The following is a 72,089-nucleotide window of genomic DNA, read 5'->3' as shown; positions in this document are numbered from 1 at the left end:
AAGGGGAAATTTTAAAAATATAGGATGTAATAACAAAGGAGAACAAATTTTTTAAAAAGATAAATTTTGTCTAAGGACAGGAAGTAAGGAAAAGAAAGGGTTAGACATGTGGCAAAGCACAATTGGCACTCTTCCACACATACCCTATCCCTGTTTACACATGGCCTAATAATCAGCTCAGTTTTTTTTTTTTAAGCTATTTTATAATACTACTATTTTTTATAAATAGGATCACATAGCCATTTCAGGGGTAGGACTTTGCCCCTGAGTTTTTCCAGCTTCAAAGCAGGCTTTCTATTTACTCTATCATGCTATACTGTATGTGTGTATAGACCCAAACACACACACAGTCTTAGGAAAAACTGTCTACATTACTTTTATCCATTTTCTTTCTATTCAAACTCACACTCTCCAAAGTTATCAATGATAAATCTGATGTTTTTTTCTTGGTCCTCATCTTTCATTATCTTTCTTGAAACTTTTGATACTCCTCCTGGATGTTCTCATTCCTCAATTTATGTGATACTACTACTCTATATTCATATTGTTTTTTAATTGCACATGAATATTTCATGAAATAACTGTATAGAATCAGAGCAGCTGGGTTCAAATCTTACTTTTTATACTTACTATTTCTGTGACATAGCTAATTGCTAGTTCTCTTTCTCTTTGTTTGATCATTGCTTCTCAGATCATTGGATTATGTGTCCCTCTTCTTCCCTTTGACCTTAGTGATTTTATCAACTCCTATGGGTTCAATTATTTCTTTGATTGTGATTTTCAAATATGTAAATCCATTCTAAACTCTTCCCTGAGGTCTAATCCCACATTATCAAATGCTTGTTGACATCTCTAACTGGATGTGTTATAGGCATCTCAAACTTTTAACATGTCCCCAAAAATAGAACTCATTGTCTTCCCCCCTAAATTCCTCCACTACAGGCACCATCATCCTCCCAGTCATCTTACTTCCTAATCTTGATGTTATTTTTGACTCTTTTTTGTTCATCAATAACCATATCCAATCAGCTCCAAGTCTTGCAAGATTCTAACTTCAGAAATCATTTCTTGCATCTATCACCTCTTCTTATTGTTTAATTGGACATCCAACTTCTAATTTCTCCTCTCTCTAAACATCTCCATATAGTTGCCAAAGAACTTTCAAGGAATAAAAAATCTTCAAAGCTGTCTAGGTTAAAAAGACCCTTCTATTCTGGAGCCAGCCCACTTTTCAGGCTTCTTTCACATTATTACCTTTCACATACTCTGCAGTTTAATGTATTTGCTGTTCCCTGAATTTTGCTCTCTCCCATGCACAGAATCTAATTTCCTTCAAGGCTCAGAGATGCCACTTCTTATTCCTTACTACTCTTAATTAATTGTCAATCAAGCAATCAATATTCATTTATTATGGATGACGTTGCCAAACATTGCTAAAAACTGTTGATTCAGACATAAACATTCCCTGCCCTCACAAAGTTCACATTTTAATGACAACATGAAAATAATACATAAAGGTACTTGGAAGATAACTGGTGAGAGAAAAATGCTAGCAATTTAGGGGGTTGAGCCTCCTGCAGAAAGCACAAAGTGCTAATGAAGAAAATTTAAAAGTTAAGCAACTTGCCCAGAATCACATAGCCAAAACATGATGCCAGATCCTTTTGACTTCAGGATAGATTCTCTTAATATGTCATGCTATATTACATATGTGTGCTTATGTATGTTTGTGTGTGCATTCATGTATCTGCATATACACACATACACTCTCCAATAGAAATGTAAACTCCTCAGCAATAGAAACTTTTTTTTTTTGATTCCCAGCATCTACCACAAAGGTTTGCACATAGTAAATAAATAAATAAATGATGTCAGTCTGATAGATACAAGATGAACAGGGCTCTCCTCAAAACTGTCCCCAAGTCTGTCTCTTCTCACCACCTCTACTTCAACACCTAAGGTGCTTTTCCTATTTTTTTGTCCCAGGTACAAACATTCTCAGCTAGATTTTTAGTTGTTTAAATCCAATTGCAAAACTTAAGGTTCAAAAAACTATCCCTAGCAGCAAGTAAAATGGAAGCCAAAGGGATAATTTCAGTTTTATTAATACAAGTAGTGCCTAGGAAGTTCACTGATCTACCTAAGACACAAAAAATGAAAATGAAACAAGAAGAGGGAGAAAGAAGGGGAAAGTTTTACAAAATAATTGCCCATTCTCTTCCCTTCCAGTTCCTAAAGACAATTACTCATGTATGTGAATTTAGAATTTAAGTAGAAATTTTGATCTGGAGAAATTCTATTATCATAGTTCTTATGCAGAATATTTTGGTAGCAGTCCCTCTGGGTGGGATCCAGTTGTCCACATTGTTCTCCTGCTATGTAGATTGCCATGTCCTGAAAAGTTTTTGGCTCCTGGAATAATGTACCTTCTCATTTCTGGTGATTTGGGCACTTAATTCACCCTTATTCAATCTAAGGGAAATTTGCCATAGCTTAGATCATTTGTTTGTTTACTTTTCTTTACCTTTAGAATGTATCTTTCATCAAGGGAAGACACTAAGTAAAGTTGCCACCAGTGTCTGTAGAAATTAAGGGCCAATGGTGAAAGTAAACTTATTTTGGTACTAAAGGTAAACTTATTTTATTTTTTATTTATTTTTATTTTTTACAGAAAGGGCCTCCACAAAAGGGAAAATTCACGGAGAAGAGAAATACACAACCCAAAGTATAGCATCCAACTTGAATTGCATTCGAAAAGAACTTAGCCAGAAACATCCCAAAAATAGGATGCTCAGAATGGTGGAGAACTTTAGTAATTATACATCTATCTATTTGCTTCTAAAAAAGGAAGGATGGATATGTGTCAGATAAAGTTAGAATTGGGCAAGCAGAAGTATGAGACTTTAAGAATCAACAAAATGAAAAAATAGAAGAAAATGTAAGATATCTCTAGGTCAAAAACAACTGATCTAGAAAATAGATCTAGGAGAGAATTAGAATCATTGGACTACATGAAAGCCATAATCAAAAGAAGATCCTCAGCAGAATGAATACAGAGAGATTTGGAGAGACATACATGAATTGATGTTAAGTGACATGAGCAGAACCAGATCATACTTCAACAATAATACTATATGAGGATCAATTCTGATGGAAGTGGCTATCTTCAACAATGAGAGGATCCAAATCAGTTCCAATTGATCAGTAATGAACAGAACCAGCTAAACCCAGCGAAAGAACACTGGGAAATGAGTGTGGACCACAACAGCATTTATACTCTTTCTATTATTGTTTGCTTGCATTTTTGTTTTTCTTTCCAAGGTTATTTTTACCTTTTTTCTAAGTCTGATTTTTCTTGTGCAGCAAGATAACTGTATAAATATGTATTCATATATTGTATTTAAGATATACTTTAACATATTTAACATGTATGGGACGACCTGCCATCTAGGGAAGGGGGTGGAGGGAAGGAGGGGAAAAGTTGGAACAGAAGTTTTTGCAAGGATCAATGTTGAAAAATTACCCATGCATATATTTTGTCAATAAAAAGCTATAATTAAAAAAAAAAAAAAAGGTCCTAAACAGCATCTTTCAAGAAACTATCAAAGAAAACTGCCCTGATTCTTAGAGCTGGAGAGTAAAGTAGGCATTGAAAAAAATCTACCAATCACCTCAAGAACGAGATCCCAAAATAAGAACTTTAAGGAACACTAATTATAGTCAACTTAGAGAACTGTCACTTCAAGGAGAAAATACTGAACTGGTCAGAAAGAAACAATTCAGTTATTGGGGAGTCACAATCAAGAATACATAGGATTCAGCAGCTGCAACATCAGATATCATGGAACATTTTAGAAGGGAGAGGAGCTAGGTCTATGACTAAGAATCACCTATCCTGCAAAATTAAGCATAATACTGCAAGGGAAAAAAAGGTCAATGAAATAGGTTTTTAAGCTTTCATAAGGTGAACAGAATTGCACAAAAAATTACATCTCCAATATCAAGACCTAAGAGAATTCCTCCAACAGGTAAAAAGGGTAAAGAAAATAATGAATTCTGTGGAGTTACTGTTTTTAACCCTGGGCATAAGAAGATGACACCTGTAACTCTTAAAAATTATCACAGGTAGAAGGAATATACATAGCAGATGAGGGTATAAAGTAATATCTTGCTTCCCCAGGCCAAACATCTAGTCAATAGCTCTTCTTTCAGGCCCTAATTGTCTTGAGTGAAAACCTATCGATAGTTTCCCATAAACCCTTAAATTTCGGAAGCTTTCCAACTTTTCCATAGATCTTTAATCCCAGATCTCCAGGTTTTAGGCACTGTTCAGTCCCCACCTCCATTCCCCACATCCATCTGTCTCTCTCCAGCTCCCACGTCCGGGAACCTGACCCTGCACTCGGCCCCAGCTCCTTCATTCCCAACTACTTCATTCATTCTCCTCCTGCGTTCCTAGTAGCTGCTCGTTCCTTGGCACTAAGATGTTCTCCCACTATCCTCACCCGCCTCCTGCAGATTCCAGGCATCCCGTCTTCCTAAACTTTATTCCTTATTTCGTTCCGCATCTCTCAATCCAGCACCGGCTCCAGCCCCAGTCCTAACCCAGCAGCGCCGGGCCTCGTCCATCCCCGATAGGAGGCTGGGCCCGGCCTCTCCCTAAGGTGCTGGCATTTCCATCCCCCGGACTCAGACTCACAGGCCGTGCCCGCTCCCGAGCTGGATTTCCACCTCTCAGCGATTAGCGACAGCGGTGTCTGTTGCCTCTCTCTGGGACCCAGAAGCTCAGGGCACACCAAGGACAGCGAAAGCCCCAGCAGAGAACAATGAACAGGAAGTGTACAGGCCGAAGAGGCGGGACCGCGTGGGCTGCCGCCGCGAACTTCCGGGTTTCTCTAGGACCATCTATAAGTACTGTCATCTCTCTGGTCTTCTGTCATCCTGCGGAATAGTTTAAGGCAGAGGAAAGATTGGGATCCTTTCAAAGTCCAGTTGTTTACTACAAATGTGAACTTGAACACGTGCATGCACTTTTCTGGGACTCAGCTTATCTGTAAAATGAGAGAACTGTTGTATTATATGTATCTATGCATGTATGGGTGAGCTGTTTGAACTCAGAACCCCTATTATATATGTTATAAGTATATTAATACACACACACACACACACACACACCACCTTTATGTAGATTTGTATTCAGTCCATGGTTTCACTCTTTCCAACCACTTCCTCATTTCTTCTTTTCGGGACTGGTTTTCCTCAATAACCAAATTAGGGAGAAAAACTGGAGATCCAGTGGCAACCCAGTCACCCAGTCTATTTCCTTGATCCACGTACTGGCAGACCCCAATATAAATAATTATTTTGCTCTGAGAAATTTTTAAAAAGAAACAATAGCCCTCTTCTATAGCCCTGTGTCTCTAGTAATAGTAATAATAATAATAATAATAATAATAATACTCTGGCAAAATACTGCAATTTTACTTTTTTTTTCCTCTTCCAGGACTCCACTCTCCCAATTGCTCCATCACAACTTGATTCTCAATCATTCACTCAGATAAGCAGTTTTTACACTAAATGTTTAAAGAAAGGTGAACACATTTGGAAAAGGAGGAGGAGGATACAGTGGCACCTATATTGTGTTTTTGTAGATGCAGCTTCATTTGCCTCATTATGGTAACATTAGTCATCGAGTCAGCAAGACAGGCTGTTTCCTAACCTAAAGTGGGTAACAGGGAAGCAGGAACCAAGAACTTTTACCTGATCCTACCAACATGAAGGCTCCTCCTTTCTTCCTGTGTTGGGGATTAGTTTTCCCTAAAAAGAGACAAAGTAGTCTTTGCTTCCCTTATGCAGCTTTTTAATCATCAAAGGCATAAACGTTCTCATCTAAATGGGTTTGAGAACTTGGTGGATGCCTGACACATGGGAGTCTCAATAACCTCTAGGTAGGTTTGTGAAAACCAGGATTTGCCAAGATACTCTTCTCAGTCCTTCACATCAAGAGAAGCTTTCTGGCCATTGTAGCTCTAAGCTATAGCTTTCCTACTGTAACTTTTTTCTATGACTTTTGCTTTCCTAATATTGCACTCTGCTGCTTGTTAGAGCTTTCCCTGGGATCACTCTCTTAAGTATATGACTCAACAATCTATATCCAGCCCTAGTCTCTTTCCTGGAGTTCTGCTCTCAATATCACTAGCTGCTTATTGGACATTCTGAATGTTTTGCAAGCACTTAAAATTAAATTTGTTCAAAATAATTTATCATCCTCCCCAAAGGACTCCTTTTCAAAATATCCCTAATTTTTGTCAAGGGGACTATTATCCTTCCAGTTATCCAGATTAACAAGCTTACTGCTAAACTTGATTCTTCACTCTTTTCAAGATATTTGGAGACATTCTCTTTCCAGGAGCTAAGGCCTAGCAAGCAGGATATGCCCTAAGTTTGGCATAACCGCAATCCTTCTCATTTTGGATGTATAGTATTCTTACTAACACCAGGTATTCCTTCAGGTATTTCGTATTATTAAATATCTGTTTAAATTTGTTAGAGTTCCCAAGGATCTAAGAGCCATCCATCACATTTCTTGAGCTGCTCACAATCCTTTTCTTGATAATTCCAGTTTTGTCCTCTTCTGAACAATAAGCTGTTCCCACAGGACTCAAGAATGCCTATATTGTCTTAAGAAATGCCATCCAGAAGAACTGCTACTCAAGACCTAAGAATAATTGTATCATGATCCAGTCTACTTGTGGTTTTTTGTTTTGTTTTGTTTTTCATGTATATAAAAGCTATGCCTTTACTCCAGAATGTTAAGCCCTCTTTCTGGGAGGAAAAAGAGGGACTTCTGCTTGCAAGCATTTTTCTCACTCTAAAATTAATTAAACTTCCATTTGATCATTGACTCTTGTCTCTGGCCTATTTTATTTGGCACCAGCCACCCATAGGTTAGAGGCTAGTTTCAATCCAGTTGACTCTTTTCTTCTCCATTGTATCTAATCAGTTGTCAAGTCTTGTGGTTCTGCCATACCAATATCTCTTGTATCCATTTCCTTAGAAATGGGATATAGGGTATGTTCAGGGAAGACTGGAACTTCTGGTGTAAGGGCTGCAAAGCCCTTTTCAGACCGTTTTCCTATTTTAGTATCCACTAACTCTCACCTGTGGCTAGCTCTAAGAAGTTATAATATGCACAGTGGCTATACCCCAGTAAACCATTTCAGCAGATTAGGGTGTGTGTGTGTGTGTGTGTGTGTGTGTGTGTGTGTGTGTGTATCTACCCCAAGCATGTGAAGTTTTCCCCTGATAGAATGGATCAATTAGAGCAATTTGTTCTAAGGGCCATTAAGACAGCTGAAGCAATTGCTGTGGAGCATTAAAAGCTTGGTTAAACATTGAAGATGTCAAGATCATCCACTGCATCTTGAGCCATCACCAGCTATCTTAACTCTTTTGTGCCACTGAACTGTGATGATTACAATAAGGCTGATGATTTTGTGCAACTCTGCCTCACTTAAATCCAATTTGTGCATGAATCAAAAGATACCACTCATACCATTTTACCATTTTTACCCATCTCAAAGTCCTGTGATAAAAAGCAAATGATGAAGCAGCAGATGTGCATACTCTAGGAATTGTAGTCATAATCATGCACACAAGTGACCCAGGCCATAGGATCATTTTCTGACTGTAAGCAATTGGGATTCGGCTATCCCCTGATTATTTGAGAAGCCTTTTAAAAAGACCATACCATTCACATCCTGGTGTAAGGAATGGGCTAGAAAAGGTGCCCTAAAAGTGGTCTGTTTATCCAAACCTGGCCTGATTATTGAAACAGATGGGGATCCCACTGCATGGCCAAAACACACAAAAATGTATAAAAATTTCTGCAAAGATGATCCTTTTCACTATTGGTACAGGAAATGTGTTCATAAACAACACAAAATCCAAGATAAAATATGAAGAGCTTTTGTTGCAAGAGAACTCAGCGTGTGACTGCCAAATGAAAGCCAGTTTACTGAAATTGGAGCTATATACACATTTTTCTATAAGGGCTCCAGTGAAGGTAAGTACTGTGAAGCTGGTGTAAGTTTTGCAGTCAAAACTTAAAATAGTCAGCAAGCTGGCATGCTTACCAAAGGCAGTGAACAACAGGTTCATGGCAATGTGATTGCCACTTGCAGGACAATGCCATGTCACCATCAAGACGAACCCTACTGAGGTCAAAGAAGAATTTTATGAAGACCTAGAAGACCCATATCATCAATGTGTCAAAAGAGGACAAGTTTATAATTCTGTATAAATTCAACTCTAGAGTAGGTTCAGATTTTTAGAGATGGTAGGCAATCCTTGGGAAGAATGGAATTAGAAATAACAATAATTATTTATTACTGAAGAATTGTACATTTTCTAACCTTCCCATCACCAACATTATCTTCCATTTACCTAAATGCAATAAAATTTCAGCTAATCACAGCCAATATTGGCATTTAATAGATTATGTCATTGTAAGGAGAAGAGACAGGCAGGACATGAGAATGACTAAGGCAATGTATGGCACAGAATGCTGAATTAATCATAGATTTATTCTCATCCCTGCATGGGAAGGTGGTGTGTAACTTTTGAGAATTGTATCTTTGTCAAGGCAATTAGAAGGGGTATGTATACTCAGAGGGTATAAGTATAAGTTGACTTTAATGTGATATTTTTAAAAAATTAGGAGTAGAAAAGGAATTGTACTGGGAGAAGAAGAAAGGGGAGGTAAAATGTGATAAGCCTAGAGGACTAAAACTGTGAATACCCATTGATCCAATAAGGTCTCTACTGGCTCTGTATCTCAAAGAGATCATAGAAGAGGTGACAAAGGAGTCAGTGTAAAGGGACAGAGAAGGAAGATGGATTGTCATGTGACAGGGACAAAAGGGTAGTTTGGTTGGACCATGAAGTGTATAAAGAAGAGTAAAATAAATAACTCAGAAGGATAAGTTTGAGCCAGATTTTAAATACCAACAAAATGGTTTATATTTGATTCTAGAGATAATAGTGGATCTCAGTGTCTTCTGATATCCAGAACCCTCTGAGGAGTAAAGCTGATGTAGGGATGGAAAAATAATCTTGGCCACTCAAGAAGTTTTTCATTTTACATCACAGAGCTGTATCGCTGTTAATAACTAGCCATATGGTTTTAGTTCAGCCACAAGCCTTTTGAGGCCTCAGGTGTGGCAAAACTAAATTTTGGAAATTATCTTGAGGTTTGCAGACAAAGACCATGCCTTAAACCCAAATCATTCTGGCTTTTATTGACTGATCAACAATGGATTCGAGGCCAAGCCTCACTGGTCATCATTTGGACAACGATTGCCTCAGAATGAATGTAAATAGCAATTTTTTCTGCTTTGGTCAGAAACCCTGAGGGACTTCCCCACTTAGATTTACATGTGTGTATGTGTGTGTGTTTGTGTTTGTGTGTGTGTGTGTGTGTGTTTGATTATGTAAAAGAGGCCATTCTCTACTTTAGTTCTTACCTAACCTTAATCTTTGCCTAAATCAAAACTGAGATCTGTTAAGGAGCTTAACTCAAAATCTCTTGTCACATCCAGAGCCATCTCCAGTTGTCTTGATGTATATCTTGCAGATGGAGCCCGATGGCTCTGGGGTGTGATGACCACGTATTTAAAATCAGGCAGAGTCAGGAATTCAGGTTAAGGGAAAAATCTTCAATCTTTATTCTCAGTAGAGGTGAAGAAGGATTGTAATAGCAATATGGGCAGCTGCGACAGGAAGCCATTTAGCAGAAGGGGATCAGAGGTGAAGGGCAGTCGTGATAGCAATGTGAGCAGCTGTGACAAGACACCAGCCAGCAGCCTCTCTTTCCGCTTCCCTTTCCACTCCCCTGCCTCCACCCACCAAAAAACGTCATTTCCTATACAACACATCCAGATTTGCACAAAGAATGGGCGGGGGCCATTCTTTCTCCAAGCATATATATTAATAGATTATGGTCCAATGACTATTTAGCCTCACGTGCTTGGGACCTCAGTGCATCAACTCAAGCCTCAGCCCATTACACTGGAGGAACCTTCTTTCACTTGAATCCAATTTATTTATATGTTATGGTATCAACTCCCTTAAGTCATGGTCAAACAAGGACAAACAACAACAACAACAATAGTGAACCCCTGGAGCATAATGAACATTATATAGATAGTGACATTTTCAGTTCCTTTTGCTACAAGGATATGACTTACTTATTCATTTATTAGAACCTCATTTTTTCCTATTTATTTATTTATTTTTAGTCTCTATGGTAAGGGTTTTCCTTGTGATGAATTTTTCTTTCTTTCTTTCTTTTTTAAAAAAAAATCCCTTTATTTTGGAGCATTTCTTGTATTTTGAAGTGATGGAGAACAATTGTTAAATTTTACTTTGTTTTTAGTTCTAAATATTTTCCTTCATTCCGTTCCTTCCCTACCAGTTGAAAAGGCCACAAATATGAAATCAGGCAAAATATTTCTACAATAGCCATGTATCAAAAATTATTTCATTTTTAGTTGACTCTCTAGAGTTCCCTAAGTATATAACAGTATATAATTTACAAAAGGTGATGGTTTTGTGTCCTGCTTAAATTTTTTTCAATATATTTTTCTTATTTTGTTGCTAGAACTAGCATTTCTAGTGAAATATTGAATCATAATGGTGATAATGGACATTCTTTCCTCACCCATTATTTTATGAAAGGCTTGTAGTTTATCCCCATATAGTTAATACTCTTGGTTTTCGATAGATGCTAAAATTCATTTTTGAAATTTTGAGTTCCAAACTTTTTCCTCTGTCTCGTGTCTCCCTTACACACTGAAAACTACTTATTATTTTAAGAAAAGCTCTATTTATTTATAAGCTTTCTATGTTTTTCATAGGAATAAGTGTTATGTATTGTTAAGTGTGAAGGAGGAAAAAATCTTTTCTGCATCTATTGAAATAATCCCATCATTAAAAAAAATTTATTGTTTTCATCAATTATAATTTTTCTACTATTGAACCAGCTTTATATTCCAAACATAAACCCAATCTAATTATAGCATATGCCTTTTATGATATATTATAAATCTCCTTGCTAATGTTTTATTTAATTTTTTGTCTCAATATTCATTCAGGAAACTGGGTCTTTCTTTAGGTTTTCTCTGGTTTAGGTATTTAAAAATCATATTTATGTCATAAAAGGAATTTAGTAGGATTCCTTCATATGTTTTTTTTAATAATTTTCTAAAGAGTTTATATAGTATTGTAATTATTTGCTCTTTAAATGTTAGAATTATTTTTTAAAAGAATTTTGAGTTCCAAAATCTCTCTACTCTTCCTATTTTCCCCTCTCATTGATAAGATAAGCAATTAGGTTTTTTTTCACGTTAGCTTAATCTGAGATCATGTGTTTTCCCCCCTTCAACTGAAGCATAAAAGATTTTGTTTTAGCAAGAATATAGAAAACCAAAAAGTATGTTTCAATATACATTCAGCTTCCATCTTTCCTTATCTTAAAGTGGATGCATTTTTCATGACAGCTAGTTTTGAATTATCTTGGATCTTTATATTACTGAGAATATTCAAGTTATTCACAATTGATCAATCATTATGCACTATTGTTGATATGTGTGCAATATTTTCCTGGTTCTGCTAAATTTACTTTGCATCAGTTCATGCAAATTGTTTCTTCCCAGGTTTTTCTGAAAGCATTATGCTCATCATTTTTTATAGCATAATGGTATTCCATCATGATAACATCCCACAACTTGTTCAGTCATTCCCCAATTTATGAACATCCCCTCAATTTCCAATTCTTTGTCACCACAAAAAGAGTTGCCATGAATATTTTTATACAAATAGGTTTTTTCCTTTTCCTTTTTTGCCTTTATGGAATATAAATATTGTAATGATATTATTGGATCAAAGTGTATCCATGTGTATGCACATTTTTATAGCCCTTTAGTTCTAAATTGTTCTCCAGAATGGTTGGATCAGTTCACAACAATGTATTTGAGTCCCAGTTTTCCCATATTCCCTCCAACAGTTGCCATTTTCTTCTTCTGTCATATTAGCCAATCTGAGAGGTCTAAAATTATATCTCAGAATTGCTTTAATGTGAATTTCTCTAATCAATAGTGATTCAGCTCATTTTTTCATACAACTATAGATAGTTTTAATAACTTTGTCTAAAAACTGCCTGTTCATATTCTTTAACCACTTATCAGCAAGGGAATGATTAATTTTTATTCTTATAAATTTGTCTCAGAAATGAGGTTTTTATCAGAGAAATTTGCTGTAAACTTTTTTTCAGTTATGATTACTATGTATTTCTTTCCATACAATTTCTCCCTGTTATCTTACTATCTTTCCTTTCACTCTGTCCATCCTTAATAGTGGTATTTTTATAAATTTGATTCATTTTTCTAAATATTTCAAAGGAAAAAAAAAACCTTTATTAGAGAAAGTTGCTTTCCTTCTAATCTTGGCTACATTGGTTTTATATGTGCAAAACCTTTTAAATTTAATTGTAATAAAATTATCCATTTTATATTATATAATGTACTTTACATCTCATTTGGTCACAAATTTTTCTCTTATCGATAAATCAGATAGATAAACTATTCTATGCTCCCTAGTTTGCTTATGATATCATCCTTTATATCTAACTCTTATCTTAATATATTCTGTTAAGTATTGTGTAATGACTGCATATTTTAAAATCAGCCAGAGTCAGGAATTCAGGTTAAGGGAAAATCCTCGATCTTTATTCTTTGTGGAGGTGAAGGGGGATAACGATAGGAATGTGAGCAGCCATGACAGGAACCCGGCCAGCAGTCTCTCTGCCTCTCTCCCCCTATTTTGTCTCCACCCACCAAAATCGTCCCTACATCATTTCCTATACAACACATCAGAACTTGCACAAAGAGTGGGCGGGGCCATTCTTTCTCCAAGCATATATTAATAGAGCATGGTCCAATTACTATTTAGCCTCACATGCTTGGGACCTCAGTGCATCAACTCGAGCTTCAGACCATTACAGTATTGGTCTATACTTAGTTCCTGATGAACTGCTTTCCAGTTTTCCTAGGAGTTTTTGTCAAATAATGAGTTTTCATCCCAAACATCTGGAACTTATCAAACATTAGATTACTATGGTCATTACCCATTATGACTTGTGTACTAGATTCCACTGACCCACCACTTCATTTCTAAGACAGTAACTGATTGTTTTGATGACTAGTTTGTTAAAGAACAAACCATAGAAAGTACTGATAATTTCTTCAAACAAAATGACAATAATAAGACAATATACCAAAATTTATAGTATGAAGCCAAATCAGTACTTACAGGAAATTTTATATCTCTGAACACATCAATAAAATAGAGAAAAAAAAAATGAAATTAAAAAGTAAAAAAACAGTGGAGACTACCTTCCTTCACCTTTACTCCATTAATTCCCTTGATAATTTTGACCATTTTTTCTTTTAGATTAATTTTGTTATACTTTCTAGCTCTGTAAAAAAAAAAAAAAAAAGTTGTAGTTTGCTATAATACTATATAACTAATATATTAATTTAGGTAGAATTGTCACTTTTATTATACTAGCACGACTTATTCATGGGCAATCAATATTTTCCCAATTATTTAGATCTGATTTTATTTGTTTGAAAAGTGTCTTGTGATAGATATGAGCAGACAATTTTCAGATGAAGAAACTGAAACCATTTCTGGTCATATGAAAAGGTGCTCTAAATCACTATTGATCAGAGAAATGTAAATTAAGACAACTCTGAGATTGGCTAAAATGACAGGAAAAGATAATGACAAATGTTGGAGGGGATGTGGAAAAACTGGGACACTAATATATTGTTACTGGAATTGTGAATGGATCCAGTAATTCTGGAGAGAAATTTGGAACTATGCTAAAAAGGTTATCAAACTGTGCATACCCTTTAACCCAGCAGGGTCCCCAAGAGATCTTAAAGGAGGGAAAGGGACCCACATGTGCAAAAATGTTTGTGACAGCCCTTTTATTGTAGTGGCAAGAAACTGGAAACTGAGCAGATGCTCATCAGCTGAAGAATGGCTGAATAAGTTATGGTATATGAATGTTATGGAATATTATTGTTCTGTAAGAAATTATCAGCAGGATAATTTTAGAGAGGCCTGGAGAGAATTACATAAACTGATGCTAAGTGAAATGAGCACAAATCAGGATTTCATTGTATACAGCAACAGCAAGATTATGTGATGATCAATTCTGAGGGATGTATCTCTTTTCAACAATGAGATGATTCAGGACAGTTCCAATAATCTTGTGATGATGAGAATCATCTATACCTAGAGAGAGGACTGTGAGAACTGAGTATGGATCACAACATAGTATTTTCACTTCTTTTGTTGTTGTTTGCTTAAATTTTATTTTTCTTCTCATTTTTCTTTTTTGATTTTATTCTTCTTGTGTAGCAAGATATTTGTATAAATAACTATGCCTATATTGGATTTACATATTTTTTACCATGTTTAATATATATTGGATTACTTGCCATTCAGATGAGGGGGTGGGAAGAAGGAGGGAAATTGGAACACAAGGTTTTGCAAGGGTGAAAAATTATCCTTCCATATGTTTTGAAAATAAAAAGCTTCAATTAAAAAAAAGAGGGAAAAGTGTCTTGTAATTGTATTTATATAGTTCTTAGGTTTGTCTTAATAGACCCTCAGGTTTTTGGTTTTTTTTTTTTTTACATTGTTTCTGGTTATTTTACATGAAATTTCTCTCACTTTTCTTACTTTTGGACTTTGTTGGTAATATATGCTGATGGGTTTTGTGCATTTATTTTGTATTTTCTAATTTTACTATAGTTGTTAATTATTTCAACTATTTTTTTCGTTGATTCTTGGCATTCTCCAAGTAGAACATCATATCATCTGCAGAGTGATAATTTATTTCCTTATCACTTGTTCTAATATTGAAGAATAGTGGTGATAATGGGCACCTTTGCTTCATTTTTGATATATTTTGGGAAGATGTTGTTAGTTTTAGATAAATGTTATTTATCATTTTTTAAAAAACCTTCCATTGATTCCTATGCTTTCTCTGTGTGTTGTAGTATGTTAAAAGCTTTTTTATAATGATACATTGGTTTTATTATTGATATGGTCAATTATGCTGATATTTTTCCTAATACTGATCTAACCTTACATTTCTAGTATAAATCTTACCTGATCATTGTGTATGATTTCTGTGATGTATTGCTGTAACTTCTTGCTAGTATTTGGTAGATCTCCCTCAACTATTTTTCTAAATACTTTATACAATACTATGTTTGATAGAATTCATGTGTGTATCCATCTGGTTGTGGATGCATCTGTGTTTATTAGTTAACTGCTGGCTTCTTCAATTTCTTTTTCTAAAATAGAGCTCTTGTATTTTGCTTCTCCTTCTTTTAATGTGGGAAACTTATATTTTGTAAATATTCATCCATTTCACTTTATTGGCATAAAACTGGGGAAAATTTTTGATACCAGTAATTTTTTTTCTTTCTGCTTTTAATGAAATTAATTATTGTGTTATCTTTATATTGGCTTCTCATAAAATCACCTCCTGGTTTAATTTGTTAATTCAATGTTTTTTTAATTTTCAATTTTATTAATCTTTCCTTTGGTTTTTAGCATTTTCAATTTGTTGTTTAATTGGAAAATTTGAATTTATTCTTTTTCTAATTTTAAAATATATTCATATGCTTTTTCTCTATTTTATTGATGTAATTGTTAGAGATATGAAATTTCCTATAAGTGTTGATTTAGCTGCATCCTATAAATTTTGGTATGTTGTCTTATTATTGTCATTCTGTTTGAAGAAATTATCTGTAATTTCTATGAATTGTTCTTTGATCGAGTCATTCTTTAGGATCAGATTATTTCATTTTTATCCATTGTTGAATGCCATTTTTATTCTATTATGATCTGAAAACAATGCATTTAATATTTCTGCTTTTCTTGATTTAGTTGTGAGGTTTTTAATACCCTAATATTTTTATTTAGGTGTTATGTACTAATGAGAAAAGTTGTATTCCTTTCTATTGTCATTCAATTTTTTTCCTCAAAAATCTAAGATATCCAAATCTTCTAAAATTTTATTCACTTCCTTGACATTTTTCTTATTTATTTTTTGTTCGATTTATTTAAACCTGAATTGAGGTCCTTCACTTGTACAGTTTTATTGTCATTTTTTTCTTTAGTCCTTTAAGTTGTTGGTTGCATTAAATTAAGAAAGGTTTTGCACAAATAAAACCAATGTAGCCAAGATTATAAGAAAAGCAACAAACTGAGAATTTACAGCAAATTTCTTTAATGGTTTTATTTCTTAATCACATGGAGAACTGAGTCAAATTTGTAAGAACATGAGTCATTCCCCATTTGATAAATTGACAAAAGATATGAGCAGGCAGTTTTCAGGAAAAAAAAATAATTGTCTTTACTCATATTAAATGCTCTAAATAATTATTGATAAGAGAAATGCAAATTAAAGCAACTCTGAGGTACTCCTCCCACTTATCAGATTGACTAATAAGACAGAGAAAAAAATGACAAGTGTTGGAGTGGATATGGAAAAAAAATTGGACACTAATCCACTGTTGGTGGAATTGTGAACTATTCTGGAAAACAATCTTGAACTATGCCAAAGAGTCATAAAATTGCACCTATTTTTTGACCTAGCAATGTCACTACTAGTTTTGTAGTTTCCAATTAATTTTTAATTTGTGCTTCAAAGAACATTTATCAAATGTAAGGTTCTATGCATAACTGAGAAATAGGTATACCCCTTTCTATTCCCATTCAATATTTTCTAGAGATCTGTTATATCTAACATTTCTAAAAGTATATTCACCTCCTTAACTTCTTTCTTGTTTACTTTATATTTAGATTTAGCCAGATCTGAGAGGTGTAAATTTAGGTCTTCCACTTACCATTTTTATTGTTTATTTCCTCATGTCATTCATTTCCTTCAAGAATTAGGATGCTATGTCATTTAATACATGTATGTTCAGTATTTATATGATTATATTAATATATTATATTATGTTGATTCATTAACAAATGTGATTTCTCTCTTAATTTTTTTTTGGTATGTCTGAGATTATGTTTATTATTCCTCCTTTCTCCCCTTCCCCTTTTTACTTCATCTGAGAATTTATTATTCTGTTCATGATCCTTGTTTTAACTATGTATATGTCTTTCTGTTTCAAGTTTGCTTTTTCTAAACTATATATTGTTGGATTCTGGTTTCTAATACATTCTGTTATCCTCTTTTGTTTTATGGGTAAATTCATCCCATTCAGTCTCACAGGCTTTTATTTATTTATTTTTTGCTTTTTTTTTTTTTAACCTTACTTCCTCTTCAAAACTTGTTTTGCTTTTGACTGCTGTCTCTCTCAATCTGACTTTCCTTTAATCTATATTTCCTTTCTTATCCCCTTTCCCTCCTACTCCTTATTAGTTAAGATAAATTTCTATACTTTAATGTGTATAAATATATATATATATGTTCTTGAATTAGTTTAGATAAGAGTGATTTAAAGCATTGTCCATTTCCTCTTCATTGTATGAACTTTTCCTTAGATGTCTCATTTATGAGATAATTTTTCTTATTTTTTTTCCTGTTCTCCTTCTTCTCAAAGCATCACTCTTTTTCATTCCTTCATTCTTATTTTGATATTATCCTGATATAATAACTCACTCCCATGTCCTCTGGCTAAGTAAATTCCCTCTAATAGATCAAGTGATTATAAACTTATTAGTAACATGTATCATCTCCTTATATAAATGTAAATAATTTAATCTTATTCAGTCCCTTAAGGCTATTTGTTTACATTTATGTTTTTATTTTCTTGACTGCTGTGTTTGAATATAAAATTTTTATTCTGCTTTAGTCTTTCCATCAGTAATGCTTAAAAGTCTTTTATTTCACTGAATCCATTTTTTTGTTCTATGATTATAGTCAATTTTTCTGGGTTATTTTTAATTGTAATCCTAACTCCTTTCCCTTTTAAAATAACATATGCCATATTTTGTACTCATAGGTGCTAAATCTTTTGCAGTCCTGACTGCATATTTTAATTATTTTTTGGGGGGGCCCATCTCAACTTCACCTGGACCACTAGAAAGAGGAATTTTTCTTGCTTTTTCCTCTTTTTGAATTTCACTTTACATTAAAGGAACAGCAGCAACAAATTTGGGAAAGATTGCAAACACCACTTCTAACAGAAGGGAGAAGTGAAGGCAGGTTTGTTCAATTTGGTTGAGTTTTTAAATAATTCTGGCTATTGTATTTTCCCCTTCACCTAGGAGCTCTGGATTTTGGCTGTAATATTCCTGGGATTTTCCATTTTAGTATTTCTTTTAGGAGGTGACTAATGGATTTTTTCAAATTCTATTTTGTCCCCTGGTTCTAAGATATCTAGACAAATTTTCCTTATAATTTCTTAAAATACGATGTTTATGCTCTTTTTTTGTTCATGGTTTTTAGGTAGTTCAATAATTCTGAAATTATCTTTCTTCTTGTTTTGCCAGATCAGTTGTTTTTCCTATGGGTTATTTAATATTTTCTTCTGTTTTCCTGGCTTAACTTTTAAAATATTGTTTCTTTTTGTTTTGAGCTTCCTTATTACTATAATATCTTTTAACAGTAAGATTTCTTCTTCTTCTTCTTTTTTTTTTTTCATATTTCACTTGTTTATTAGCTTCTTTTGGGCAGGCAATACCCTTGGGAATAATATTGCACTAGGCATAAAAAATATGTTATTGGAGGTAAAATTTCTTGGGCTTATAGTTAATGCGATTTGGCAATTTTAAAGCTCCACCCTCTGATGTGCTGAAGGTTGAGTTTTAACCGCTTATGTTACATTATAGTTATGTCCCTGCATTTTTTTCCTCCTGTGACTGACTTCTATAATCAGAGCAATGGTCAATAGAAACTGTTAATGCAAATCAATTATATCATACCTTGCTGTTTCCAATCTGGTTATATGTAATCATTATATCCTGACTGCTTTTCTCTGGTATTCAGTCCCTTTACCATATCTGGGAGCAGCTGCTCCCATTACAGCCCAGTGTTGCCACCATAGCTACTTCCAAGGGAATGTGGTCCTGGCCATCCTGTATCCCAGTGTCTGCAGACTTCTGTCTATCTTCCTAGGCTGCTCTGATCTGAAAAAATTATTTGTTGTCACTTTCTCTTCACTTTCTTTGTCAGAATTCATTTTGGCCCTTTTTCTGTGGTCATTGTGGAAAACTTTTTAGAGTAGTTCAAACAAAGTTGTTAACTTTTAATGTGTTAATTTTGACTCTGCTGGGAGCTGAACTTTAAAACAGTCATTCAACTATTTGGTTGGAAGTACTTCTGCTTTTAAAGGAGGGGCTCTATGAGTGAGGTATAAGAGATACTGAGGGCATAATATATAAGGAATGGTGCTATCACCTTAAAATAAACAATGTTCCCAAATTTTAGTGTAGTTTTAAACTTGTTAAAAGTTGGTAAAGCTTAAAAGTCCCCTAAGATTTTTGGGACATCTTGTACTATTAGCATTTGAACATGTGCAGGTCAAATTGATAAATAATTTCTGTTTCAGTTATATTTTTGTATCAATTCCTGCAAGAAGTACAATTTGAGAGATATAATGCAGTCCAACTCACTTCCCTAATCACCTTTATATCTTTTAGGAAACCTAAGTAATATCTTCCTTAGTTCCAGGTCTTGGAATAGGTTTTAATGACACTAAAACATTTTTATGAAAGTAAAAAATAGTGCAATCATTATGACATTAGGTTTACTGGATGCTGAATAACTTAATAATTGAAGACATTCTGATATTTGTAATTGTATAGGCATAAAAAAATCCTATTGTACCTAACCTAGAGGCAACATAGTGTAGCAGAAAGAGGATCTCTCTGAGAGTTAGATACAGGATTCTGATTTTGTCTCTGCCATTATCTTGCTTTGATAACTTATAAAAAGTTTTGGACTTTGTTTTCTTCATTTGTAAAATGAGGGAGGTAGATTAATTTATCCTTAAAGTTGCTTCCATTTCTAAATTTTGGATCATAAATTTAGAGGAGGAACAGATCTTAGGGATCATTTAGTACAACACATTCATTTACAAATAAGAACAGTGAAGTACAGAGAAAATTAATAACTACTAAGGTCACATAGGTATTAAGATCAAGATTTAAAACAATGGGGAAATTCTTGGCAATGATTTCCATTAAATTCTCCAATCTTAGCTCTGTTAGGTATAAAACAACAACAATACCCTCCAACGCTCTGTAGGGTAGAAGACTTCTGCTTGATTCCCTCTGGATGAATTTCTCCCCCAAGAGCCAGTTGCTGAACTAGAACAAAGATTTTTGAAGTCTCAATGGAGTAAATAAACTGAGCTTATTTTCCCTCCATTCCCTGAAGATCTTCCAGCAATTCAATGTTTTGGGTAGAAGAAAAAGTTTCATTTCTTCTTGAAGGTTTATAAAAGCTCCCCTAATCCTCAGTTCCTTAAAACTAATTGAGGACTACTTTGGTGCAGTGTCTTCTCTGTCATTCCCTTCTATCTTCAGTGCCAAAGCACTGAGTGCTCCTGTCTACAGTGACCAAAGTCTCTTCTCTGTGGATTTGGACACCTGCAGAAGATTCAGATACTAAAAGAGAGACAAAATTAAATATTCACGAAGCTTCTGACTGATTTTGGGCTAAAGTCAGTAGATATGGAACAAACACTGAGTTACCTGCTTCATGAGAATACGAATGATGAATGTTTCTCCACAACTAGAGCCTAGATAGAATATTATATTCCCCATACTCCCTTTTTTTTTTTTTTTTTTTTGCCTCTAGCTCCTCAGGAATGGATTCAATAGAAATTCCTTTGAATGTTTCCACTAATGCCCACCTCAGCCTCAGGTTGGGCTACTAGTGAGAGGAGTTTTTCTTACTTTTCCTCTTGCTTTTGCATTTCACCTTATAATAGAGAAACAGATCCAGAAAAAAACTGCAAACACAAGTTCCATCAGAAGGGAGAAGTGAAGGCAGGTATATCCAGTTTGGTGAAGTTGTAACCAGTGCTTCTTGTGAAAGGTATTAACAAGATACAACCAAGTTGTTGAGAGAGCATAACCCTCCCACTAGTGCCAATCCTATTCTTTGTTCAAAATACAGTTTTAGCAGAAAATAGCCAGATAGTACAAGACCTGGAGTTAACAAGACCTGAGTTTGCTTATCTAGCTTTGGACTCTTACTTGTTATGACCCTGGCAAGTCACTTCAACTTTACTCAGTTTCCTCATTTGTAAAATAGGAATAATAATATCATCTGCATCCCAGGGCTGTTGTGAGGAGCAAAGGAATTATTGTAAATATTGTAAAGCACTCAAGCAAGGTTTGGTACATATTAAGTGCTCTATAATGCTTTATGTAAACATCAATGGTATGTACATTGATTTATTATTATTACAATTATCTTCACATAGCACATTTCAAAGTGCTTTGCTCACAACTGTGTGAAGTAGATAGTGAATGCATTATAATTACTCTCTTTTTTGCAGATGTAGAAAGTGAAACAGAGATGTTAAATGACTCCTCAAATCACATGGCTAGTAAATGGCATATCCAGTGCTTTTTTCCTTATTCCTTACTGCTTTATTTTTTTTTTTTCAATTAATGGGGTGATTTGCATATGAGAAAATTGTATGCATAAATGCATACTGAATGAAGAACTGATGAAGTGCAGTTTCTTGCTGAACTAAGTAAACTGGCCTTAAGAAATCTCCATATTTGAATCAACTGGCTGAAGATAATTTCTAATACTAAAAGCTAATTAGTGAAGGCTCTGATTGGAAATGAGAGGACAGTAACTGTAATTGGGTAATTACAAAACTATAAGAAAGGAAAAGAGAAAAGAGAATAGTACAGCAAAATGAGTTTGAGATGGTGTTTGAATCCCCAGGCACTTAACTTGTGCTTACTAACATTTAACAGCTAGATATCTGTCACTTAAAAATATTTCTTTATCTCAGTTTCCTTACTTGTAAAATAGTGCTAAAGATGCCTACTTATCCCATAAAGCTATTGTGAGGATGGCATGAAATAGAAATGAAATCCCTTTGAAAAAGTCAAAGTATGAAACAAATGTTAGGTGTGCTATCATAATATCACATATATATTAGATTATGCCTAATTTTCCTTTTTTTAAACAAACTTTTTTTTACTTCAGTATCACAATTTCATAAATTCTATTAAGATTTCTAAGCAACATTGTATATGAGTATAGGTAGACTCCTACCTAAGGGGGAAAGACATTATATGTTACACAAAGGGTTGTCAGGTAATATCATGCAAATCTGAGACTTGTCTGTAGTCTGAAAAAGCTCAAATAATAAATCCAATTACTCCTTTGTTATAATAAAGTCCTTTAAGTTGCATTATGTCCTAGAATTCTAGGAAACATTTCTGTTCCATGCAAGAGTAATTAGGAACTTAACGCATCTTTCAGGAAAGTAGGAAATGGTATTCAATTTGGACTTTTTGCAATGGGAAGAAAGAGAAGGGAAGATAAAATGGGTTGGGCATCAGTAATATAAACAAAGACTCAGTGAGTAAAAGATAAATTTGAAAAGAATAGCACTAATGTTCATATTTTCACATTTCTTGGAATAATTAGATTCTCTTAACTAGAATCAAAGTGCATGCATGTGAGATAGGGACATGTAGCTTCTGCAATAGGCTGGCTATATTCAAATGAAAGCAACAGAGGGAGGAATTAGTATTAAAAACCACACTACACAAACAATAATTAAATAAGCTGAGGATATTTAGCTCAGAGAAAGAAGGCTTGGCTAGGAAGGGATTTCAAAATGTCTTTCTTCAAACATTTCTAGAGTTATCATGCAGAAGAGACCTTGATCATTACTTTGACCTCTGCTGCTTATAAAGTTATCATGAAGGAATTTTACCACTTTTAAAAGGTGTGGCTAGGTATTGCTTCACTTTTCCTTATGCAACTCTTGGTGGGAACAATAGAAATCTTATCACATGGTGTCCTATTGCTTTGAGTGACACACATTAGGAAGTAAATGACCTTTGCTTTAGAATCTCCACTTTCAGCAATGAGTGAATGTATATGAAGCAATTCTACCATCTTTCCTCTGCCCCTGTTTTATAGCTATAATGTCTCTATCATAATAATCCATTGTTGGCAGCAGCTATGCTGAAATGCTCACTCTATAATTCTCCCTGTTTATCTTCTTCTGCAAAGCCATTTCTATGTATCTTCATTCTTTATCTGATTTTTTCTTACCTATTTATTGTTATTATATTATTACATACTCATTCTCAGAGATGACCAGCTTGATGAGTGCTGAAATCTTGAAAACTTCTTTATCCAATGTCAAATATACTATTGTTATTAATAATATAGTTACCTCTTCTTCTTCCCTCCTATTCTACTCCACATTTATTATAAATTTCCTTTCAACAGCTAACTGCTTTTATACTCATACTGAACATGTAGTCTTTTACAATTCATTAACTAAGACAAATGTGACATATTGAGAAAAGCATTATCCTGTTAGGAGAGCTAGGGTTAGGTCTTGTTTTGCAAGTTCTTTAATTTCTCTATGTCTTGGCTTAATCACCTGTGGAATGAGATTGATACTTTCTAAGATTCCTTCTACACAGTTAGACCAGAGAATGAATGTTAAATAGGGGAAGGGGCATAATTCTGTCCTGGATAGCTAGTTGGGAAGGATGGTGATTCTTTTCTCTCTGCAAGGACAGGTACATTGAGGCAGTACAAGAGAGAATGGAGCCTATTAGAATAAAAGAATCTCAGATTTTTTTTTTATTATAACTTTTTATTGACAGTACATATGCATGGATAATTTTTTACAATATTATCCCTTGCACTCACTTTTGTTCTGATTTTTCCCTTCTTTCCCTCCACCTCCTCCCCTAAATGGCAGGCAATCTTATACATGTTAAATATGTTATAGTATATCCTAGATACAATATATGTGTGCAGAACCGAATAATTCTCTTATTGCACAGGAAGAATTGGATTCAGAAGGTAAAAATAACCTGGGAAGAAAAACAAAAATGCAAACAGTTTATACTCATTTCCCAGTGTTCCTTCTCTGGGTGTAGCTGAAGAATCTTAGATTTAAAAGAAATCTCAGGGATTGTTTAGTCCAGTAGTTCCCAAACCTTTTGGTCTCAAGACCCCTTTATATTCTTAAAAATTATTGAAGACTCTCCAAAGAGCTTTATGTTTATATAGGTTATAACCTATATTAATATATCTATTAATATATTAGGAAACAAAACATCTTAGTTTTATTAAGAAAATAATATTATAGAAAAAATTTGAGAACATCTTGAAAGGGTCTTCAGGATCTCCAGGCATATCTGAATTACACTTTGAGAACTATTGATCTTTTTGAATGATATGAACCAATTAATGAGAAAAACAACCCTTTAATTACCTTGGGAAGCCACTCAATAAAGCAATACCATATTCATGATGAAATATGTGGTTTTAATATTCTGATGAAAAGGGAGGTTTGGACTCTGACTTGCACTGTTTTTCTTTCATATATATTTTTTTTCCTTTTCCTTTGGTAGATGGTGAAGGTGATGGGAAAGGCCAATGGCAGCTCACTAGAAGGATTTATCCTATTGGGTTTTTCTGATTGGCCCGGGCTAGAGATGATTCTCTTTGGTTTTGTATTAATCTTCTACATACTGACTCTTTTTGGCAACATAACAATCATTGTGTTGTCAATTGCAGATTCCCGACTACACACCCCTATGTACTTTTTTTTAGGCAACCTTTCCTTTCTGGACCTCTGCTTTACTACCAGCATTGTCCCTCAACTATTGTGGAATCTATGGGGTCCCAAGAAGACTATCAGCTATCATGGTTGTGTGGCTCAGCTTTATATTTACATGGTATTGGGTTCTACTGAATGTGTACTCCTGTGTGTTATGTCCTATGACCGCTATGTTGCTGTCTGCCGACCTTTGCACTATACTATTGTCATGAATCTGAGACTCTGCCTACAACTGATGACTGTATCCTGGTGCTGTGGTTTTCTTAACTCTTTTGTCATGTGCCCCCAGACCATGCAATTGGCACGCTGTGGATACAATAAGGTGGACCACTTTCTGTGTGAGATGCCAGCCCTCATTGCCATGGCTTGTGAAGATACTACCCTGGTTGAGGCCTTTGCCTTTGTCTTTGGTGTGATCCTCCTCCTGATGCCACTATCCCTGATTCTGATCTCCTATGGCATGATTGCTGTGGCTGTGTTAAGGATCAAATCAGCAGCAGGGCGAAGGAAGGCTTTCAACACCTGCTCTTCCCATCTTACAGTTGTTTCCCTCTTCTATGGGACCATCATCTATATGTATCTTCAACCAGCCAATAGTTACTCCCAGGACCAGGGAAAGTTCCTTACCCTCTTCTACACTATTGTAACCCCTAGCATCAACCCACTTATCTATACTCTAAGGAATAAGGATGTGAAAGGGGCAATGAAAAAACTTCTGGGCTGGGAACAGGGAACAAGAGGAGTAGGAAGATAAACTTTTAATTTTTTTTCTTTCCCTTTTTACAAAGAATTCTTATGGGATACAAATTGTTTGCTTTGGTATTCCTTTCCAAATTATTATGATGGGGCACCTAGATGGTGCGGTGGATAGAGTGCTGGTCCTGAAGTCAGGAGGACCTCATTCAAATTCGGGTTCTGACACTTAATACTTCCTAGCTGTGTGACCTGTGTGAGTCACTTAGTGACCCCTGAGTGCCTCAGGGGAAAAAAAGAAATTATAATGATTATTGCCCTATATTATGATGACATTTCTTATCTACCATGAGCAAGGCATACCCACATATTTACATGTATACTCATGTATACACATATATACATCAATTTGGGCTGCCATTTCTGTAGAGAGCTGGCTTTACACTGAGTATACCAGCCACCTACACGCTCACAAAGTCCTCCTTATAGATGGTGTTACAAATGGAAGATAAGCCAAAGAAAGATGGAGCTAATTGGCCTACACAGAAACTGGCCCTGAATTCAGCTGCACTAACTGTAGAAGTCAACTCCTCAAAGAGAATTGTTCTATATTCAGCCAAATTCTCTGTTCTCATTTGCATACATCTATTCTAATTATATATAAGGGATACATATATCCCTTGAAGTTAACAAGAAATTCTTTGACTAGCTCATTCCCTGCCTAAAGATCTGAATGCCCAATCATATATTTTAAGAAAATTTCCCCTCTGTTGTGACTGTGATAGGTGCTTCTTAAATCAAATCAAGAGTTCTTTGAATAAATATTGTAGGCACCAGAAAGGATACCAAAAATAGAAAATACTGTTGCTACACTTGAAAAGCTTGCTGGTTTTGCTGGACATGTGAAACTGGAAAATGTGATGCATGTAGACTATTATGGGAAGGAGTTCACAGAAAAATCCCTGGAGATTGTATTATAGATTCATATAATCCAATAATCAGAGGTGGAAATGAATTTAAAGATCATTATCCTAGTCCAAATCCTTTATTTTGAAGATAAAGAAGGACTTGGATTCAAGGCTCAGCTCTGCCTATTATTACCAGTCAATTAAAAAAAGACAAGGGTCTTCAATAAGATGACCTCTGATATCTCTTTCAGCTTTAAATCTACAAATTATGAAAAAGGAAGAAAGGTAAAACTACTTGGTTAGAGTCGCATAGCTAATCAGTAGCAAAGTCAAGATTAGAATCTACATATGAACTCCTAGTTTACTTTAAAAAAAAAAAAACATAAATAAAACTATAACATACTTAGTCTCTTGCAGTATTTCCATGGAGTATGCGTCCTGACTTAGCCCAGGAAGGTGTGAAAGTGTTAAGACTGATGAGGACGTCTAGTTTTGGGGGCTCCCGGTATGGGAACCAAAAATATGATGAAGTGTAGGTTTTTTTCTTTATTTAGGGAACCAAATGACAAGATCTAGATTTAGGGAACCAAAATGAGATTAGGGTTTCTGGTGGTCAGGGAGTTAAATGATAAGGTCTAGTGGCATGTTCAGGGTTCAAGGAACCAAATGGAGAAGTTTGGCTCCTCTATACCTCTTTGGGATTCAGCACAATGGTAGGGAATTTTGGGGAACCCCCCTTCTGGCGGTGCAGAGGTTCTCTTTAAAGGAATTTACAAACTCTGTAATGACAGAGAAACTGAGGCAGGATAGAGATTAGAGAACAATTTAATATTTTATTTGAAAGGGAGAGATTTACTGGGACCAAATGGATCCATGGTTTGGTCCCAGGGCTGAATGAGACTATCGTCTCCAAGAATCCAGCCATGAATGTCGGATATAAGATTCTTTTATAGGTAACAAGAACAATGACATAATGGGGGAGGTCCTTGGGATGGGGATGACCTAATGAGGGAAGGCATCTAGGATGAGGATGAAATAATGGAGTCAGGCACCTAGGATGACATAATGGAGGGAGGTACCAGAAAAGCTCCTGATTTTCTAGAGATGTCTAAGATATAGACCTTTATCCTATCAAACATTAAGAGGAAATGATTATAGCCTGGCATAACCTGAGGCAGAGTAACTGAGTAGGACAATTAGGGAAACTGGGTCAGGACATTAAAAAGGAACTGTGGCACAACAACCTGAAAACTTAGATTGGTAAAAGAGGTTTATTATAGGAATTGGGAAGTAAGGTTAGAAATCCTGACAGAGAGGCATAAAGTCTCATTAGGGAAATAGGTGAGGGTAAAGAAAGGTTAGCACTGGAAAAAGAATATTATACCAGTGGGTAGAGGCCTCCTTGGCCTAGCATGGCATGTTTAGAACCTCTGCAAAGAGAAGATTTTAGATTGGCTCTTTTATAATAGAAGTTTTGGCTACAAGCCAAAACAAGAGTTTTGGTTTCAGCTTGAGCTGAATTTAAATAGAACTGAATGAGTTTCTTTAATTGAATAGGGTTGGAATTCTTTTGCTCAGGATTAAACCAACCTCACCTAGATAACAGAACGAGGCTGTTTATCTTATTTTCCTTGGGCAGGGTCTGTCACTGAGTCCAAGGAGAATTTCTTTTTCAAGAAGTTTTAGAGTTTCAGGGTCCCTTCTTCTGTTGTGCCACAGTTCCCTTTTGATGTTCTGACCTAGTTTCCCTAATTGTCCTATTTAGTTATTCTGCCTCAGGTTGTAACCTTTCCCTCTTAATGTTTAATGAGATAAAGGTCTACTTCAGTTGCTCTGTCCCAAAACCCCAGGCTATAATCATTCCCTCATACATGGTTGAGAGCTAAAGGTTTTATACCTTTAGGTTATAATCATTCCTTCTTAAATGTTTGACAGGATAAAGGTTTATCCATTTTAGATGTCATTAGAATATCAGTAACCTCTCCAGTACCTCCCTCCACTGTGTCATCCTAGGTGCCTCCCCCCATTAGGTTATCCCTATCCAGGTACCTCCCCCCATTATGTCATTGTTCTTGTTATCATATAAAAAAGTCTTGCTGTCTAATGCTCAATGCTGAATTCTTTGAGATGATAGTCTTCTCCAACCTGAAGACCAAGATCCATTTGGTCCCAGTATATCTCTCCATTTAATAAACTATTAAATTGGTCTCTAATCTCTGTCTTGCTCAGTTTCTCCAGCATTACATTTTGGAGCTCCCTAGTGAGAGATATCGGAACTGAAAATGGGACTAAGGGTTAGAGACATTTCAAGTCTCCACTTTAGGCCTGGAAGACAGTTGGGGATCTGGGTTTCTCTTTCTTGGAAAATGCTAGCCCTCGGGATTCCTCCAGAGGCTCCAGGAAGAGAACAGTTCACCAGCTGGGACCATACCCGACAGTGGATACTTTGGATTTGGCCAGGAGAGACTAAGTCCAATCTGATTTGTTTTTGTTTGTCTGTGTTAGCACCTGGATTCTCAGAATGTTAGAATGCTGATGGAATGACGGGCATTGAATTCTGAGAAGGTTATTATTCAGGACGCTGGATAATACCCTCTGGTTTTGTGTCTTCTAGACATCTGGTCTAATACTTGCTTGTGCTAACACCTGGGTTCTCAGAATAACAGGACACCAACAGGTGTTAAAATTCTGAGAAGTAGTGTCGTACTGGACGCAGTTGGTACTACCCGAGTGTCTCCTAAGACACATCTGGTCTGTGTGCCAGTTGGCACAACTCTGGGCATTCCAGAGTATAAATCTGGGTGTCTTTTAAAGACACCATTTGGCTTGGCCCTGATTAAGTGTTGAACCAAACGTGGTTGTCACTACCTGGGTGTCTTTTTAAGATGCCATTGGCTTGGTTTTGATGTCAGTGTCCTACTGAATGTTGTAATTGTGCAGTCTAAGTGTGATCAGTGTTCTGTATGTCTTTTATGTTATTGTCTGTTTTGTGGCTTAAGGTTTAAAAAAAATTGTTAAAAAGATATTAGGAGTTCTAGTGGTATACAGTATAAGATCACTTTATCATGAGAAAATCTGTCTCAAAGCCAAAAACTCCACTAGATCATCTCCTTAAACATTTTTCTGAGACATTTAAACACCATGATTATGGATTATGGGATATATTATGGGAAAAAGGATAAATTAAAACTGTTTTGCCAAAAAGTGTGGCCTTCCTTTGGGGTAGGATGGCCACCAAAAGGAACATATGATAAAGAAATAACACGAGCAGTGCACCAGATAGTTACTGGTGAACCTGGCCATCCAGATCAGTATCCCTATATGGATATCTGGCGACAAGTTATTTCTTACCCTCCTTCCGGCTAAGGGCAGTTTTAAAATTGTGGGAAATAAATTTTACTGTTGCCTATGCAGCCTAGAATTAATTATCTTTAAGTATAAGATCTTAAAAGAACAATAGCTTGTTAAAAAAGTTCTGTTAACTTACCTGAAAGGGGTCATGTGCCTCTAATTAGGTAAAGTATATAGCAAAAAGAATCTGACTTTTCTGAAAGCTTCAACTTTGGCCAAGTTTGAGCTTAGAAGGAGTCCATTGGGAATAATGGCCACATGGAGCCAGAAGGAGAGAAAGAAACTATACTGTTTCATTATTTGAAATGAGATAGGAAAAGCAGTTTCAGATTATTGGGAATTTAAAGCTATTTGTTACCTATATTGTTACATTGTAAATTATGCTTTAAATCCAGCTTTGTTAGACATATGGGTTTTATGGAATTCTCTTCCCCCCTTTCCCTCCTCCTGCCCCCCCCCCCCCCCCCATGCTGTTACTTCAGCTATTAGAGCATCTAGTTAGCCTGGAGTGAAGTTTAGTTCGACTTCCCTACCCACCCTCCTCTCTTGGGAAGTAGAGTTGGGGGAAGGGCAGTCACATGGAATCCTCTCCTCCCCCTGTGGTGTTCTCTTCTTTTGTATAATATAATCATTCTCTCTGGGAGTAGGTTTCTTGGGGAGGTTTCTGGAGGCAGCCTTAGTTCCTTAGTTTCAGTTCAAAGTAATAATCACTTCAAACGCAGCCAGGAGTTAAAATCTAGTCCTTTATTGTTAAATAAACATAATAAAAAAAATTAAAAAGACCTTCAAAGTCTTGAGCTTCAGCCCCTAGCTCCCTCCGAATGATTCCAGCCAACACCAAGGTGGAATATGAAATGAATCTGTCTCCACCTCTGAGAGTGGGCTTCTGTGTCTGGCCCTGAGAGCTTCTTGCTTATATACTGTACAGTGAGTACACACCAATCATTATATCACTGGGAAACCATTATTTGTTGTAGAATTAAATCAATTCTAAACTAAATTTAAACATTGTCTCTTCAATTCCACTTAGTACTTGTTTCAAGTTCTAGCCCATAACATCTCCTTATAGGATCAGATCAATCATACTGAACCATGTTAAATTAGATAATTATTGTCTCTATCAATTCTAATGACTTAACACTTTGTAAGGATTCCAACATCCCCCTTCCCTCTAAACTATTCCAGACATATTTTATCAAGTTCTACCTGGTTCTTGGCTAAAAGCAGCAAACTGATTTGTATAAATATAAGGTTATGGTAATGTTTAGGATTTGTTCCTAAGTAGGTAAAATTTCTTGGGTTTGTAGTTAATATGTCACTGCATTTTTTTTTTTTCTTTCTGTAACTGATTTCTGTAATCAGAGCAATGGTCAATAAGAAATTGTTAATGCAATTCAATTATGTCATACCATTGGTATACCACCTTCCAGTGGTATACAGCATTGGAAAATGCTGTTTCCAATCTGGTTATCTGTAATCATTATACCCTAAATGCTTGAGCAAATAAGTATTTAGTCTGGTCATCTATTGGTTACTAGATATTGTGTCTGGATATTCAAGTTTTTTTAAGGTTTATAACTAATGAGACCACATCTTGTAGCAGTCCTTGTGGACCAGTCTTTCTATCTCATTTGTGTTATAACTTTTCTTTGTCAGATTTGGTTTTGTTTCTAGATTTGGTCAAATTAAAGATATACTGACTTGCTTCTGGGACCTAGATCAAGCTTTGATTGTCAGCATACCACACCCATCCCCCTGCCTGGACTGAGCATCTCCGCCCATCTTCAGCAGGAAGCAGCTTTTGAGAAAAACCATCCTCCCTTTTCCTGATGTAATTTGGACTGATATAGGGGAGTGAGAAAGTGGCTGAATTGTTAGAATTTTAACTATTACTGTGTGTTTAAGACTTGGAATGGAAGTTGTTAAACTTGTGAAAGTATTGCTGTTATGTTTGAGGGACTTTTAGTCTGTTATATAATTTAGTTAGTTAGTATGTTATATGTTATACATATGTATATGATTTATATGTGGGATGGTTATTTGATAATTCCTTTCCAAGAAAAAAAAGGGGAGGAAGAAATAGGAAATTGGGGAAACTGGTGTATTTTCTTAGGCACTTCTGTCCTACTCCCTATCTTACTAGTTCAGATTTAATTGGAAGTCCTTTAAACAGTCCTTTTCATTTTTTATTCCTTGCTTAAATTTACTAGACTATGATTTGTTGGTTGTGCTTTAACTTTGAAATCCATTATTCTGTTGGAATTGCTCTGGCAGACTCAGTTTTTGGGATTATTTTTTAGAAACAACCAGAAATTGGATACCTGTCTTGGGACTGGCAGTGTCTCTGATCTGTTTTTCCACTCCTGTTACCCCAGGTCCTTAATTAGTATTTCAGCATACTTAAAAGGACCTTGCAGTTTGAAATCAGTTCTCTAAAAGTTTGGGGTTTGCCTGCCTTGGTCTAACTGCATAATCTGCTCAGAAATCTGATCCTTTCTGCAGCCCTGTCTGTTCCTCTGGGCAGGGACAGATGGAGCTACTCCAAGCCTCACCCTTCTCCCCTGGAGCAGGTTGACCCTCTGAATGAGCAGCACAACTGTCGAGCTCCGCTGCTCTGTAAGCAGAGGCCAAGTCATGCACAAATGACCACAGACCTTGTGGTGTTCTTTTTCTTTTAAATAAGTAGAATAGTTCTCTCTGGGGGTGAGGGTAGGTTTTTTGGGGGAGGTTTTCCTGGAGGCAGCCTTAGTATCAGTTCAGAACAATAATTACCCCAAATGCATCCAGCTGGTAAAAATGCAAACGTTTATTTCTTCTTCCAAAATATCCTGGTTAGTTGAGGCCTATCTCTCTGCTTGGTTCTAAGAGTCTGCCTCTGCTTTTTTCAGCCTTCAATCCAGCTCCACTCTTCATGTAATTCTGCTGAAATCTGTCCAAGAGCCTCTGTCTGTTTCTTTTATATGAGAGAGAGGAATTGTGGGATACGAGAGAGAGGGATTATGGGTTTTCTCCCATAGTGCTCTCTGGCCCCAAGAGCTTCAAGGGAGATATGAATTCACAAAGTTAAACTGTTAACTTTGTGAACTCCAATGAGTAAAGGTGTGAACACAAGCATTATATCAATTAGTTCTACTTAGTACCTTGTTTCAGGTTCTGGCCCAAAACATCTTCTTGTAAGATCAGATCAATAATCTATCAACTCTAATGAGTTAGCAGTTTGTAAAGATTCCAACATCTCCCCCTTTCTTTTGTTTTAGAACATAGGGTGGTCATGACCTCCCTGACTTCTCAAGGAGGTGAGAACCCCCCAAAAAAGGTGATCATGCCTTCCCTGACACCTCAGGAAGGGAGATGAAAATACCAAAGGAAATAGGAAATCAAATCAGATTAGCGGGTTTCTGAAGGGGTTCACTTGAAACAGGTACACATAAATCCATCAATATGGGCCAGAACTTGAAACAGATATACATGGTATACATAAATCCATCAATATGGGAGGCGTTACACATAATTTACATAAGCACACAGCAGTATAACACAGGCTAGTAGTAATGTAACAAATAACATGAATCAACATGAAAATTTAAGTACTGCAATAGTCTCATCAACAATTTTTCATCTCAAGAAATCCAATGATTCTTGCAATTACATAAAATACATAAGCACATAGCAATATAACACAGGCTAGTAGTAATGTTACAAATAACATGAATGAACCTGAGAATTTTACACATGTCCATAAGTCCTAGAAATAGTCCATAAGGAATCCATTGTCCATTAGTTCATGTGCCAGGAATCCAATAATTCCTGTAAGCTCTGAAGTACTGCAAAAAGTCTCATCAACAATTTTTCATCTCAAGGAATCCAATGATTCTTGATGGTTTTTCAAGAACTAAAAACAGTCTCTTTTTGTGTTAGGGAATCTAATGAAAAAGTTCTTTTAACAGTCTCATTGTCAGCCATCTGATTCCTTCTCCACCTGTGGAAATATAAGCAGATTCTCTTCCCCAACCAGTTAACCTATCTAATTCCCTTCTATTTACCAAATTTGGGATTTCTCTTCATCATCTGGCAAACATTGGAGCTGTTTGCACTGGATATTGCCTTGTTTTAAAAGGCCTGTATTCTCCCCAACTGTAATCCTGATTGCTTTTCTGTTGGTTGATGACATCAGAGTCCTGAATTTCTAAAGTCTCTCTGGGTATAACCTCAGCTGCTATCATGCCCCACCTGTCCTTTGATTGATACTTTGGAGCTGGGTCCTGCCTCTCATTCCTCTGGGTCAACCTACATTCTGAAGCCCAGTGAAAGCCTCAGTTACATTTTGGACATGGAGTTTTGGGTTTTCTGTCACCCTGTCTTCTCACTCTATCTCCATATCTACATTGAGCTCTCAAATGTCCAACTTTTCCACACTGAAAACATCGACGAGTTTCTCTAGAATTCCTCTGCCAAGAAGAATCTTGTCTTTCCATATTCATCATAGTCTGGGCATAATAAGCATTTGTGCCCACTGTGGCACAGCGTCTTATGATCTCCTCTAAAGGAGCATTTTTGTCTAGCTCCCATATGATTCTTTTGCAAACCTCATTGGCATTTTCCTTAGCCAAATGTCTAGTCATTATTTCTGTTGCTGCATTGTCTCCGATGGTTCTTATTACGGCTATTTGCAAACATCCCACAAAATCTGCAAAAGGTTCATTGGGACCTTGCTCTATTTTGGTAAAAGCTTTACTTCCATCTTGCTGTCCAGGGAGAGAATTCCAAGCTTTTATTGCAGCCTTAGAAATTTGCTCATACACTGTTATGGGATAATAAATCTGTTCTGAACTCTCTGCATACTGACCTTGACCAGCTAGTTGGTCAAAAGTGATTTGTCCAATAGTTCCTGTTTGTCTATTGCATTGAGCTTGAATCCTATATAATTCATGAAACTCCGAAAGCCACAATAAATTTTGTCCCGGTTCTAGACATGTTCTCTCTTTGGATTTCCAATCATTCAGGGTTAGGCTTTCATAAGACAAATTATCTAGTAACATCTTCACATAAGATGATGTAGCCCCATAAAGAGTGCAACCCTTTTTCAAATCTTTAATTTTTTCCAAATTAAAAGGAGTGTATTTTCTCTCTTTTTGACCTGAAGAGTCAAGCTTTTCAATAACAGGATATGCATTTATAAAATCAGATATATCTTCTCCTTCATTTTTTGCCTTAATTAATGCTTTTTCTAATCTTGTCAAATTCTGCTTTAGAGGAGAAGCTGACTGTTTCTGCCTCTCTTCCTCCCCCTTCTTCCTCTACCCATGAAGGGTTAATTGAGGGGGGAGGGTCATGAGATGTGGAATGACTTAATTCCTCCTGCTGTGAAGTATCATACTCAGAATGGTACTTAACTACATTCTCATCTGATTCGTCCTCCTTTTCACCTAGTAAAGTAAAGTCTCCCTTCTGCACTTTCTTTTTCTTCATTTCAACACTTAAATAACTTCTTATAGCCAATTATATTAAATTATATGTATTAAGTATGTCTTTGGAAATTGAGTTAAGTCCATTTTTATTATACAATTGACAAAGATCTTCTCCTACTAATTGCCATTCATTTAGATCTAATTCCTTTTCCAGAGAGAAACAAGGACATATGTGCTTTACAGTTTGTAAAAGGTCAGTGATCTGCTGTAAAATTATAATTAAACCTTGGCTTTCCATAACTTTGACAATGCTCTCTAAACATTTTCTTTGAACAGAAACAGGCTGTTTTCTAAATATCTATCCCATCTTAGATGAAATTCTACTTTAACTCTTTTAACAAAATTTCTTTGTTGCACTCACCCTAATTTCTGGGTTGAAGAGTCTTTTCCACTGGATCAGGATCAGAGGCTTTTCCACTTGAATCAGGATCATAGCTTTTCCACTGAAATCCACTGAGGGGTCTGTTAGCCCCACGTTCAGGGAGCCAAAATGTGGTGTTCTTTTTCTTTTAAATAAGTAGAATAGTTCTCTCTGGGAGTGAGAGTAGGTTTCTCGGGGGAGGTTTTCCTGGAGGCAGCCTTAGTATCAGTTCAGATCAATAATTACCCCAAATGCATTCAAGCTGGTAAATTCTCATCTGATTCGTCCTCCTTTTCATCTTCCAAAATATCCTGGTTAGTTGAGGCCTATCTCTCTGCTTGGTTCCAAGAGCTCTTGCAGTTTTGTCCTTTGCTTCTGCCTCTGCTTTCTTCAGCCTCCAATCCAGCTCCACTCTTCATGTAATTCTGCTGAAATCTGTCCGAGAGCCTCTGTCTGTTTCTTTTATACGAGAGAGAGGAATTGTGGGATACGAGAGAGAGGGATTATGGGTTTTCTCCCATACTGATCTCTGGCCCCAAGAGCTTCAAGGGAGGTGTGAATTCACAAAGTTAAACAGTTAACTTTGTGAACTCCCATACTTGTGAACTCCAATGAGTAAAGGTGTGAACACAAGCATTGTATCAATTAGTTCTACTTAGTACCTTGTTTCAGATTCTGGCCCAAAACATCTTGTAAGATCAGATCAATAATCTATCAACTCTAATGAGTTAGCAGTTTGTAAAGATTCCAACAAGACCTAACTGTCCATATGTTCCCCAAATGCAGAGACGTGATTGAAATAAGGAACTTTGTGTATTGCTGATTAACTCTGGGGTTATCAGGGAGAGACTTGATCTTGCCATAAGTTCTTGCATTGTTCTAGCTTTATTTTGATTTTTTATTTGGTCTATTTACTTCACATAGAGTTGGTCAAAATTATTGTGCTAAGACCTTCTAGAAAAAGATAATTCAAAGATTTGAATAGTGAGAAGAGAAAGTGTGTGGAATATTGTGCTACAGTTCCCTTTTGATGTTCTGACCTAGTTTTCCTAATTGTCCTATTTAGTTATTCTGCCTCAGATTATAACCTTTCCCTCTTAATGTTTGATGAGCTAAAGGTCTACCTCAGTTGTTCTGTCCCAAAACCCTAGGCTATAATCATTCCCTCATACATGGTTGATGAGATAAAGGTTTTATATCTCAGGTTATAATCATTCCTTCTTAAGTGTTTGACAGGATAAAGGTTTATCCATTTTAGATGTCATTAGAATATCAGTAACCTCTCCAGTACCTCCCTCCATTGTGTCATCCTAGGTGCTCCCTCTATTAGGTTATCCCCATCCAGGTACCTCCCCCATTAAGTCATTGTTCTTGTTATCCTATAAAAGAGTCTTGCTGTCTAATGCTCAATGCTGGATTCTTTGAGATGATAGTCTTGTCCAGCCCTGGGACCAAGATCTATTGATCCCAGTATATCTCTCTATTTAATAAACTATTAAATTGATCTCCAATCTCTGTCTTGCTTAGTTTCTCCAGAATTACACTTCAAGACCACTAGGTAGAACCCTTATTATTTTAATATGGCTGACCACAATCCTTGTATTGTGTCAAAAGATCTGTGGTCAGGAGCACCAGGATGTTATCTCTTTTGCCACACCATTACTTCACAATTCAAATATTTTGACCAGTCTTAGTTTTGGTACCTTTCTTGTACTCTAATACTAAATATATACTAATACTACATATATCCACTACTACTTTTTAACAAGTCTCTATTCCATTATCTTCCAAAATAATAACTTTTATTTCTATGGCTTTTAGTAATACTTAATTTATTAATTAAATTGTAAGAGATAGTAGAAGTGTTTTACATTTTCCCATTTCACAAAGTGAAATTCAACAAACATAAATCTAACATTTATTAAGCATGGTTAGAATTCAAGGGAAAAAAACAAAAAATCCTTGTCCACAAGAAGTTTACAACATATTTGAAAGATATGCCATGCACACATCTAAGTAAATACAAAATTTATGCAAACTAAATACAAAGTAATTAAGATTGAAGAGAATGAATACTTGCAACTTAGAGGATCAGAAGGTATTCCTTTTTAGATGGGCTATGCTCTGAGGAAATCTAAGTAGATATGGGGAAGAATGTGCACTCCAGATATAGTGGATTACTTGAACAAAGAAAGAGGAGGGGAGATGCAGTCTATGGGGAATTGCTATGAGAGCAAATTGACTGAAAAGGAGTATTTGAAGGGGAGTACTGAATTTTGGTTGAAATTGTAGTGGAAATAAGTCATATGACTTGTAGATACCAGAAAAATCATTTGAACTTTTTAATGTCCTGATTAAAAGTCCAGGATTCCAATTTTGCTTACATTTAGTTGAACTCTGCCTTTGTATAATTCTCATCACTGTTCTCATTTCCATTTCCTGCAGAGTTCAATTTGCTAGGAAGTCATGTATAAAACTCAAGTATGTTGAGATTTGGCCTAGATTCACCTATTATTTTTGTTTAATTGTTTTTCCAGGTTTTTTTTTTTTATTTTGTTATGAATAAATAAAGTTTTCTATCCATCTTGTTATTGTTGTTGCTATTTTATAATGTATGGTGAAATAAAATGTTAATAAAAACCTTAATTAAGATTTGGAAATAGTTCATCTTTATTCTGAAAAATCAAAAGTATAAAAAAAAATAAAGCAAAAGATGAAAAGAAAAAAAGTGCTAGATTCTTTTTTAATAGCACAAGGGGTTTCTGTAATGATATTAAGACATTTATTTCTCCTTACTCCATGTAGATAGTACTAGCTTTTCTGTAATAGAAGCATCTCATTTGAAGTGGCTTTATCATGAAAGTAGTAAGAAGAGTTGGCACCAGCCAAATCCTGTACCATTCCCTTATTGGTATCAGGCTGCTTTGATTCTCTCCTTAATAGTAGCAAACTAAGATCTAACATTCTATCTCTCTCCAAACTTACTCATTTACATTAGTATAGTGGATAGAGCCCTGAATCTGGAGTGAGAATTAAAATACTGCCTCAGGCTGTCTGGAATTAGGATAGCAGAGTAAAAGAAAGCTTGACAGTATAGTTTCCCACCACATCTTCTCCACAAAAATCTAGACATAAAAAGTTAAAGTTAATCATTTTTTCCCAAAAACTCACGGTAGCTTAGGAAGACAGAAAAAGAAAGAATTCAAGCATTGAAGAACTACAGTCAGGAGCATGTGGTTCAGCAGACACTACATCAAAGGAATGAAGAGCATGGAATATGATATTCCAGAAGGCAAAGGATGTAAGTATACAATAAAAAATTTGTTACATAATGAAACTGAGCTTAATCATTCTGGGGAAGAAATAAATCTTTAATGAAATAGAAAACTACCAAGCATTCTAATTAAAAACAAAACAAAACACTTGTATAGAGAATTTGAATTACAAACGCTGGAATCAAGAGAAACATAAAAATGTAAACATGAGCAAATGGCCATAAAGGGCTAAAGAAGAAAAAAAAAAGACTATTCACATTCTTATATAGTAGAAATGATATCTGTAGCCTTTAAGAATTCTATTATCATCAGAAATAAAGGGAGTCTAATTAGACAGAGTACTATGGAGCAATTTTCTAATGTTTTGATCATCTCAAAAGATGAACAGAAAGGGTGAGGAAGAAGAACATATTGATGGAAAAAAGAAGGAAAAGGAATAAGAGGGAAGGGGAACTATTTCATCTATATGGAGAATGTAAGTAGAAATTTATATAACAAAGACAGGATAGTTGTGACAGGCAGGAAAAAATGAATCACATTTAATAATGATATTAATAACTACTATATGAATAGTGCCAGGCACTGTGTTAAGCCTTTTACAATTATTATCTCATTTGGTCTTCACAACAACACTGGGTGGTAGGTATTAATTATTATCCCCATTTTACAGGTGAGGAAACAGAAACAGAGATTATAATGTACACAAAGTTACACATTTAGTAAGTGTCTGGAGCCAAATTTGAACTCTAGTCTTTCTGGCTCCAGGATAACTTGAACTTTGGTCTTCCTGACTTCAAGCCCACACTCCATTCACTGCATCACCTAGCTGCCTCTGAACCACACAGTTTCCTGGCCAAAGGCAGGAAAAATATACCACCACACAGTTGAGCACAGAAATTTCTCTCTCAATGGAGGAATAGAAGGTAAAGGAATTAAAGGAAATGGGAGAAAAAATGAGAGGCATGGTAGATTAAGGAAGGCAATAGTTAAAAGCAAAACAAACATTTAAAAAGGAAGTAAAAAGGAAGTAAATGTGTTAGTGAATTAGGATGGGAAGAAATATACAATTAGTAACCAACTACCAATGCAAATGGCATGAACTCATAAAACAAAAAAGAATAGCAAAAATTCAATAATATATTATTTAAAAGAAACACATTTGAAATAAAAAGATACACACTGACTTAAAATAAGGAAACAGAATTTATCATTTAAGTTAAAAGAAAAAGGGCATGGGTAGCAAACACAATTTTAGATCAGGTGACAGCAAAAACAAGCCTAATTAAGAGATAAGCAGGGCAACTACATTTTATTAAAAGGTACCACAGAGAATTTTGTTTTTCTTGAGGCAATTGGGGTTAAGTGACTTACCTAGGGTCACATAGCTAGGAAGTATTAAGTATCTGAGGTCAGATTTGAACTCAGGTCCTCCTGATTTCAAGGCTGGTGCTCTACTCACTGTACCACCTAGCTGCCCCTACCAGAGACAATATTAATATTAAATATATATGCATGAAATATTCACCAAATGACAGCATCTAAATCTGTTTTTGCAAATTGTATTTTTCCCAATTACATGTAAAGATAGTTTTTTTAAGCATTCATTTTTTGAGTAAGATTTTGAGTTCCAAATATTTTTCCTTCTTTTCCTTCCCTCTCTACTCCCCAAGAAAGCAAGCAATTTAATATAGATTACACATATGCAATGATGTTAAACATTATTGTACATTAGTCATGTTGTGAAAGAAGAATCACAACAAAAAGAAAAAAAATGAGAAAGGAAAAAAAAATGAAATAGTATGTTTCAATCAGCATTCAGACTCCACAGTTCTTTCTCTGAATATGGATAACATTTTTTCATCACATCTAAATTCTTAAAGGAAAAGTTAAATCATTTATAGAAAAAAATGGAAGAAAAACAATGGGACACCTTAATTTATTCCCCCTGCAACTTAAATAAATTTAACCAAAAAAGCAATTAAAAAGAAATGAAGACCCTTATAAGAATTTTAGAAAAGTTAGATATAGGTTTCTATGAGAATAGAAAAGAGAACACTGAATTATATTTATTTTTGCAAGTCACATGTCAAAACAATTTTTAACTCTAGTCTTTTAAAATTATAGGTTCCACATTCTCTTTCTCCCTCCTTCCCATCTTACTTGTCCAAGAGGTAATTAGCAATTAGATAACAATTATGCAAGTACAGTAATATAAAACATGTTTCCATACTAGGCATATTCAACCAAATTTCTTCCTCATTAAAAATGATTGGAATTCAAGTCCTTATAACTGCCTGGGGAAATGATGTAGGAATTATTGACCCATTGGCCTCAAATTATGTGGTCTTTGGACAAGAGAAATATTAAATATTAATGGGAATCTGCATATATTTATCATCGCTTTATTCCATGTAATTTCAGAGAACAGGTTTTCTTTTTAAAAAAAATTTTTTTTTATCTTCTTATTTATAAAACATATGCATGGGTAATTTTTTCAAACTTTTCTAAAATTCTTATAAGGGCCTTCATTTCTTTTTAATTGCTTTTTTGGTTAAATTTATTTACGTTGCAGGGGGGATAAATTAAGGTGTCCCACTGTTTTTCTTCCATTTTTTTTCTATAAATGATTTAACTTTTCCTTTAAGAATTTAGATGTGATGAAAAAATGTTTTGAAATATATCCCATACTAGTGATGACAGAACAATAGTTACACATGTCTGCTGGACTACAACATAGCATTTTCAATCTTTCTGTTATTATTTGCTTGCATTTTTGTTTTCCTTCTCAGATTTTTTTTTCTAGATCCTATTTTTCTTGTGTAGCAAGAAACTATATAAATATGTGTACATATATTGGATTTAATTTATATTTTAACATACTTAACATATGTATTGGACTAGCTGTCATCTAGGGGAGGGAATGGGGGAAAGGAGGGGAAAATTTAGAACAGAAGGTTTTGCAAGGGTCAGTGCTGAAAAATTATCCATGCATATATATTTTATAGCTTTTTATTTACAAGTTATATGCATGAATAATTTTACAGCATTGACAATTGCCAAATCTTTTGTTCCAATTTTTCCCCTCCTTCTCCCCACCCCCTCCCCCAGATGGCAGGTTGACCAATACATGTTAAATATGTTAAAGTATAAATTAAATACAATATAAGTATACACGACCAAACAGTTATTTTGCTGTACAAAAAGAATCAGACTTTGAAATAGTGTACTATTAGCCTGTGAAGGAAATCAAAAATGTAGGCAGACAAAAATATAAGGATTGTGAATTCTATGTAATGGTTCATAGTCATCTCCCAGAATTCTTTCACTGGGTATAGCTGGTTCAATTCATTACTGCTCTATTGGAACTGATTTGGTTCATCTCATTGCTGAAGATGGCCATGTCCATCAGAATTGATCATCATATAGTATTGTTGTTGAAGTATATAATGATCTCTTGGTCCTGCTCATTTCACTCAGCATTTTCATGTAAGTCTCTCCAGGCCTTTCTGATATAATCCTATTCATCATTTCTTACCAAATAATAATATTCCATAATATTTATATACCACAATTTATTCAATCATTCTCCAATTGATGGGCATCCAATCAGTTTCCAGTTTCTAGCCACTACAAAGAGACCTGTCACAAACATTTGTACACATACAAGTCCCTTTACCTTCTTTAAAATTTCTTTGGGATATAAGCCCAGTAGAAACATCCATGCATATGTTTTATAAATAAAAAGATATAACAATTTTAAAAATAAAAATAAAAAGTTAGTGATAAAAATAAAATAAAAATCTAATTATCAAAAGAACTATACAAGATACAGTAATAATGGATAGAGAAAATTATTAGGAACTTCTATATTCAATTATGTTAGCAAATTTGAGTGCTCAAAAGAACTGATTATTGGATATGAAATATGAATTATCCAAATTAACTACACAAGAAAAGCAGTTCTTGAATAATCCAATTTCAGAAAGAAAAATTGAGTAAATTTTGAGTAAGTGAATTACCAAGAGAAGAAAAAGTTCCTGTTCAGACAAGTATATAAGTATCATCAAATGTTTACAAAGGAAAAAAAAAAAACTCTTCCTACAGTCTCTCCACCAAATTATTCTTAGAGACAAATATGGTCCTAATATTCAAAGCAGGAAGGCGGAAAGCACACTAGACTAATCTCACTAATGAATACTGATACCAAAATTTTAAACAAAATCTTAGAAAAATAAAATCAATATCAATGTATACATTTATACCCAAAATGGAAAGGCCCATCGACACCAAAAGATAATTGCCATCATTAATCAATAAGCAACAAAATTAGCTTAATTATACTAACAATTGAAGAAAAAGCTATTGAAAAATACTGAATTAATTTATGATAAAAATTTCAAGAAACATATGTATTTGTTTATTTTTTTGTTTATCCATTATTGATGGAGGTGAATTCTGTAAAACACTGTGTCCCCTTTTGATCTGTAAAATTAATCCTCTGAAATTGTGACCCCTTTGGTCCCTGGTCTCCCAGACTCCAGAGAGTCTATGAGAGAGAGTATATTTTCCTGGCTGGGCTTTTCTAACACAAATCACATCTCCCATTGATCTTTTGGGGATGCAGACCCTTTTCAGGAAATTCCAAATTCTTCCAAGTCTTCAAAGTGATTTTCATTCATTTTGCAGATCTGGGCCTGATATTGTAAAGTATCTAGGCCTGGGGTCATTGGCTTTCTTTTCAATTTGAAACCTGAGCATCAGACTTCTATAAAAGATAATTCTAAACTCCATATCCTTGCAGAATATAGGAAGTAGGAATTATGCTTCTGTCAAGATGCCCCTAAGGCTGATGTCCAAAGCATCCAGCCCCTAATGTGTTCTTCCCAGGAAGTATATACACACTTGGCTGAGCTACAAGGATAGATCCAGACAGGGGTGGAGTGTGTATCAATTCACTATCGGAATGTGTATCAATTCGGTTCTGACAGGGTGAGGGGAAGCACCGGACATTCTGATAAATTGGGATGAGAAGAGGCACCCAACATTCTGATGATGTCTGAGACAGAAGGTCTTTTTCCTTATCTGGATTATCATGATTAGGAGGGAGGGGTGATGTTGTAGGACTGAGCAGAACAATTAGGAACTGAGGCAGAACAATTCAGGGAAACCAAAACAGGACAATTTAGGAAAATTGAGTCAGGACAATTAGGGAAACTGAGTCAGGACAAGACAAGGGAACTGTGGCACAACATTCCACACTCTCTTCTGAATATTCAAATCATTGAATCACTTTCCTCTTGATCTCTGGAAGGTCTAGTACCATAATTTTGATCACCCTATGTGAAGAAAATGAACCACTCCCCCCCCCCCCCAAAAAAAAAAAAAAAAAAACCTAGAAAAAGTCTCTCCCTAATAACTTTAGAGTTAATCAGCAATACAAAGGTTCCCTGCTACAAGCATGTTAGGTCCTCTGCAATTCCAGAGCATCTCAGCCAGAGAATCCAGTTTGAGATGGACACTTCACTGTTAATTAGGTAGTCTGCAGTCATTTGTACACTTAACTCAGTCTCTGTTTATATAGAGAGTAGCAGGACTCAAGACAGTCCTGCTGCCCATCCTGAGAGGGGCACCCCAAGTTTGTCAGAAATTCCAATGGGGGAAAAAGTGGGCCCTGGAGTAGCTCCACCTGTCCCCTCTCAGAAGAACAGGAGCTGCTACTAGGATACAGAAAGGATCCAGATTTCTGGGCAGAGTTATCAGAATATGCACAGTTCAAGGCAAGCAAACCCCAAACTTTTAGAAGTCTGATATCAATCTGGAAGGTCCTTTGAGAATGCTGAAATACTAATTAAGGAACTGGCATTCCAGGAGTGGAGAAATAGATCAGAGAGACTGCCAGTCCCAAGGAGGTGCCTGATTTCTGGTTGTTTCTAAAAAAGAATCCCCACAACTGAGTCTGCCAGGGCAATTCCAACAGAATAAGGGGTTTCAAAGTTAAAGCATAACCAGCAAATCATAGTCCAATAAATTTTAAGCAAAGAGTAAAAAATGAGAAAAAAGTGAAAAACTGCTTAAAGGACTTCCAATTCAATCTGAATTAATGAGATAGGGAATGGGGCAGAAGTACCTAAGGCAAAGTGAATAGGAACTAGGGGTTCCCATTCTTTCAGGTATTTTGAGAAAAATCCACCAGTTTCCCCAATTTCCTATCTCTTCCTCCCTTTTTTTCTCATGGAAAGGAATTATCAAATAACCATCCTACATATAAATCCCAAGAGTGAATCAAAATTCTTATACATAACAGACTAGCACAGTAGGGTTTCCTAAAAATCCTAAAACATAACAGCAATAGTTACACAATTTTAATAATTTCCATCCCAAATCTTAAACACACAGTAATAAATGACCCAGCCAAAATTGGGCAGTCATTCATTAACCATTCTCAAATTCCCCCATATCAGTCCAAAGTACGCTAAGAGTAGGGGTGATGTTCTATCATTCAAAAACTGCTTCATATTTAGGACAGGTGGAGACTCTCAGTTCAGGGAGGGAGATGAGTGTGGTGTGGCATGCTGACAATCAAAGCTGATATAGGTCCCAAAAGCAAGCCAATATAACTGCAATTTGGCCAAAATCTAGAACAAAAAAAAACAAATCTTACAAATACAGGTTAGAATAGTCTAGAAAGACTGGTTCACAAGGACTGCTACAAGATATGGGGAGGCCAAAATAGATTGGCCAGCAGTTTCTTGTGTGAAGAGACATGATTGTCTCACAAGATAGGCAAAAAGCTGTCAGCTATAGTCCCAATTTAAAAAAAAAAGGAAGTTAGATTTCAAGATCACTGTTGTTGAATATGATAGATATCATAGATATCATAGATACAATATCCAGTAATAAATAGATGACCAGGCTAAATACTTATTTGTCCAAGTATTTAGGATATAATGATTACATATAACCAGATTGGAAACAGCAAGGTATGACAATTGACTTGCATTAACAGTTTCTATTGACCATTGCTCTGATTATAGAAATTAGTCATAGGAGGAAAAAATGCAGAGACATAACTATGACATAAGATTAGCAGTTAAAACTCAACCTTCAGCACATCAGAGGGTGGAGCTTTAAAACTCCCAAATAGCATTAACTATAAGCCAAAAAAATTTTACCTCCAATAACAAATCCCTTTAACCAAAATTTCAGATAAATCCCAACCAATTATTTACCATGACCTTATATTGATAATAGTAGGAAATTTGTCCCAGTAAGTTCACATTTTTCATACCCAAATAGATATAAGTTGAACATTATATAAATCGTTTTGCTTTAGAAGTCCCCAATACATAGAAAAAATTCCAAATTGCATATCGTCCATAATAGAAACATTTTCAAAAGGACAAAGAAAAATAAACTGTTATTCTCAGAGGCTGTTTAGATAACCTCAGGATGACCCAATACAATCAATTAAAACTTATATAGACTATCCTAATACCACATAAGAGAATCCGATTCTTAAAAATATCAATTAAACTTTTAGAAATAATCCTACCAAATTATAGATTACATTTATGATCATATTCCTTAACCAAAGAAACCATTATGTATCAAAAGAAACAAATATTCAGTCAATTAACTTAAAAGTGAGCCTATCTCTTAAAATCACTTGCTAGAGCAAAACCTCTGCAGAAAGTGGCTGAAACACACTTAATGGAGGGAGGGAGGGGAAAGATTCCACATGGCCGTCCTTCTATATCAGGCTTAATTGGGGGAAGGGAATTTCACAAGGCTTTCTTTCTGCCCTTCCCCTACTCCATAACTCCAAAGTTAGTTTCTCCTAACTCCTAATATCATGCTTCCCAACCCTCTACTCCACTTCCTCTTTCCCTCTTGCTACATACTTTAACATAGACACTCTAACTAGATGTTCCATTGCTAAAGTAGCAGAGAGCAGTGCAGGGGTGGGGAGGAGGTTGAGTTTAATCTTTGAAGACAAAATATCCCATTTCTTCCTACCCCACCTAACCTCTTTTCCACATGCAAATTTTCCTTCTTGTCTCTCCTAAATTGTCTTCATTCTCTTTTCCTTCAAAACTTAAGATTCACAATACAGTGAATTGCTAAATGATTCCATAAAACCCATATGTCCAGCAGAGCTGGATTTAAAGCATAACTTATAATGTTGAAAAATTGCCCAATATATTTCAGAAGGTAACATACTCTGAACCAAACTAAATACAAGTGTTGTTTTTTTTTTTTTTTTTCCTGCCTGAGTGTTCTTCTGACAGCAATTAGCCTCTTATCTCTAGATTTTATTCCTAGCTCAGGTTAAGCTTGAATTTTATTGCTTTTTTCCCCCCCACTCTAACTAGCAGGCTGTTTTTTGAGGGAAAAAACTTTTCTGCTATTCTTAAAATAGCCAAGTTTTTTTCCTTTTTCTCTTTAGTAATAAAGATTTCAGTATTCAAACAAATTCCAAGATCTTATACTCAAAATAAACAAATCTAGCATGCAAAGGCAATAGCAAAATTATTTCCCACTATTTCAGAATCATCCTAAAATTCTTAATCAAATGTTTTTTTTCTTACCTGAGTTTCAATCAGATAAGGTTTTATTGCCCTTTATTCTAGCAGGCTTTGAAAACTTGCTCCAAGGAAAAACTGTCTGCCAGTTTTAAAATAGCCAAGCTTTTTTGTTCCTTTACTTACAAATTAGTACAACAGGTTAAAAAGTTTAAAATCATAAGCAAATGTTTTACTAAGCACAGTTGCAACATTGAAATAACCAATTCTTTTTTTTTTTTAATTTTAATAGCTTTTTATTTACAAGTTATATGCATGGGTAATTTTACAGCATTGACAATTGCCAAACCTTTTGTTCCAATTTTTCCCCTCATTCCTCCCACCCCCTCTCCTAGGTGGCAGGATGACCAGTAGATGTTAAATATATTAAAGTAGAAATTAAATACAAAATAAGTATACATGACCAAACCGTTATTTTGCTGTATAAAAAGAATTGGACTCTGAAATACTGTACAATTAGCCTGTGTAGGAAATCCAAAATGCAGGCAGGCAAAAATATAGGGATTGGGAATTCAATGTAATGGTTCTTAGTCATCGCCAAGAGTTCTTTTGCTGGATGTAGCTAGTTCAGTTCATTACTGCTCCATTGGAACTGATTTGGTTCATCTCATTGCTGAAGATGGCTAGGTCCATCAGAATGGATCATCATATAGTATTGTTGTTGAAGTATATAATGATCTCCTGGCCCTGCTTGTTTCACTCAGCATCAGTTCGTGTAAGTGTCTCTAGGCCTTTCTGAAATCATCCTGTTGGATGAAATAACCAATTCTTATTCATTGTTCTTAAACCTTTAGCAGAACTCTTTAACCAATAAAACAGACAGATAAGTCACACAGACCACTGAACATGAATCACACAGACATAGACTGCACAATTACAACATTAAACAAAACATTTAACACATATAATTGGATAGTGCCCCAAAAGATGCTCAGAATCAGATCAGACCAGATGTGTCTTAATAGACACCCAAAACAGAGGGTATCATCCAGCGTTCTGGAATGATACCATTCTCAGAATTTAATGCTTGGCATTTTATTATTCTGAGAATCCAGATGCTGGCATAGAAAGACAGAACAAGTAAACAGATCAGATTATGTCCTATGACATCCAGACTTACTCTCTTGTGGCCGAAATGGAGGTGTCCACTATCAGGCATGATTGTGGCTGAAAACTGCTCTCTTCCCTGGAGACTCTAGATAAATCCAGAGGGCCAGCCTCTCTAGGCCAAGAACCCAGATCCTCAACTGCTCCAGGCCCAAGGCAGAGACCCAAAGGTCTCTAATCTCTAGTCCTGCTCTCATTTTCTAATATCTCAGTGGGAAGCTTCCAAAATGTAAAGCTGATGAAACTGAGGCAAGATAGAAATTAGAGAGTTTTTAATATTTTATTTGAAAGGGAGAGATTGGGCTGATGTCCCCAGGGGTGATGGCCAAAGGATCCAGCCCCTAATGTATGCTTCCCAGAAAGTATATATACACACATGGCTCAGCTACAAAGGTAAACCAAGCTAGGGGCAGAGACAGAGCACTGAGAGTGGAAATGAACTATCAACCTGGTTCTGACAGGGTGGGGGGAGGCACCGGACATTCTGATAAGTTGGGATAGAGAGAGGCACCCAATATTCTGATGATGTCTAAGATAGAAGGTTTTCTCTTTATCTGGATCATCATGATTAAGATGGGAAGGTGGTGTTGCAGGATTGAGCAAAATAATTCAGGGAAACTGAGGTAGGACAATTTAGGGAAACTGAGTCAGCACAATAAAAGGGAACTGTGGCACAACAACATTATGGATTTATATAAATATAACATTTTATAAAAATAAAGGAAGATAGAAACTGGGAGATCCATTGTTAGACCACATAAACATGGTTAAAATAATTATTTGTGTTAACCTATGGGAAATTTTTTTAAAATTTATTTTATAATAACTTTTTATTGACAGAACCCATGCCAGGGTAATTTTTTTACAACATTATCCCTTGCACTAACTTCTGTTCTGATTTTTCCCCTCCTCCACCCCCTCCCCTAGATGGCAAGCAGTCCTATATATGTTAAATATGTTGCAGTATATCCTAGATACAATATATGTATGCACAACCGAACAGTTCTCTTGTGGCACAGGGAGAATTGGATTCAGAAGGTAAAAAATAACCTGGGAAGAAAAATAAAAATGGAAATAGTTTACATTCATTTCCCAGTATTCTTTCTTTGGATGTAGCTGCTTCTATCCATCATTGAGCAATTGAAACTGAGTTAGAGCTCTTTGTCAAAGAAATTTACTTCCATCAGAACACATCTTCATACAGTATCATTGTTGAAGTATATAACAATCTCCTGGTTCTGCTCATTTCACTTAGCATCAGTTCATGTAAGTCTCTCCAAGCCTCTCTGTATTCATCCTGCTGGTCATTTCTTACAGAACAATAATATTCCATAACATTCATATACCACAATTTGCCCAACCATTCACCAATTGATGGGCATCCATTCAATTTCCAGTTTCTAGCCACTACAAACAGGGCTGCCACAAACATTTTGGCACATACAAGTCCCTTTGAAATGGAAGGGAATTTAAAGGCAATCTCTTCCAACCTCTTCATTTTAAAGAAATTTGTGGCCTAGGAAGGTAAAATAAACTTTATCAAGGTCACATAGTAATAGAGGGAGGATTTGAACATAAATCTTTTAATCAATGGCAATTCTGAAGGTATTGACCATTTTGGTATTTTTTTTTAAATTATTCATCTGGAAATATTGCACATATTATTCTAGTAGAACACGTTTTTTGAAAGCAATGCTATTGACTTTTGAATTTAAAGAATCTTTTATCTAGCCTAGTATATTAAACCTAATAGACATCTAGTAGACAAGATTCATCTGGAGGAACAAAAGGTCTAGAAATCTCAAAGAAAATAAATATAATATCAAACTGCGCATACCCTTTGATCCAGCAGTGTTACTACTGGGCCTCTATCTGAAAGAGATCTTAAAGAAAGGAAAGGGAACTGTATGTGCAAGAATGTTTGTGGCAGCCCTTTTTGTAGTGGCCAGAAACTGGAAGCTGAGTGGATGCCCCTCAATTGGAGAATGGCTGAATAAATTGTGGTATATGAATATTATGGAATATTATTGTTCTGTAAAAAATGGTCAGCAGGATGATTTCAGAAATGCCTGCAGAGACTTACATGTATTTTTGTCAGCTAGCACCCAACAATTCTCAAAGTAAATAATTCTTGGTTCTCTAAAGGTAATAGCTTTATCTAATTGATGTTCTACTAGAGGATCTTAAAATATATTACTTAAATTCTTATCATAAATGAAACTAAAGACAGAAGAACTTTAAGCTAAATTATGTATGTATGTATGTACAAATGTATCTATCCCAATTCCTTATTGGAGAAGCAAAAAATGAATTCACAATTCCTATCAAATTACTAAGAAAGGATCTCAGCAGTCATTTGCTAAAAGTCTGTTCTTTTAGAGTTGAGGAAAATGAGGTTAGTCAGATGAGTTGCCAAAATTGAAACAAGTAGTCAATGATAGAAGTTGGATTTGAATCTTGATCCTCTGACTTCTTCTCCAGCAAGTTTTTCACTATACCATGCTCTCTGTCTATAAGGGAGTTGCTTTTATGATGCATTTATAGGTATCAGGAAACATATGTCATCGTTTATTGTAAGTGCTCACTATGAACATTGGTTAAAAAAAAAATCTGAAGATAACTTTAGCTTACACATCAATCTCTGTTGCAGAAGATAGGCACATTAATCCTGTAAAAAACTGGAAAAGATATCCAAGGAAAATTGATTTATATTATAATGATTGGTGATAAGAAGGCAAAAATGGGCAGAGAGAAGACAATGAACAATAAGTTGGAAAATATGGTTCAGAAATAAAAAAACAAAAAAAGCGTAATGCCTATATTCATAAATACTTTCACCAGCCCTTAACTAACCATGGGAAAGAATTCAGTTTAAGTATGCTAATAGTATAAATCATTTAAATGAAGAGTTGAACAACATACAGAGCTGATCTACCAGTGTCTGTACCTTAGACATACTGTAATTGGATAAATGTAGGAGGATTGAATGAGTTGGAGAATGGATTGGATTATGTAATAAAATGTTTTGATGATTTTAACGATGGCAGTCAGTTTTTGATTAAGCATAGTATATATAAGCATGAAGATTCTGCATCACTGCAATTATGAAAGTAAGAGTTGGGATTTTGCTAGTTATTTGTCAGAAATAAACATCTTTCGATTAGAGTTCCCAATTTCTTTTCTTGTGAATGACAGGGTTTCTTTCAGTTCTTTTTCAAGCAAGAGGGAAGGAAAAAGATTGGATCTATTGTTTGTGGCCATTTCCATAACTGAGTTCCTGGTAGTAAGAAAAAAGAGAAGAATATTTGGGTCTGGTCTAAGTCTTTGAGATAAGAATAACCAACCACTCACAATTCAGAAAGTCACTTGGTGATAGTGATAGCTTACCTGAATCTTATGATAAAGAAAAATTATAAACAAGAATAATATGGAAATATGTTTTGCATGACTGCAAATATATAAACAACATCAAATTGTTTGCCTTTTTAATGAGGAAAGAATAGAATTTGGAATTCAAAACTAAAAAAAATAAAAATTTAAAATTGTTTTTATATGTAATTAGAAAAAGAAAAATATTTTTTAAAGATATGTTAAAATATCAATTAGAAAAATCAAAGCTCCTCTCATTACCCTCATAACCAACTATTTAATGCAGCCTCAAAAATAACTCTTCATTGCTTAAATTCATGAAGATAAGAAGCACTACAACTTACCAGCCGATCCGGAAGCTCGCCAGGAAAGGTTTGTCCTGAGGGGCCAGGAACAGACTAGCACAGGCAGTGAGAGGCTAGTGTCCTGAGCAGACCAGGGGCAGGGGTGATCTCTATGGCTAGAGAAGTTATAGAGACGACTCTGCTATAGGCTAACTGCTCTGCCTTGATTACAAAGCAGTAAACTGGCAGAGAAATTAAAGCCTAAAACAGAGGGTCCTCTAAAAAACGCCAAAACCTAACGAGATCTGGCTCTAACCCCTCAAACCCGGAAGTGACTCAAGCAGACTTTACCGCAACCCTGTGGCCACATCCAGCTGTTCAGGGCTTTTGTGGGGGCAGTTACTAATCTGCACGACAGTGGGGCACAGCTTGGGCAGCCTCTGATCTGCAGAGTAGGGGGCTCGGCCTGGGCAGCCTCTAATCGGCAGTGTGGGGGGTTCGGCCTGGGGCAATAGAACCTCCCCAGCTGACTGCGCTTCCCGGGCAGACACTTCCGGTCCCTGCAAATCCATTCACTGCTCAGCTGCTAATACCCATAGCCCCAGGGCAGGGTTGGGCTTGGGGCAGTGAAACTCTCACTGCTAAGTGTCTAGCCCCAGGGCAGTCGTTATCTCACACAGCTGAGGTTCTTTGAAAGGCACTTTCCCAGCCGGGCCCTGCAGGCCTGAGTTACTTTCGGGTGGGGAACGCTTTCCCAGAGCACTCCAGTACCTCGCTGCTTTTTGTAGCTGGCTGGCTGGACAGCTACCCCGTCCATATACCTTTCACTGCTCTGCAGAGGAAGCTAGTAACCTCCTGACTCTGAAGGCAGACCTTACAGGCTTTAACAAAATGAGTAAAAAAATCAAAAGAACGATTGATAGTTTCTACACAGAAAGAGAACAGCTTTTCAACCCTGAAGAGACTAATAGCAGACAGTCTCCAGACGATTGTTGGTCTCCAATACAAAAGGCTCTCCTAGAAGAGACTATTAAAAACCTTAAAAGAGAGCTAGAAGAAAAACGGGGAAAGGAAAGAGAAGCTATGCAAGAGAGTACAAAAAAGGCACATAACTCACTAAAAGAAAAATTTGATAAAGTGGAAAAAGAAAACAACTTCCTGAAATGTGAATTGGAAAAGGTAAAAAAAAAAAAAAAAACAGAGTTTGCGAATTGGAAAAAGAAAATGACTCACTAAGGAAAAAAAAAAAAATTAGTGAAATGGAAAAAAATTCCATAGAGCAAAACAACTCAATTGGACATATACAAAAAGAAGTAAAAAAAAAAGCTAACGAAGAAAATAACTCACTAAAAATTAGAACTGAACAAATAGAAATGACTGATTCATTGAGACATAAGAATCAGTCAAGCAAAACCAAAAAAATGAAAGATTGGAAAAAAATGTCAAATATTTACTGGGAAAAACAACAGACCTGGAAAATAGATCTAGGAGAGATAACCTGAGGAGCATCGGACTACCAGAAAATTATGATGAAAAAAAGAGCCTAGATATTATTTTACAGGAAATCATCAAAGAGAACTGCCCAGAAGTAATAGAACCGGAAGGGAAAATAGGCATTGAAAGAATTTATCGAACACCTTCTGAAAAAGACCCTAAAATAAAGACTCCGAGGAATATTGTAGCCAAACTTCAGAATTTCCAGACTAAAGAAAAAATTTTACAAGCAGCCAGGAAAAAACAGTTCAAATACCGAGATGCACCAATAAGGGTCACACAAGATCTGGCTGCCTCAACATTAAAGGATCGAAGGGCCTGGAATCAGATGTTCCGAAAGGCAAAAGAACTTGGAATGCAGCCAAGAATAAACTATCCAGCTAAGCTGAGTATTTTTTTCCACGGAAGAAGATGGACATTTAATGAAATAGAGGAATTCCATCTGTTTCTAAGGAAAAAACCAGACTTAAACAAAAAATTTGATCTTCAACAACAGGAATCAAGAGAAGTAGAAAAAGGTAAAAGGAACTCTTGAGAACTGTATTTCTGTTGTGAATATACATAAAAACCATATGTATAATTTCATTTTACCGATATAACATAAAAAAGGGAAGTAGAAATGGAAAGGGGATAGCGTCAGAAAAAGGGAAGAAGGGAGATAAAAAGAGGGAAACTACATGCAACAATGAGGCAAAGGAAACCTATCATATATGAGGGAACTTAGAGAGGGGGAGGAACATTGTGTGAATCCTACTCTCATCAGAGTTGGCTCAAAGAGCAAACAATTGACATATTTGTTTTACACAGATTCTTCTCTCACTTCATTAAAAAGTGGAAGAGGAAAAAGGAGAAGGAAAAAGAGTAATAAGGGAAGGGTACAAGAAAGGGGAAGGGATTCAAAGGGAGGAGGGAGGGATACTAAAGAGGGAGAGCTGCGCGACATTAGTGGGACCAATAGGGAAGAAGGGAAGGAGGGCAAGAAAAAGAAAAGTATAATCTGGGAATATTAGGATGGCAGAAAATGGAGAATTGGTTATTTTAACCGCAAATATGAATGGGATGAATTCTCCCATAAAGAGGAGGCAGTTGGCAGACGGGATCAAAAGTCAGAACCCTACAATCTGTTGTTTACAAGAAACACATTTAAAACAGGGAGATACATACAGAGTAAAGGTAAAAGGCTGGAGCAGAATCTATTATGCTTCAGGTGAAGTCAGAAAAGCAGGGGTAGCCATCCTTATCTCAGATCAAGCAAAAGCAAAGATTGATCTAATTAAAAGAAATAAGTAAGGAAACTATATCTTGCTAAAGGGTACTATAGACAATGAAGCAATATCAGTATTAAACATATATGCACCAAGTGGTATAGCATCTAACTTCCTAAAGGAGAAGTTAAAAGAGTTGCGAGAAGAAATAGACAGCAAAACTATAATAGTGGGAGATCTCAATCTTGCACTTTCAGATTTAGATAAATCAAATCACAAAACAAATAAGAAAGAAATTAAAGAGGTAAATAGAATATTAGAAAAATTAGGTATGATAGATCTCTGGAGAAAACTGAATGATGACAGAAAGGAGTATACTTTCTTCTCAGCAGTTCATGGAACCTACACAAAAATTGACCATATATTAGGACATAAAGACCTCAAAATTAAATGCAGGAAGGCAGAAATAGTAAATGCTTTCTTTTCAGACCACAATGCAATAAAAACTACATTCAATAAAAAGTTAGGTGTAAATAGACCAAAAAGTAATTGGCAACTAAATAATCTCATCTTAAAGAATGATTGGGTGAAACAGCAAATTATAGACACAATTAATAATTTCACTCAAGATAATGACAACAATGAGACATCATATCAAAATTTATGGGATGCAGCCAAAGCGGTAATAAGGGGAAAGTTTATATCCTTAGAGGCTTACTTGAATAAAATAGAAAAAGAGAAGATCAATGAATTGGGCCTGGAACTTAAAAAGTTAGAAAAAGACCAAATTAACTCCCCCCCCCCCCAATCAATTACTAAACTTAAAATTCTAAAATTTAAAGGAGAAATTAATAATATAGAAAGTAAAAAAAAACTATTGAACTAATAAATAAAACTAAGAGTTGGTTTTATGAAAAAACCAATAAAATTGATAAACCTTTGGTAAATCTGATTAGAAAAAGGAGAGAGGGAAATCAAATTGGCAGTCTTAAAAATGAAAAAGGAGAACTTACCACTGATGAAGAGGAAATTAAAGAAATAATAAGGGGTTACTTTGCCCAACTTTATGCCAATAAATTTGATAACCTAAGCGAAATGGATGACTACCTGCAAAAATATAGGCTTCCCAGATTATCAGAGGAGGAAGTAAATTGCTTAAATAGTCCCATTTCAGAAAAAGAAATAGAACAAGCTATTAATCCACTCCCTAAAAAAAAATCCCTGGGACCAGATGGATTTACATGTGAATTCTACCAAACATCCAAAGAACAATTAGTCCCAATACTTTATAAACTATTTGAAAAAATAGGGAATGAAGGAATCCTACCAAACTCCTTTTATGACACAGACATGGTACTGATACCTAAACCAAGTAGGTTGAAAACAGAGAAAGAAAATTATAGACCAATCTCCCTAATGAATCTTGATGCTAAAATATTAAATAAGATATTAGCAAAAAGACTACAGAAAATCATCCCCAGGATAATACATCATGATCAAGTAGGATTTATACCAGGAATGCAGGGCTGGTTTAATATTAGGAAAACTATCAATATAATTGGCCATATTAATAATCAAATTAACAAAAACCATATGATCATCTCAATAGATGCAGAAAAAGCATTTGATAAAATCCAACATCCATTCCTATTAAAAACTCTTGAGAGTATAGGAATAAATGGACTTTTCCTTAAAATAATCAGTAAGCATCTATTTAAAACCAGCAGTAAGCATTATATGTAACGGGGACAAACTGCAACCATTCCCAGTAAGATCAGGAGTGAAACAAGGTTGCCCACTATCACCGTTACTATTTAATATTGTATTAGCAATCCTAGCTTTGGCAATAAGAGTTGAGAAAGAGATTAAAGGAATAAGAATAGGCAATGAGGAAACCAAATTATCACTCTTTGCTGATGATATGATGGTATACTTAGAGAACCCCAGAGATTCTACCAAAAAGTTATTAGAAACAATCTACACCTTCAGCAAAGTTGCAGGATATAAAATAAACCCACATAAGTCATCAGCATTCTTATATATCACTAACAAAACCCAACAGTTAGAGTTACAAAAAGAAATTCCATTTAAGTAACTACTGATTGTATAAAATATTTAGGAATCTATCTGCCAAGGGAAAATCAGAAACTTTATGAGCAAAACTACAAAACACTTTCCACACAAATTAAGTCTGATCTAACCAACTGGAAAAATATTAAATGCTCTTGGATTGGGTGAGCAAATATACTAAAGATGACAATACTACCTAAACTAATCTATTTATTTAGCGCTATACCAATCAGACTCCCAAAAAACTACTTTGATGACCTAGAAAAAATAACAACAAAGTTCATATGGAAAAACAAAAGGTCAAGAATTTCAAGGGAATTAATGGAAAAAAAAATCAAATGAAGGTGGCCTAGCTGTACCAGATCTAAAATTATATTATAAAGCAGCAGTTACTAAAACCATCTGGTATTGGCTAAGAAATAGACTAGTTGATCAATGGAATAGGTTAGGTTCAAAGGACAAAACAGCCAATAACTTTAATAATATAGTGTTTGACAAACCCAAAGATACCAGTTTCTGGGATAAGAATGCATTATTTGACAAAAATTGCTGGGAAAATTGGAAATCAGTATGGCAGAAACTAGGCATTGACCCACACTTAACACCGTACACCAAGATAAGGTCAAAATGGGTTCATGACCTAGGCATAAAGAATGAGATGATAAATAAATTGGAAGAGCATAGGATAGTTTACCTCTCAGACCTGTGGAAGAGGGAGGAATTTATGACCAAAGAAGAACTAGAGATCACTATTGACCACAACATAGAAAACTTTGATTATATCAAATTGAAAAGTTTTTGTACAAATAAAACAAATGCAAACAAGATTAGAAGGGAAACAATAAACTGGGAAAACATTTTTACAATCAAAGGTTCTGATAAAGGCCTCATTTCCAAAATATATAGAGAATTGACTCTAATCTATAAGAAATCAAACCATTCTCCAATTGATAAATGGTCAAAGGATATGAAAAGACAATTCTCAGATGAAGAAATTGAAACTATTTATAGCCATATGAAAATATGCTCCAAATCATTATTAATCAGAGAAATGCAAATTAAGACAACTCTGAGATACCACTACACACCTGTCAGATTGGCTAGAATGACAGGGAAAGATAATGGGGAATGTTGGAGGGGATGTGGGAAAACAGGGACACTGATACATTGTTGGTGGAATTGTGAACACATCCAGCCATTCTGGAGAGCAATTTGGAACTATGCTCAAAAAGTTATCAAACTGTGCATACCCTTTGTTCCAGCAGTGTTTCTACTGGGCTTATACCCCAAAGAGAAACTAAAGAAAGGAAAGGGACCTGTATGTGCAAAAATGTTTGTGGCAACCCTATTTGTAGTGGCTAGAAACTGGAAAATGAAAGGATGTCCATCAATTGGAGAATGGTTGAGTAAATTGTGGTATATGAATGTTATGGAATATTATTGTTCTGTATGGAATGACCAGCAGGATGAATACAGAGAGGACTGGTGAGACTTACATGAACTGATGCTGAGTGAAATGAGCAGAACCAGGAGATCATTATATACCTCAACAATGATACTGTTTGAGGATGTATTCTGATGGAAGTGGATCTCTTCGATAAAGAGAGCCTTAATTGATCAAAGATGGACAGAAGCAGCTACACCCAGAGAAAGAATACTGGAAATGAATATAAACTGCTTGCATTTTTGTTTTTCTTCCCGGGTTATTTATACCTTCTGAATTCAATTCTCCCTGTGCAACAAGAAAACTGTTTGGCTCTGCACACATATATTGTATCTAGGATATACTGCAACCCATCCAACATGTAAAGGACTGCTTGCCATCTGGGGGAAGGGGTGGAGGAAGGGAGGGGAAAAATCGGAACAGAAGTGAATGCAAGGGATAATGCTGTAAAAAATTACCCTGGCATGAGTTCTATCAATAAAAAGTTATTTAAAAAAAAAAAAACAAATAAAAAAAAGAAAAAATAAGAAAAATCAAATAATGGAAGGGGAAAAGAGATATAATCACAGAGGAAGAAGCAAAAGAGATAAATAGTAATACCTTATAAAACCAGAGGAGGTAAAAGTTCATAATTCATGCTAATCTAGCTCAGAGTCAGGGAGTTGGGGTAAATGCATTATAATATTTAATACAAATTTCTAGATGGTCTAATATTTTGGATTATTCATGCCTCTGCTTCCTTTGGTTAGCCTGAATAATTAGGGTCAACTGTATTGATAATTGATTTCTTCTCAGAGAATTAGATTCTATTGAAGGAGAATTTCACTTATCCTTTAATAGTTTCTGATATAGTTGATTACTTTGTACAAATAGGTTTTCCCTTTTGGCTTCTTGCTTTTGATTGACTGCAGAAGTAGCTTTTGCACTGTGTTTTCCACTCCATGGTCAATTATTTTGTTTAGAATTGTAATTATGAGACTAGAGGTAAACTCTTCTTATAGGTCAGTTAGCAATAGGATTTAGAGTAAAATGTACTCTATTAGGAATTTAAAAATTTAGATTGGAATTATAGCCACATGTGGACAAGTCACATAACTTATGTAAGTCTCAATTTGGATACCTAAAAATTCTGTATAAGGTTTATGTGAGGAAAATATCTTATAAAGTATATGTCAAAGTATAAACCATTATACATTTTATTACATGGTCACAGGTTACTCCAAACCACTTAACAAACTAGTTGGCAAACTCATCAACAATGAGGTGTAAGAGAATATTGTTGACATGCTACAAATCCATTCATTCTAACTATGTGAAGACAAGCCAAAGTTCAGACCACATGGAGGCTGCTTCAGTAATAGATGCAAAGAAATTTTATATGCAAATAGCACCAAAATAATTTGGCTTTTTGTGTATGTAACATGAAATCAAGGATGATAGAAACAGTCTATGATACCTCTGAAGAATATTTTATCCTAGTAGATTTCTCTGACTGACCAGTGCTTGAGATAATTCTCTTTTTTGTCAATCTAATTTTTTATTTTTTTCTTGCAATCACAGGAAACTCAATCATCATCCTACTCTCCCTCCTAAACACCTGACTTCACACTCCCATGTGCCTTTTCCTTAGTAATTTGTCTCTTTTGGATCTTTGCTACACAAACAGCAGTATTCTCCAGATGTTAGTAAATCTTTAGGGATCCCAGAAAAACCATCACATACATAGACTGTGTGGTTCAACTTTTTACCTTTCTCTCAGTGAGAGGTATTGAATGCATTCTCCTTGCTGTCATGGCCTATGACAGTTTTGTAGCAGTTTGCAAACCCCTCCACTATATGGTCATCATGCACCCCCAGCTGTGTTTACAGCTGGCTACCTTTGCTTGGCTTAGTAGGACTGCCAATTCAATTCTGATGTCTCCACTCAATTTGTCACTTGAGCAGTGTGGTCAACATCATATCAATCACTTTGTATGTGAGATGCCAGCTTTGATCCTAATTTCCTGTGCCAACACTAGTTGAGTAGAAGGCCTGGCCTTCTCTATTGTTTTGGTGCCCCTCACCATGATCCTGGTCTCCTACATTGCTACTGCACTACATTGCTACATTGCTACGTGCATAATATCAAGTCAGCATCTGGGAGAAAGAAAGCATTCAATACGTGTTCCTTACACATGATTGTTATCTACATGTACATGCAGCCAGGCAATGTGGCCAACCAGGACCAAGGCAAATTCTTTACACTTTTCTATTGTCTGGTGACCCCTACCTTAAACCCTTTCATATATACTCTGAGAAACAAAGAAATTAAAGGAGCAATGAGAAAAGTCCTGGGGAATGGCCCAAGTCTACACTGACCCTATGGATGAAGTAAGGGGTGTGGCAGGAAATCACTAGGCCTTTAGGTATCTGATTTTAAGAATAAAAGATGTTTCATCTGGTATTAGGGCACTAAAGTGCTGTTCATTCATAAACTCAAATTGTTCATTATACATTTATGTAACTGCTTAACAATTGTTGCTATTTGTCATTTAGAACAGTGGCTATTATGATTCTTACAAGGTACTAAGAGAGTGGAATTGATAGAGACAATAATTATCTACTTAGCATGGAACTTAACAGTTCTCTAGTGCACTTAAGAACTTAGTACTTATTAGAGTTCACACCTCTCCACTTTTAAGAGTCACACCTTTAAGAGAGCATATAGACTTCCAGGTGCAGAACCAAGATGGCAGAGAAGGCACACAGGACTTTCTAAGCTCCTTTCATTCCCCTCATAATCAACTATTTAATCCAGCTTCAAAAATAACTCTTCACTGCTTAAAGTCATGAAGATTAGAAGCACTACAAGTTACCAGCCAAAGTCAATCTGGAAGATCGTGAGGAAAGGTTTGTCCTGAGGCGCCAGGAACAGACTAGCACAGGCAGCGAGAGACTAGCGTCCTGAGCAGACCAGGGGCGGGGGTGATCTCTATGGCTAGAGAAGTTATAGAGACGACTCTGCTATAGGCTAACTGCTCTGCCTTGATTACAGAGCAGTAAACTGGCAGAGAAATTAAAGCCTAAAACAGAGGGTACTCTCTAAAAAACGCCAGAACCTAACGAGATCTGACTGTAACCACTCAAACCCGGAAGTGACTCAGGCAGACTTTAATGCAGTCCTGCAGCCACATCCTGCAGTTTGGGGCTTTTGCGGGGGCAGTTACAAATCTGTACGGCAGGGGGGCACAGCCTGGGCAGCCTCTAATCGGCACAGTGTGGGGCTCAGCCTGAGGCAATAGAACTTCCCCAGCTGACTGTGCTTCCCGGGCAGACACTTCCGGTCCCTGCAAATCCACTCACTGCTCAACTGCTAATACCCACAGCCCCAGGGCAGGATTTGGCTTGGGGGTAGTGAAACTCTCACTGCTCAGTGTCTAGCCCCAGGGCAGTCGTTATCTCACACAGCTGGGGGGGAGGAGGGAGAGGGGTTTACAGGGCACTTTCCCAGCTCAGCTCTGCAGGCCTGAGTTACTCCCGGGTGGGGAACTCTTTCCCAGAGCACTCCAGTACCTTGCTGCTTTTTGTAGCCTGCTGGCAGGACAGCTACCTGTCCATACACCTTTTACTGTTCTGCAGAGGAAGTGGATAACCCTCCTGGCTCTGAAGGCAGACCCTACAGGCTTTAACAAAATGAGTAAAAAAATCAAAAGAACGATTGATAGTTTCTATACAGAAAGAACGGTTTTTCAACCCTGAAGAGACTAAGTGCAGACAATGTCCAGACAATTGTTGGTCTCCAATACAAAAGGCTCTCCTAGAAGAGACTATTAAAAACCTTAAAAGAGAATTAGAAGAAAAATGGGGAAAGGAAAGAGAAGCTATGCAAGAGAGCAACAACTTCCTAAAATGTGAATTGGACAAGATAAAAAACTCCCAAGAAGTGCAGGGAAACAGAATTTGCAAATTGGAAAAAGAAAATAACTCACTAAAAAAAAAAAAAAATTAGTAAAATGGAAAAAAATTCCATAGAGCAAAACAACTCAATTGGACATATACAAAAAGAAGTAAAAAAAAGCTAATGAAGAAAATAACTCACTAAAAATCAGAACTGAACAAATAGAAATGACTGGTTCATTGAGACATCAAGAATCAGTCAAGCAAAACCAAAAAAAATGAAAGATTGGAAAAAAATGTCAAATATTTATTTGGAAAAACAACAGACCTGGAAAATAGATCTAGAAGAGATAACCTGAGGATCATTGGACTACCCAAAAATTATGATAAAAAAAAGAGCCTAGATACTATTTTACAGGAAATCATCAAAGAGAACTGCTCAGAAGTAATAGAACCGGAAGGGAAAATAGGCATTGAAAGAATTCATTGAACACCTTCTGAAAAAGACCCTAAAATAAAAACTACGAGGAATATTGTGGCCAACTTCAGAATTTTCAGACTAAAAAAAAATTTTACAAGCAGCCAGGAAAAAAAAAAAAAAACAGTTCAAATACCAACATGCCACATAAAGGATCACGCAAGATCTGTCTGCCTCAACATTAAAGGATCGAAGGGCCTGGAATCAGACTTTTCTGAAAGGCAAAAGAGCTTGGAATGCAGCCAAGAATAAACTACCCAGCTAAGCTGAGTATTTTTATCCATGGAAGAAGATGGACATTTAATAAAATAGAGGAATTCCATCTGTTTCTAAGGAAAAAACCAGACTTAAACAAAAAATTTGATCTCCAACAACAGGACTCAAGAGAAGTAGAAAAAGGTAAAAGGAACTCTTAAGAACTGTATTTCTGTTGTGGATATACATAAAAACCATATGTATAATTTGATTTTATCGATATAACATAAAAAAGGGAAGTAGAAATGGAAAGGGGATAGTGTCAGAAAAATGGAAGAGGGGAGATAAAAAGAAGAAAACTACATGCAACAATGAGGCAAAGGAAACCTATCATATATGAGGGGAACTTAGAGAGGGGGAGGAACATTGTATGAATCCTACTCTCATCAGAGTTCGCTCAAAGAGGAAATAATTGACATATTTGTTTTACATAGATTCTTCTCTCACTTCATTAAAAAGTGGGAGAGGAAAAAGGAGAAGGAAAAAGAGTAATAAGAGAAGGGTACAAGAAAGGGGAAGGGATTCAAAGGGAGGAGGGAAGGATACTAAAGAGGGGGAGCTATGGGACGTAAGTGGGAACAATAAGTTTAATACTAGGAAAGAAGGGAAGGAGGTCAAGAAAAAGAAAAGTATAATCTGGGGATATTAGGATGGCAGGAAATACATAATTAGTAATTTTAACCATAAATGTGAATGGGATGAACTCTCCCATAAAGAGAAGGCAAATAGCGGACTGGATCAAAAGTCAGAACCCTACAATCTGTTGTTTACAGGAAACACATTTAAAACAGGGAGATACATACAGAGTAAAGGTAAAAGGCTGGAGCAGAATATATTATGCTTCAGGTGAAGTCAGAAAAGCAGGGGTAGCCATCCTTATCTCAGATCAAGCAAAAGCAAAGATTGATCTAATTAAAAGAGATAAGTAAGGAAACTATATCTTGCTAAAGGGTACTATAGACAATGAAGCAATATCAGTATTAAACATATATGCACCAAGTGGTATAGCATCTAACTTCCTAAAGGAGAAGTTAAAAGAGTTGCGAGAAGAAATAGACAGCAAAACTATAATAGTGGGAGATCTCAATCTTGCACTCTCAGATTTAGATAAATCAAATCACAAAACAAATAAGAAAGAAATTAAAGAGGTAAATAGGATATTAGAAAAATTAGGTATGATAGATCTCTGGAGAAAACTGAATGGTGACAGAAAGGAGTATACTTTCTTCTCAGCAGTTCATGGAGCCTACACAAAAATTGACCATATATTAGGACATAAAGACCTCAAAATTAAATGCAGGAAGGCAGAAATAGTAAATGCTTTCTTTTCAGATCACAATGCAATAAAAACTACAATTCAACAAAAAGTTAGGTGTAAATAGACCAAAAAATAATTGGCAACTAAATAATCTCATCTTAAAGAATGATTGGGTGAAACAGCAAACTATAGACACAATTAATAATTTCACTCAAGATAATGATAACGGTGAGACATCATCTCAAAATTTATGGGATGCAGCCAAAGCGGTAATAAGGGGAAATTTTATATCCTTAGAGGCTTACTTGAATAAAATAGAGAAAGAGAAGATCAATGAATTGGGCTTGCAACTTAAAAAGCTAGAAAAAAGACCAAATTAAAAACCCCCAATCAATTACTAAACTTGAAATTCTAAAATTAAAAGGAGAAATTAATAATATAGAAAGTAAAAAACCTATTGAACTAATAAATAAAACTAAGAGTTGGTTTTATGAAAAAGCCAATAAAATCAATAAACCTTTGGTAAATCTGATTAGAAAAAGGAGAGAGGGAAATAAAATTAGTAGTCTTAAAAATGAAAAGGGAGAACTTTCCACAGATGAAGAGGAAATTAAAGAAATAATAAGGGGTTACTTTGCCCAACTTTATGCCAATAAATTTGATAACCTAAGCGAAATGGATGACTACCTCCAAAAATATAGGCTTCTCAGATTATCAGAGGAGGAAGTAAATTGCTTAAATAGTCTCATTTCAGAAAAAGAAATAGAACAAGCTATTAATCCACTCCCTAAAAAAAAAATCCCTGGGACCAGATGGATTCATGTGAATTCTACCAAATATTCAAAGAACAATTAGCCCCAATGCTTTATAAACTATTTGAAAAAATAGGGAATGAAGGAGTCCTACCAAACTCCTTTTATGACACAGACATGGTACTGATCCCTAAACCAGGTAGGTTGAAAACAGAGAAAGAAAATTATAGACCACTCTCCCTAATGAATATTGATGCTAAAATCTTAAATAAGATATTAGCAAAAAGACTACAGAAAATCATCCCCAGGATAATACACCACAATCAAGTAGGATTTGTAACAAGATGCAGAGCAGATTCAATATTAGGAAAACTATTAGTACAATTGGCCATATTAATAATCAAATTAACAAAAACCATATGATCATCTCAATAGATACAGAAAAAGCATTTGATAAAATCCAACATCCATTTCTATTAAAAACTCTTGAGAGTATAGGAATAAATGGACTTTTCCTTAAAATAATCAGTAGTATCTATTTAAAACCAGCAGTAAGCATCATATGTAATGGGGACAAACTGCAACCATTCCCAATAAGATCAGGAGTGAAACAAGGTTGCCCACTATCACCGTTACTATTTAATATTGTATTAGCAATCCTAGCTTTGGCAATAAGAGTTGAGAAAGAGATTAAAGGAATAAGCATAGGCAAAGAGGAAACCAAATTATCACTCTTTGCTGATGATATGATGGTATACTTAGAGAACCCCAGAGACTCTAATAAAAAGTTATTAGAAACAATCCACACCTTCAGCAAAGTTGCAGGGTACAAAATAAACCCACATAAGTCATCAGCATTCTTATATATCACTAACAAAACCCAACAGTTAGAGTTACAAAAAGAAATTCCATTTAAAGTAACTACTGATTGTATAAAATATTTAGGAATCTGCCAAGGAAAAATCAGAAACTTTATGAGCAAAACTACAAAACACTTTCCACACAAATTAAGTCTGATCTAATCAACTGGAAAAATATTAAATGCTCTTGGATTGGGCGAGCAAATATACTAAAGATGACAATACTACCTAAACTAATCTATTTATTTAGCGCTATACCAATCAGACTCCCAAAAAACTACTTTGATGACCTAGAAAAAATAACAACAAAGTTCATATGGAAAAACAAAAGGTCAAGAACTTCAAGGGAATTAATGGAAAAAAAATCAAATGAAGGTGGCCTAGCTGTACCAGATCTAAAATTATATTATAAAGCAGCAGTTACTAAAACCATCTGGTATTGGCTAAGAAATAGACTAGTTGATCAATGGAATAGATTAGGTTCAAAGGACAAAACAGCCAATAACTTTAATAATCTAGTGTTTGACAAAACCAAAGACCCCAGTTTTGGGGATAAGAACGCATTATTTGGCAAAAATTGCTGGGAAAATTGGAAATTAGTATGGCAGAAACTAGGCATTGACCCACACTTAACACCGTACATCAAGATAAGGTCAAAATGGGTTCATGACCTAGGCATAAAGAATGAGATTATAAATAAATTGGAAGAGAATAGGATAGTTTACCTCTCAGACCTGTGGCAGAGGGAGGAATTTGTAATGACCGCGTATTTAAAATCAGCCGGAGTCTGGAATTCAGGTTAAGGGAAAAATCTTCAATCTTTATTGAAGTGAAGAGGTGAATAAGGATTGCGATAGCAATATGGGCAGCTGTGACAGGAAGCCAGCTAACAGAGGGGGAATCTGAGCTGAAAGGTCGTTGCAATAGCAAAAGCAAGCAGTCTCTCCTCCCCTTCCTTTTCCACTCCCCTGCCTCCACCCACCAAAATCGTCATTTCCTATACAACACATCAGGACTTGCACAAAGAGTGGGCGGGGGCCATTCTTTCTCCAAGCTTATATATTAATAGAGTATGGTCCAATTATTATTTAGCCTCATGTGCTTGGGACCTCAGTGCATCATCTCAAGCCTCAGCCCATTACATCTCCTGCTTTCTTTTGTTTTAGAACACAGGTGATCATCCCATCCCTGACTCCTCAGGGAGGTCAGAGCCCCCAAGGGGAGGTGATCACACCCTCCCTGACTTCTCAGGAAAGGAGGTGAAAGCACCAAAAAGGAGGTGATCACAACCCCCCGACTTCTCAGGAAGGGAAATGAAAGCACTAAAAAGGAGATAATCACACCCTCCCTGACATCTCAGGAAGGGAGATGAAAAGCACCAAAGGGAAGTGGGGGTTGCTAGCAGGTTTCTGGGATGAAGGGTCTTATTATGCACAAACCCATCAGCATGGGAAGTATTACACAAGCACATAGCAACAATGCAGAGGCTATTAGTGATGACTCTCCTCACAGTCAGTGCAGGCTTGATGTGGTGTAACGAATATGAATTATACACCCAAGTAATAGTATAACAAACAATATAAATCAACATTGTGTTGTAAAAGATTGCCAGAAGTCCTAGAAGGAGAGTATGTAAACAGCAGTCACACATACACCTTCTTCAGCAGCCAAGAGATAGTCCAAAACCAATCTATTGTCCATTGCTTCACATATCAGGGAATCCAATGATCCCCCCAAGTTTTTGAAGTCTAGCAAAAGTCTTTTTATGTCTTAGGGAATCCAATGATTCCAGCAGATTTTGAAGTCCTCTAACAGTCTTATCATTTTTCAGAAAATCCAATGATTCCTGAGGGCTTTCAAGTTTATGTCTCAAAGAATCCAATGATTCCTGAGGGATTTAAAGTCCTACAACAATCTAATGTCTCAGAGAATCCAATGATTTCTGAGGTTTTGAATTCCAATGATTTTCTATGTCCATGAGTCAAACGTCATAACTGCCACACTCTTTCAATGGTGAGCACAATCAGCAACAGAACCACCCGATGTTTCTTGGGTCTTCTCCTTCGTTTCAAGGGTCTGCTCCGTCTCTCTGCGATGGACAAGGCGAATACGGCTCGTTGGCACCCATCTGATTCCTTCTCCACCTGTAGAGATACAAGCAAACCCTCTTCCCCAAGCAGTTAGCCTATTTGGTCCCTTTCATTTACCACTTTCTGGGTCTCTCCACATCACCTGGCGATTATCTAAAGATAGTGGAGCTGCTCGCACTGGACACTGCCCTTCCAGTGGGTTATAAAACCTATCTGCCGGAGCCAGTGCATCTTTGTCAAAAATCAAGAAGTTAATAGTATAAAGGACTAGATTTAGAAGCTCTCTAGGGTTAACTGTGGCTCCCCCTTTCTTCTGTTTTTGGAGCAGCGTTTTAATGTCTCTGTTTCTCCTCTTTACTATTGCCTGTCCTTGAGGATTTAAGGGTATGCCAGTGGTGTGTAAAATCTTATACTGTGCACAAAAGTGTACAAAATGTTTGGAGGTGTATGCAGGACCGTTGTCTGTTTTTATTGCTTGTGGCACACCCATAATGGCAAATGCTTGCGTGAGGAATTCAGTGACCACTCGGGCTCTTTTGCTACTGGTATGGCAAAAGTGAATCCTGAAAAGGTGTCTACCACAACATGGATAAAAGACAGACGACCGAAAGATTTATAATGGGTCACATCCATTTGCCAGATTTCATTGCGTCTCAAACCACAAGGGTTCTTCCCTGGAGGCAGTGTAGGAGCGTGGAAAGGAAGGCAAGCTGTACAGCTTTTTACTATGTTCCTAGCTTCCTCTTTTGAAATCCCAAATTGTAAACGCAAAGCTCGAGCAGCCTGATGATACTTAGAATGGGATTCCTGGGCCTCCTTAAATAAAGGTGTACTGACTAACATAGTCTATCTGCCTTTGAATTCCCATCAAAAATAGAACCTGGGAGTCCACTATGTGAGTGGACATGCAAGATATAAATCTCACCTGGATGTTTTCTCACTTGCTCCTGAAGTTCCTTAAAGAGCTGATATATATTAGAAGCTGCAAATTTTATTTGGGCTGTGGCAATTCTTTGTACCACACCTACTGAATAGGCTGAATCAGATATTATATTTATGTCTCCTGGGTAATAAGTAAGAGCTAACATGATTGCATATAATTCGTTCTGCTGAGTGGACTGAAAAGGAGTTTTGACTACTCTCTTTATAGTTAAGTCATGAGAGTATACAGCACAAATATTGTGTTTGGACGCATCTGTAAAAATAGTTGGTCCTTTAAGAGGAACTTTAGAAACTTTTTCTTCAAGAATCCATCGCCAATTATGTAAAAGTCTGGTTATCTTTAATGGAGACCCATGTGTAAAATTTGGAGCCATGGCTAATAAAATTTGCCACTCTGGGATGGTTTCACAACACACATTAATTTGTGTATTGGTGTAAAAGGTATATATCTTATCCGGTCTTGCCCCAGATAATTGTACTGCCCGCTTAATGGCCTTTAACAAAATTCTAGCCAGAAGCACTGGGTAAGGAGTAAGGCTTTGTTCTGGTTGTGCCGGGAGGTTCACCCACTCTATCACACTGTTTCCTTGATGAAGGACTGCTGTGGATGCCTCTTGTGTGGCAAAAACTGATATTTCCAAGGGTTTTTGAGTAACTCTTTCAACCACATTGGATAAAGCCAGTTCAACTTCTCTCAAAGCCTCTTGAGCTTCTTTTGTAAGCTGGCGTGGTAAATTTAAAGCACTGTCTCCCCTTAAAATATCATATAATGGTTGTAACTGATAGGTAGTCAAGCCTAACACTGGTCACATCCATTGGATATCTCCTATCAATTTATGAAAATCATTTAAGGTGTTTAGCTTCTCTGTTCTTAAGGACAGTTTTTGTACTATAAGCATCTTAGGATATACTTCATATCCTAAATATTGAAAAGGAGCATGTCTTTGAATTTTCTCTTCAGCTATGTATAATTTGTAGTATCTTAGTGTTTCTATCGTCTTTTGTAGACATGCTTCTAGCATTTGTTCCTCAGGTGCACATCCCAATATATCATCCATATAATATAATTGCATAACTTTTGGAAATGCTTTTCTTATTGGAGCAAGAGCAGCAGCAACATACATTTGACACATAGTGGGGCTGTCTTTCATTCCCTGTGGCAAAACTGTCCATTCATATCTTTTATAAGGCTCAGCTAAGTTAACGCTGGGCACTGAAAAGGCAAATCTTTTCATATCCTCCTTATCCAGAGGGATAGAATAGAAACAATCCTTAATATCGATGACCCACTCTCTAGGCAATTGAGTAGGAGATGGAAGTCCAGGCTGAAGAGTTCCCATAGTTTCCATCTATTCATTCACTTTTCTTAAATCAGTGAGCATCCTCCATTTTCCCGATTTCTTTTTTACAACGAACACTGGGGAATTCCAAGGACTTAGAGAAGGTTGTAAATGTCCTTGTTCAAGCTGCTCCTGTACTATATCTAATAAGGCCTGAATTTTATTGCTACTTAAGGGCCACTGTTCTATCCACACTGGTGTATCAGTTTTCCATTGGATAGGAACAGGTGAAAGTGTTGGCAGGCCTTCAACAGCAGCCCTGCTTAAAAAACCGAAGTATTCATTTTTAACCCTAATTGTTGTAAAACGTCTCTTCCCCACAGATTGATGGGTATTTTTTCAACTATAAAAGGAGTAAAAACTCCTGTTTTGCCTTCAAAAGTCCATCTCATAGGGGCAGCACTAACTTCAGCTGCTATTGATCCTCCTACTCTTTAATCTTTGGCCAGTGACTGGGCCAACTGGCACCTCTAATAACTGTACGATCTGCACCTGTGTCTACCAATCCTTCCAATGGTAGGCCATTTATATAGATTGTGAGCATAGGTCGGTCAGCTGTTACAACTGCTGTCCAGTATATTTCTGGATTTTGTGGTCTGGAGTCAGAATCTGGGTGACTATCACCAGGTTGCTTATTAGGATTCTGTATGAGTAAACCTGATGCTACTATTTCTCCTGGGTGATAAATCACACATTATCTACCTGTATTAGTGACTGGGATATTATCTACACATTCCCTAGGTTTCCCACATCAGTGTGTGGATGGACACTGTTTTGTACGTACAAAAAGGAGGTGAAATGGTCAAGCCTATTGTGCCTGGAGGTAAGGGATCCATAGGCTGGAGAGGAACAGATTTCACCTCTCCAGGGGGTATCTCAGTTGTCTCAGCTGCAGATAGCTCTATTCTCCCCAATTGTAATTCCTTTCTGCCATCAGATTGCTTTCTGGCTGGTTGACTATGTAATCCCCTTCTCCCATCATATGGCTTTCTGGCTGATTGGTCATGTCTGGGTACTGGACTTCTAGGCACTCTCTGGGTGCACCATTGGCTGCCATCATGCCCCAAGTGTTTTTTGCCTTGGGCCCTGGGGCTGGGCCCCTCATCCCATTTCCCTGAATCTGTCTACATTCTGAGGCCCAATGGAAGCCTCTGTTGCATTTTGGACATAGGGTATTGGGTCTTGTTCTTCCACCCTGTTTTCCCATTCTATCTCTATACCAACATTGAACTTTCAGATGCCCTACTTTTCCACACTGAAAGCATCTATGAGTCTCTCTGGAAGTCCCTTGCCAAGAGGGACTCTGTCTTCCCATGTTTGGATTTTGGGAAGTCTGCATCATAGCCTGGCTATAAAAGGCGTCTGTGCCCACTGTGGCACACCGTCTTATGAGCTCCTCTAAAGGAGCATCCTTGTGCAGTCCTAGTATAATTCTTCTGCAAACCTCATTAGCATTTTCCTTAGCAAGTTGCCTTATCAAAATGTCTGTTATTGCATTTTCTCCATTTGTTCTTGTGATAGCTGTCTGCAAACGTCCCACAAAGTCAGCAAAGGGTTCATTTGGCCCTTGTGTTATTTTTGTGAAGGTCCCACCCTTTTCATCTTTATTGTGGAGAGAAGCCCACGCTTTCTTAGCATTAGCAGCAATTTGCTGATATGCTACTACAGAATAATTAATTTGTACTGCGACATCTGCATAAGGACCTATAGGAATTTATGACCAAAGAAGAACTA

General features: G+C 36.0%; 1 protein-coding gene and 1 pseudogene across 1 annotated transcript; both read left to right on the top strand.

Moving 5' to 3' along the window:
• The first annotated feature begins 24,604 nt into the window (after nt 1–24,604).
• On the top strand, nt 24,605–25,647 carry LOC127561413 (putative olfactory receptor 2W6). Its single transcript, XM_051996662.1, has one exon. The coding sequence runs from the start codon at nt 24,685–24,687 to the stop codon at nt 25,645–25,647; it is 963 nt and encodes a 320-aa protein (XP_051852622.1). The 5' UTR covers nt 24,605–24,684.
• A 1,278-nt stretch (nt 25,648–26,925) lies between these two features.
• On the top strand, nt 26,926–60,861 carry LOC127561412 (putative olfactory receptor 2W6; annotated as a pseudogene).
• Nucleotides 60,862–72,089: the final 11,228 nt, after the last annotated feature.

The sequence above is a fragment of the Antechinus flavipes genome, chromosome 4, assembly GCF_016432865.1.
Source record: "Antechinus flavipes isolate AdamAnt ecotype Samford, QLD, Australia chromosome 4, AdamAnt_v2, whole genome shotgun sequence".
NCBI classification, from domain to species: Eukaryota; Metazoa; Chordata; class Mammalia; order Dasyuromorphia; family Dasyuridae; genus Antechinus; species Antechinus flavipes.
The sequence above is the reverse complement of the archived record's forward strand: the minus strand, read 5'-3'. Positions and strand labels throughout refer to the sequence as shown.

Coding starts and splice junctions, on each gene's coding strand:
- LOC127561413 (XM_051996662.1), top strand. CDS start 24,685: ATGGTGAAGGTGATGGGAAAGGCCAATGGCAGCTCACTAGAAGGATTT.